Genomic DNA, 72,089 nt, shown 5'->3' with positions numbered 1-72,089 from the left:
CTTGGCCAGAGGGTTTCATATATAACCAACTAGGAAGTAGAAACATAAGAGAGCTATACAATATGAGACTAAATTTTATAAAAATACAATCTTTTTCTAGGCATCATGCAGAACCTCTAGAGAACTCGTTAACCGTTGGATCGTGCTGGTTCTTTTATGGTATCCTCACAATATACTGATATTCAATTTCAATGGTTGGATTGTTGAAATCCGGTTTTTAGTGAGAGATACTATCATAACAAAAACGTTATCTGGTATAAGACTCCTATTTTCCAGCTGCAATGCGAGGCCTCTAGATAATTCATTAACCGTTGGATCATGCTGAAAATTTTATGATATCTTCTTAATACATTAGCCTTAAACTTCAACGGTCGGATCGTCAAAATTAAGTTTCTAGAGAGAGATATTATTAGAACAAAATGTTGTCCTACGCAAAATTTTTTGGAAAGGGTAACGAGCCGTTACAGTGTCAGAATGGGTCGTTCCAACATTGGGAACGGCCTGTTCCAATTTGAGAACAACCGTTTCATGCCCTAGATCAGTTTTTTTGAGTTTTATGGGCCTTCCGGGGCTATCATGGCCCGTTTAAATGCTCCATTAGGCCCTTAGGAGTCGTATAGGCTACTCTTTCCAACTGCAGTACGAGGCTTCTAGAGAGTTCGTTAACTGTTGGATCATGTTGAAATTTTGATGATATCTTCTCAATACATTGATATTTAACTTCAATGGTTGGATCGTCAAAATTAAGTCTGTAATGAGAGATATTATAAAAAAATGTTTCCCAACACATTGGGACCTCAAGGGTCATTTGTTTCGCTTTAATAGACCTTTTCCTTGGTTTGGGCACCGCAGACGAAATTGGGTGTCTATAGCTACCCCTCTTTACTTTTCATTTGGATGGCTAGATGTTTCTTTTCCTAAGGCAAGTAAAGACGTAAATGTTTCGTTCGGGTCTTCGTTTTGCTTCTTCATGTCGATGTTTCCACATTGCTTCCTTCAGATAGATGGGTTTGCCCGTATCCTTGTTCTTTGGAGTAATTGAGTGTTGGGTTGCATACTCCATTTGGTAACAAGGATGACAAACTATACCACCTGATCTTCTATCTTCATGTAAATGCTCCATGTCATTTCTTCTAGTTTTTTCTTTATGGTAGTAAGGTGAAGATCTTGTTGTGCTCACTACAGAGTGAGTATTATCTGAGCTTAGCCTCTCTAGGATGAACTGATATTAAAGGCTTCAGCCAGCCTTTGGTGGATACTCGACGGTGAGCTTGGTTTTGACTTGAGCAACTCGGTGGTGTCCTCGATGTCTTCCACTGATTTGAGGAACTTGGCGATGTCTTCAAATCAAGATGAATAGATGTTAACTTCCTTTGCGAAGGTGGGCGTATGAACCTTGGGCAGATACTCGACGGTGATCCTAGTTTTGATTTAAGGAAGTTGGCGGTGTTCAAATTGAGATGAATATATGTTAACGCCCTTTACGAAGGTGGGTGTAGGAACGTTAGGTGAATACTCGGCGGTGATCCTAGTTTTGACTTGAGGAACTCGACGATGCCCTCAATGTCGTTCACTGATTTGACGAACTCAACAGTGTCTTCAAATCGAGATGAATAGATGTTGACACCCTTTGTGAAGGTGGATGTAAAAACCTTTGGTGGATACTTGGTAGTGATCCTAGTTTTGACTTGAGGAACTCGGCGGTGCCCTTGATGTCATTCACTAATTTGAGGAACTCGATGGTGTCTTCAAATTGAGATGAATAGATGTTGATTCCCTTTGTGAAGGTGAACGTAAGAACCTTTGGTGGATACTTGGCGGTGATCCTGGTTTTGACTTGAAGAGCTTAGCAACATCCTTAATGTCACTTTTTGATTTGAGGAATTCGGCGGTGTCTTTAAATCGAGATGAGGGGTGAGTGTTCCTTGATCTAGCTTCTCCAAGCTGGACTGGTATTAGGCTCTAGCTGACCTTTTAAGTATTTCTACATAGCCTCTCCAGGCCTACAAAGTTGAGTATTTCTACGCGACCTCTCTAGGCCTACAAAATTGAGTATTTTCTACACAGCCTCTCCAAGCCTACAAGGTTGACTATTTCTATGCAGACTCTCTAGACCTACAAAGTTTGAATGGGATGTGTGGCTGGGATTCTGGTGTTGTTCCTACCGTGTGAGTATTGTGATGCCTCTCCAGGCGACTTGCTTTGATGTTGAGTATTGTTGTGTCGACCACTCCAAGCCGCCTGCTTTGTGATGGTGAGTATTATTATGTTGACCTCTCTAGGTCGCCTGTTGTGATGATGAGTATTATTGTGTCAGCCTCTCCAAGTCGCCTGCTGTGATGATGAGTTTTATTGTGTTGGCTTCTCCAGGCTGCCTACTGTGATGATAAGTATTATTATGCCGACCTCTCTAGGTCGCCTGTTGTGATGGTGAGTATTATTGTGTCGATCTCTCTAGGCCGCCTACTATGATGATGAGTATTATTGTGTTGGCCTCTCCAGGCCGTCTGTTGTGATGGTGAATATTATTGTGTTGGCCTCTCCAGGCCACCTACTGTGATAATGAGTATTATTGTGTCAGCCTCTCCAGGTTGCCTGCTGTGATGATGTAGTTTAAGGAATCTGGTGATGCCCTCGTTTGTTTTCTTGACTTATAATGGAGACTATCCTTTGGATGACGGACATAAGGTGCTTGATGTGCCCCTATGCTAGTGGGTGAAAGATTGTCCTCTTCATGTGTGATTGTTGAGGTGAATCCTTGTGGATGTACTGTGGGAGTGTTGTTTGGGGTGGTGCTCGTTGAAGTGATGTCTTGACCACCAAGAGGTAGGTGTGGATGTCTTGATTTTCGTGTTGGAGTTGTCAGAGTGTTGAGGAGTGATTACTAAAAGACAAGTAAGCTCCTATGGTGATGTGGTATTTGCTGATGTGGCTTTAGGGTGCTATGGTTGACTTGCAAGCTTTTATCGATTTTGATTTTGTCGAGTTGGGACGTTTGATTGTGTTGATGGGATTGTTACTATGGGGAGACTCTACCCCTTGCTTCGTAGTTGAATCCTTGTGCTAAGGATTTTTCTAAGTCTTGATTTTATTATGATTTTAGCTTCAGCTTTTTCTTGTGCTGAAACTTTGCTTTTTTTGTATTGTCATTTCCTATCACTATTGGTGGAAATATCCCTTCTCCATGGTGATGGTGCTTGTTGGGTCTTTATTGATAAGTATTATTTTGAAAGTCATTCCTAGCTTTGGTGAGGAAGTCAATTATGGTCTTGGAATTCTCTTGAATCATCCTTGATTCAGTTGAAGAGTATAGCTCGGTCGAAGACAGAATAAAGCATGGTGGCTTCTTCATGCTTGTAGACTCGCTTATTCTTCCTTGGCCAATTCTACTCCATCTTGTTGTTAACGTGTCTTTCTTTGCTTGGTGGCTATATAGAACCACTTGTAGGGAGTGCCCTTATTGGGGCTAGGCTTCTAACATGATTTTGGCTCTTAAGGCCTTGTTTGGCTATTGAGCTTTTTACGAGTGCTTGAGCCTGATGATTCCCTCTGACTCGTAGTAGGCAGACACAAATAAAGAATGCAAGAATGCAAAAGAAAATGCAAAGCAAGAATGACTTGGCTTTTTTTTCAATTTTTTTATTATTATTTTTTTATTTTGTATTGAAAGTGAACTTATACCCTTTTATGCACACTTGTGCCATATGCATGCTATGCAATGATGCCTCTATGCTAATGCTTAAATGCATATTTATTTTACTTTCAAGAAATTAATCTATGGGCATTAATTATTGGCGTGGATTGTTAGCCTTTAGCCATGTCAAATTCATTCCAAGTGTTGCTCCTTGAACCTGAGGTTTATGTAGTTTGGGCCTCTTGCTTGTACTGGATATAATATATTAGCCCTTAGATCAGGTGTACCTAGACTCTATTCTAGGACACCTCCAACTTCTCCTTGTGAGTGTTTATTGCGCATACTCAGTGTATCTCTCAACATTACCTTAATGTCATATAAGTCAAGAGGAAAGAAAGGAAGGGGATATATATATATATATATATATATATATATATTTTTTTTTTTTTTTTTTTTTTTCAAAAGTTTCATTAGAAGGGATTTTTTCAAAAATGGTTTTTAGAATAATGGTTGACTGAGGTAGGCTAGTGTATAGGTTAATAAATAAGGCGTATCCATTGTAGGGAAGTTGTTGTTGTACTTAGCTTTTTCCTTTTTTAGAAATCGAGTGATGACTTGGGGTTGTGCTTTGATTGAATGATCCCCTCTAAGCCACCTTTTGGTTTTCAACTCAAGTTGCTGCTTTAACGTCCTAACTTTTGCCTAGGTCACTTAAGATTTTTTCCTTAGCGAACATTTTTCTTTTGATCCTTATTTTTGCCTAGGTTACCCTTTTTTCTTGTGGGTTCCTTAGCGGACTTTGCCCTAGTTTTTGGGCAGCCCCCTTTAGTGGGTTTCCTGTCAGGCTTATGTTTTTGCAGCGTTTGTTTGAGATATGGGATTCCTTCTTTGTTTTATTAACCCTAGTTATGTTTAAGTTATGCTTTCAAATTTTATTGTAAGGCTATCGACCGAATGATGTCCCTATTCTAGACATGCTTTGTTTATTGCGGGTTATTTAATGATGCTTAGAGTAAAGAGAAAGAAGAGAAATGAGATAGATAAAAAGTATGGTATTAAAATAATATTTTGATTTACACATTCCCTTTTAATGTAGCTCGAGGGCCCGGACATGTCCCGAATTCGTGATTCATACACAAAGAGGTAGAAAGAGGGTGCCCCTTAGGGAGGCCTAGGTGGTCTAACTACTAGAGCTAGTCCTCCACTTGCTTGGATGTTGGGCTTCAGAAGATCTCGTGTAGGGGGAGGTCCTTCGGCTTCGTCCCCCATAAAGGTGTTGTTGACTCGTATCTTGAGCCTTTCCTAGGAAGTAGCTATAGGTAGAAGCGATAATAAAGTTTGGAGTAGAACTTCCATGGAGTCTTGCTTCATAAGAGGAACATTTGGGCTGCCTTTCGATGTTCGGCTCGAACAATCATTGCTTTTTCTTTGGCCTTTTTTTTGTTTTTTTTGTTTTTTTGTTTTTTTTTTGCCTAAGACCCTTGTCTTGGCGAGCTTTTTTCCCCCTTAATTTTTTCCTAGAACGCCCTTTGCGAGTTATCGTTCTAGAGAGTTTTTAACAAGAAATGCTTTTAAGTATAATGCTTCCTCTCTCTATTGAAATTATCTTTGCAAGAAAGCTCTATTCACTTTGACTTACATGTTTGAGGGATTCCTCCTCCTCCTCAGGTTCTCTTTATTAGCTTGCAACTCGTTCAGAGTGTGGGTTTGTCCATTTCTAGTCATTCATCCTATCCTGCTTGGATTTCAAGGTCCCACGACACGACTTTATATTGTCGTTTGAGGAAAGAGTTGGTGTCTTGATAATTAACGATTGTGGCGTTCTTTCTCTTTACCCACTCGGATCGTGATTGGTTTAACCATTAAGTATGCCCCGCTCTAGAGTGTGGGTTCGATTACCAGTGGCTTACTTTCCATTACTTTTGACTAACGCACATATGTTAATTTTCCTTTTTATTCTTATTGATTCTTTTACAAGGAAGGATATGTTTTAAAAGAATGTAATGCAGAATGTAGAGAAAGTTGAGAATTAATAAATATCAGTCTCATTGATTTGTTTATCAGTGAATGCTTAAATAGATTTTGACAGTATCAAGCGAGAATCTAAAGAAATTTTTAAGTGGTTGATGTTTGTTTGAAACACGTCTTATTAATGCCTAAGTTTGCACTGTTTGTTTTTTTTTTTTTTGTTTTTGTATCAAAACTTTTGTCTTAGGAGACTCATAATTTGCTCCAAAAATTTTATTAATAAAATATTTTTGTCATAATGGGCTTTTTTTTCTTTTTTTCTTTTTTGCAAAAAGTGCATATTAGATTTTAAGAAGAATTACTTCAACAGATATATTAAAGAAAGGGCCCAACCATAGTATTTTCAAAATCGATTTAGGTCTTTCTTTAGAGCATAGATACTGTCGTATATTAGAGCTTTCACTTTTTTTAACTTTCTATACATGTTGCTACCTAATCCTTCCTTAACTAATAAAATAAAATGAATGGGAATTAATAAGCTAATCTAGAATGCATGTCATTTTTTTCCCTAAACTTTATCATGTTTTCATTATCTAAGAGGAGATGATGCATGGTAAAGATAGGGATTTCTTTTATTCATTTTCTTTTAAATAAGAAGCTACCTATATAGTGTTAATGGAATGATGACCTAAGAATATACAAAGAGGTATAATTTTTTTTATTTCTTTATTATTCGTTTGTTTGTTTTAAAATTTTAATCCACTCTTATTGAAACAAATAATATAAACAAACAAATGCACACACACATGCTCAATCAACGTACACCCACGAACGGTCACGTTCAAATCCATTTGTCAAAGAAAGTGCGTTGTATAGGAAGGTTCTAATAATCCTCACTAGTCTTTAAAGGCCCCCAATGTGCCCCCATTATAGGGACCCAGTACCTTTGTCACCATCACCTGGCAAACTCTAAGGTTTGACATAGTATTTTGGGCTAGAGTAATCGATTATACCTTGAGTGTGATTTCCGACAAAGCTTACAAGCTCTAAGGCTGTTCTTGGGTCGGTCGTACGTCAACCACTTCCTATGTTTACACACTCATGCCCCCGGGTGTCGAGGGAACTGTTGTGTGCAAGGGTTTGTGTACAGTTGTTATTTTAAATAGATGCGGAATTTAAACAGACAAACAGATATCAAATCCAAACAAGTAAAACAAACAAAGTAAAGAGGAAAAGATATTTGAACTATTATTCTTATTTTGCTAATTTCATCATTTATTTGGACCTGGCCCTCTTTAAGCTTCCCTAGTGGAGTCCCCATCTGTCAGAACCTGAAAAATTCTGATCTTGCCAATAGATGGTTTGGACTTCTGTTTTAAAAATCTCATTGGTTAGGGAATGTCTAGAGACCAGACTAATCCCTAACCAACATTTTTTTTAAAAAGTTCGAAGGAGTCACCACCGATATTTTACTCAAAATATCAAAAAAAGAAAATATTTTGAAATTATAATAAAGGTCGTCATAGGCAGAATTGGGTTCAAGAGTTAGTTACGTATAGGGAAGGTGTTAGGCATCCTACACTATCTTAAATCGATACCCTATGATGATGTTAGCATAATAATAAATAATATTTTAAATATCTTATCCCCATTTTATTATTTAATATTATTTACAAGACGAAAAAATATCTATTATCTACATGATTATTTATTGACAAATAAGAATTATAAGTAAAATAAAATAAATAAAATAAGACAATAAATAAGACAATAAATGAAATAATAAATAAAAATAATAAACAAAATAGTAAATAAAATAATAAATAATAAATAAAAGAGAAGAATTTAGAACCACTGAAGCAAGCCTTTTTATAAGGGAATCTTCTCAAATGCATGCGGGGCACGTTTTAGCAGCCCTTTGCTCTACAAAAAATTCACTATCACTTAGAGATTTATATAGAGAGGGGGAAGCTATGCATCTGTTTTTTGGTTCTTAATCCCTTGGCCAGATGATTTCTTATGTAGCCAACTAGGAGGCAAAAGCATAAGAGAGATATCCGATGTAGGACTAAATTTTATAAAAATACAATCTTTTTATAGGCACCATGCAGGAACTCTAAAGAACTTGTTAACTGTCGGATCATGCTAATATTTTTTATGGTATTCTCACAATATATTGATCTTCAATTTCAACGGTTGGATCGTTGAAATCAAGTCTGTAGTGAGAGATACTATCATAAGAAAAACGTTGTTTGGTATAAGACTCCTATTTTCTAGCTGCAATGCGAGGCCTCTAGAGAATTCATTAACCGTTGGCTCATACTGAAAATTGGATGATATCTTCTTAATACATTGATCTTAAACTTCAATGACCGGATCATCAAAATTAGGTCTTTAGCGAGAGATATTATCAGAATAAAAATGTTGTCTAACGCAAAATTTTTTGGAAAGAGGAACGGGTCGTTCTGGTTACGAAATGGGTCGTTCTAACATTGGGAACGACCCATTCCAATTTGGTAATGGTCGTTCCACGCCCCAGATCAATTTTTTTGAGTTTTATGGGCCTTTCGAAGTTATCACGTATGTGTTACTTTTTCCAACTATAGTGTTCGTGAAGTGTTGGATCATGCTGAAATTTTGATGATATCTTCCTTATACATTGATCTTTAACTTCAACGATTGGATCATCAAAATTAGGTTTGTAAGGAGAGATATTATTATAACAAAAATGTTGCTCAACACGTTGGAACCTCAAGGGTCGTTTGTCTTGCTCTAGTAGACCTTTGACCTTAGTTTGGGTACTATAGATGGAATTGGGTGCCTACTCTTGGTAGTATATCCTTCTAGTGGGAGTGCGTAGAGGGTGTGACCCAACATGTACTCTTAGTTCACTCTATGTGTGTTGCTAGCGACAATGCACCATGTGATGTTTTACTAGCGTCACCTGCATGATAATATGTAGTCCGTGTCCATTACATGTGCATTTTAATGTTATATGTTGATTGATTTTTATGTCATGGATGAGTGGAGTGTGACATTGTTGTTAATCTGTCTATGCGATGTAAATACGCATGTCTTGGTTGTATTTAGCTATCCGGTGTGCATTCCTACACCGTGAGCTAGAGTGAGATGTTTTCTCACTCCCTTTCTTTTTGTGTTGTGTTCCCTTGGTTATCATGCAGTTAATCATCAACATGAGGCTGAGGATATTGGTGATGAATCTTTGGCTTTGTTCTGATAGGACATGTGACATCGGGGCGTAGATAGGACTAGATTAGGATGTTGTTTCTATTAAATTATTTTGAAAATATTTGATTGGTGTCGTACCCGATCAAATAGAATATGAAATTTGTAGTACTAGAAAGTGACTCCTAGGTCGTCTCTCAAGGAGCAACAATGCCAATCCAAGGTTCGTGTAACAACCAAACACACACAAAATGAAGGGGGGTTCAAACTCAATCAATGAAACAATAAAGCAATGAAACAGTAAGTAATGAAATAGTGACTCTCTAACTCAGTTGTAGCATCATATCCTTGGTTCGAAATATTTTCTCACTTATCTAACCCCTTGTTCAAATTCGAGTAACCACTAAGCGTCATTACCATCACTGAATCCATACATACGAACGAAGCATTAGCATGCATCTCTACTCACAAGATTAAGCAAACCATGAGCAAAGCAAGGTGAACTAGTTAAATTGAAAACGAAACCATCAAGCATGGAAACAAGACCAACACAACAGATGCATAAGGATTAAAGCATAAGAACACCAGGAATGAATAAACCTCAATGAATGCATTTAACCGAGTTAGAGAGTATTACAATCTAGCCTTCCATGGAGGAAGACCAAGAAGAAGAAAAACGAAAAATAAGAAGAAGAAGAACTACAGAAAATAAGCTACAGCAAAAGCAAGCACCAATGCAATCCAAAAATGGTGTTTCTCTCTATCTCGTTTTTGAACCAAAAGGAGGTGACAGCTGTGTCCCTTGTCCCCTCAAAGTCTGACCTAATTTTGATGCCTAGTGTGCATCTTGTCCCCCTACGAGTTTGAGTGCCTAGGTTAAGAGAGTGGGTTGGCCCAGTTGGCCCATCCAGCAGCAGAAAATGAAATTACAATTGAAATTTAAAATGGTGCTGAAGTTGGTCCACGTGGCAGACCCATGTGGTAGTGCTCCCAGTCCAATAAGTGATTCCAAATCCGCTACAAAATAATTATGAAATTAATTAGGCTAATAAATCCATTAACTGAAATTCTGAATTAATAGCCCAATAAACCTCAAGACAGTAAAATATGGCAAGAGAGAACAATTAAGCACTGACAATACTTAATAGGGGGCTGCAAAGGTAAGAAAATGCACGAAAATTATGATTTATCAATCTTAGTTATATTTCTTTTGTAATTTTCAATGATTATGTTATTTTGTTTAAGTTTACGAATGTGGTGCTCTCTATCCGATTATGTTGGGTGTAATGTTATGAAATTCTTAATACAATATTATAAATTCTCTTATCATTATCTTATTCTTAAAATTATATTTTTAAAATTTTAATTACCAAATTTTAAAAAAAATAGATAAATACATATGTGTATTTTTGATATATTATAATTACTTTTATTTCCAGCAGATTAAAATGAAAATATTTAGTATTTAATTTTATAATAACTTTCTTTCTTTTAAAAATAATATTATGATATAAAATATATATATATATATATATATATATATATATTTAAAATTTCAAATGTTTAATATACGTAATCATATTAAATTTAAATATATATATATATAAACAAATATTATAAAAGGGTAAAAAATAATTTAAAAAAATAATTAAAAAAATTATTATCTTTTTAAAATAAAAATTAAAAAAAAAAAAAAACTGCAGCTGATAAGCTGCAGGTGTATAAAGAGATAAGGTATTATCTCTAACAAAAGGGGTAATAAATGCCTCTTGGTTAAATTAGTTACATTTTAACTAAATTATTAACTAGAAGAAAAAAAAATTATAAATAAAATAAAATTCTACCTGCATATAAAAGGCTTATGAGGGGGACCATGAGAAAACGGAGAATAGAGGAGAAAACATAGAGAGAGAAAGAGAAAAGTGAGAAGGAAGTGAGAGAAAAAAAAGAGAGAGAAAGGAGAGAAATAGTGAAAACGTAAAAGCAATCGTAGATATCTTTGAATAACTTTATTTCTCTTAAGGTAAGGGGGAGGAGACCTTTATCTTTTTAAAATTTTATATGCTATTATGTTTATTTAGTTATGTTATATTTTATGTGTATTTACTTAGTGAGGTGTCCCTAACCTCACTTACTTGCTTAATCTATGATATTTTTTTACTCTTAATAATTAATGAGGTGTTCATAGTTTATGTTGTTTAATTTTTTTATGATGTTTATCTCTGTCATTTACTTGATTAATTCTATTTACGTAAACTATATTTTATTAAATTTAACTAATGAAAAATACTCAAACTTATTTAGCTTAATTAATTTTATATTAATATTAACTATAATATAGTTTTGTTAAAGATATCTTAAACTCATCTTGTTATTATTTCTTCATGCATTTAGAAAAATAAATATTATTTTATGGCTATAAGGAATAAAGTTTGAATTAATTTGTAGTTGGAGGTTTACCTTGGGAATTTAAATGTAAAAAATTAAAGTGAAATAACCTTTAGTTATTTGTTATTATAATGTTCATTTATCCTGACTAGTTACTACAAGTATAATTAAAAAATTTGTATATAAAAAAAAATATTTATTTATTAGTATTAGTTAAAAATATTTCTATGCATATTATTTAATTATTGATATTTATTGGATAATTGTTCTCACTTCTTATGTTTCTTGTTTAAAATATTTAATTAATTATAATAGAAAAAAATAGATGGATATACCGTCAATTCCGAGCCCTTTCCCTTGTATCATATCATCGGTATTTTTCGGAACCACTTGGAGTGTGGATGTCGTCGCCAATTCGGTTACCTTCCAAGAAGTGGCACTGTCAACTTTCATATTTTCTTCGACTCAGGAAATCCCTACGGTTATTGATGGACAGATAGTCGTTACCTTTTTCCTACCTTTGGCTAGTCACGTTAATCTCATAGTAAACTTATATCAACCTAATATGTAAATATTGTAACAGATATATGAGAAATAAGTAGTTTTAATTATGCACGTTGTAAATATTTTCATAATAGTATGTAATGTAATTATAAGCTAACTATTTGTAAACAAGTTCACAAAATCTTCCTTTGTTTTTATGTACAATATTATTAAGGATATACTTGTGCTAACAATCTATATTAATATATATATATATATATAATATTATTTCTAGTATGATAAACTAATCTATAAAATTTCAGATGGCAGGAAAAAGAAATACAGAACTGATAGAGGTTGTGCAAGCTATTAACGACATGGTTGCAGCCTTGTTAAGAAATCAAAGACTGAAAGGAATGGGGGAGTCACAGGGATTGGTTGAGTTTAGGAGAAATAAGCCTTCCCATTTTGATGGAGGATATAATCCTGAAAAGGCTGAATTATGGATTAAGGAAATAGAAAAGATATTTTGAGCCATGAACTGTCCTGATAACCAAAAAGTAAACTATGCAATGTTTATGTTAGTAGGAGAAGCAAAATATTGGTGGGATAGTACTAGAAGGTTATTAGAATGAGGAAGAATAATTATTACATGAGAAGTGTTTAAAGCTAAATTTTTTGAAAAATATTTTCCTAATGATGTTAGGAGGGCTAAAGAAATAGAATTTATGCAATTAAAACAAGGGAACATGACAGTAGGAGAATATGCTTCTAAGTTTGAGGAATTGGGAAAATATTCTGCTTTATTTTATCATCCTGATGAGAGAATGAAGTGTATAAAATTTGAGGATGGACTTAGACCAGAATTAAGAAAGGCAGTAAGGATATTAGAAATTTGTGATTTTCCTACATTAATACACAAGTGTCATTTTCTGGAAGGTTTTGATCACAATAAGGATAATAGACCAAAATCTTTTGGTCCTCAGTTTAACAAGAAAAGAAATAATGAAGGAAAACCTTATGATCGACCTCAATGGAAACCCTAATCTTCTCAATTTGCAGGAAATTCCAGTAGACCTATGAATAATCAGGCTAAGTGTCTTAAGTGTGGATAGAGACATTATGCCAAGGACTGTCATCTCAAAGGACCTATTTGTTTCAAGCGTGGAAAGCCTGGTCATGTGTTTTTTGAGTATGCACAACCAAAGGCACACACAAATACTTCTGGACCCAGACCAAGACCTCCTACAACTGGGAGAGTTTATACCATGATAGGAATTGAAGCTGCTCAAAACAATGATCTAATACAACGTAAATGTTTCATTAAAGATAAAACTTCGAATGTATTGTATGATTTAGGCGCAATTCATTCTTTTATCTCCAATGATTGCATTCAAAACCTTCAGTTGTCAGTCACTTCTTTAGAGACTAATTTAATTGTTTTAACCACTACAAACAAATTTGTAATTGCCAATAAAGTTTGTATAAATTGTCCTCTTTTCATTGATGATAGAAAATTTCTTGTAAATTTGATCTGCCTATCTTTATCACAATTAGATGTGATTTTAGGTATGAACTGGTTATCTTCCAATCATGTCTTTCTCAACTGTGCAGAAAAGTCTGTAATGTTTTCTAATTCTAAGGACCTATCGATTTCATTATCCAAACCAATAAGCAAGTTTTCATGGAGTAAGGTTCAAGGATATTTAATATTATCTTCTATGGAAGCTAAAAAGGAAGTTGATTTGAAAACATAGTTGTTGTTCAAAATTTTCCTAAAGTTTTTCCTAATGATATTCCTGGTTTGCCACCTGACAAAGAGATTGAATTTTCAATTGATTTAATGCCTCGAACTAGACCAATTTCAATGGCACCTTATAGGATGTCACCTTCTGAATTAGCTGAGTTAAAGAAACAATTAGAAGAGTTGCTTGAAAAATAATTGATACGCCCTAGTGTATCACCTTGGGGGCTCATGTTTTGTTAGTAAAAAAGAAATATGGAAGTTTTAGGTTGTGTGTAGACTATCAACAATTAAATAAGTTTACCATAAAGAATAAATACCCTCTTCCTAGGATAGATGATTTGATGGATCAAATAAAAGGAGCCAATGTGTTTTCTAAGATAGATTTAAGATAAGGATACCATCAAATCAAAGTGAAAGCAGGAGATATACAGAAACTGCATTTAGAACAAGGTATGGTCATTATGAATATCAAGTCATGCCTTTTGGTGTGACCAATGCTCCTGCAATGTTCATGGCTTATATGGATTGGATTTTTCGTCCATTTCTAGAACATTTTGTGGTGGTCTTTATAGATGATATTCTAATATATTCTCAAACTCATGAGGAGCATGAAGAACACCTTCGAACTGTTCTTCAAATCTTGAAAGACAAACAACTATATGCCAAACTTTCTAAGTGTGAATTTTGGTTAGAGGAGGTTAAGTTTTTAGGACATGTGATTTCCAAAGATGGAGTATCTGTGGATGTGTCCAAAGTAGAAGCAGCTCTGCTATGGGAACCTCCAAAGACAGTGACAGAAATCCGTATTTTTTTAGGTTTCGCAAGATATTATAGAAGAATCATTGAAGGATTTTCTAAAATAGTCATGTCTTTAACTCAACTCACTAAGAAAGAACAACCCTTTGAGTGGACAAAAAAATGTGAGAATAATTCTCGAGAACTTAAGAAAAGATTAACCACTACACTAGTCTTAGCCTTATCCAATCCTAATGGACAAATTGTTATATTTTGTGACATCTCAAAAATGAGATTAGGGTGTGTTCTTATGCAAGATAGAAAGGTTGTAGCATATGCTTCTAGACAATTGAGAGAAAATGAAAAGAATTACTCAACCCATGACCTAGAACTAGCTGCCATTGTTTTTGCACTCAAGATATGGAGACATTATGTGTATGGTGGTAAGTTTGATGTTTTTAGTGATCATAAGAGTTTAAAATATTTGTTTGATCAAAGGGAACTGAATATGAGACAAAGAAGGTGGATGGAATGTTTGAAAGATTACAATTTTGAATTACATTATCATCCAGGAAAAGCCAATGTTGTGGCTAACGTATTGAGTAGAAAATCTTTACATATCTCTTCATTGATGATTCATGAGATGAATTTAATAGAAAAATTTGAGATATGAGTTTGTCAACTATGGTAAGTCAGGATAGAATACAATTGTATGCAGTTCAAATTACTAGTGACTTACATGGAAAAATCAGTGAGGCTCAGGTAGTTGATAAATTCATTTAGAAGAAAAATATATTGTTGGGAAAAAAGGGTGGTGAAAAGTTTAAGATAGATCAAAAGGGAGTTTTGAGATTTAATGATAGGATATGTGTACCTAATGATTGAGAAATTAAGAAAATAATTTTAAATGAGGCACATAAGAACAAGTTGAGAATACACCGTGGTGCAACAAAAATGTATCAGGATCTCAAGAAAATGTTTTGGTGGCTTAAAATGAAAAAGGAAGTAGCACAATATGTAGCTACATGTTTAATTTGTCAGAAGGCCAAGATAGAACACCAAAAGCCAACAAGAATGTTACAACCTTTAGATATACCTAAATGGAAATGAGATAGTATAACAATGGATTTTGTAGCTGGTTTACCACGAACAACACAAAGTTTGATTCCAATGGGTTATCGTGGATAGACTAACAAAATCTGCTCATTTCTTACCCATCAACATTAGGTATTCATTGGAAAAATTCACAAAATTATATATAAGGGAGATTGTATGATTGCATGGTGTACCATCTAGCGTAATATCTAATAGAGATCCTAGGTTTAATTCTAAATTTTGGGAAAGTTTACATCAAGCATTGGGAACTAAGCTCCGCCTTACCTCTGCATATCATCCTAAAACATATGGAAAATCAGAGAGGACCATACAATCCTTAGAAGACTTATTGAGAGCTTGTGTTCTAGAGGATTTTGGTAGTTGGGATCAATATTTGCCTCTAATTGAATTCACTTATAACAACAGTTTCCATTCTAGCATAGGTATGGCACCCTACGAAGCTCTATATGGAAGAAAGTGCAGAACTCATTTATGTTGGTTTGAAACTGGAGAAAATTTAATCTTGGGTCCTGAAATGGTGCAACAAACCACGGAGAAACTCAAAATGATTTAGGAAAAATTGAGAATGACTCAAAGCAAACAAAAAATTTATGTTGATAAGAGAATACAAGTATAATTCCAGCGTTGCTTCCCTTGGTGTTGGAAGATCCATCAACATGCAAGGTCCAACATTGTTCTCTACCTATAGTGTCAGGGTAAGTTCAGCTATGAAATCAGCCAAACATTGGGCTTTTAAGGGTCCTTATTTCTCATATCGGATCCCAAACTCAGATAGCTCTACAAACCATGTTATCATGCACTTCACCAGCTCTGGTTTTCTGAGTATTTGCTTGATTGGGTAATCCATTTTTACAATGACCTAATGGCTTTGAAAATATGGACGGAGGCGTCAGGCTAAGGTGACTAATGCAAAGGCCAACTTCTCGATGGTTTGGTATCTTTTTTCTATATCTTGTAATACTCGATTGATGAAGTACATAGGTTTCTACATCTTGTCATGCTCTTGTACTAATGTCACACTGATTGCATTTTCTGCCACTACCAAGTATATAAGAAGATCAAAATAATGGTCTAGTTTGCTTAGGATCGGTGAAACTAATAGAAAGTTCTTGAAGTTGGTGAGAGATTCCTTGCATTGGTCAGCCCATTGGAATTCTTTTGGTTTGTGCAACAGATCAAAGATGGGCCTTCCTTTCTCTACCAACTTGGGTATGAATCTCAAGATGGATGCTAAATGAGCTGCCAATCTCTGCACATCTTTAGCAAATCAGGGACTCTATATCTATATTAGGGCATTGCACTTATCGGGGTTTGCCTCAATCCCCTTGTTGGTGATCATGAACCCAAGTAATTTCCCACCTTGGACTCCGAAGGCGCACTTGTCGGGGTTTAGCCTCATGTTGTGCTTTCAAATTTTTCATAAAACCTCTACTAAGTTGTCCACGTGGGACTCAGGGTAGGTGGTCTTGACCACCATATTATTTATGTAGACCTCCATATTTCTCCCAATCTGATGATGGAAGACCTTATCCATCAGTCTTTGATAGGTAGCTCGCACATTTTTTAGGCTGAATGGCATAACTCGGTAGCAGAAGTTGGATTGGTCGGTGATGAATGTTATGTTTTCTTCATGTAGTGGGTACATCATGATTTGGTTGTAACCAAAGTAGGCATCGAGGAAGTTTATGATGGCATAGCTTGATGCTCCGTTGACCAATCTGTCAATACTTAGTCGCGGGGAGGCATCTTTAGGGTAGGCTTTGTTGAGGTCGGTGTAGTCGATACACATATGTCATTTGACAGAGTTTTTCTTGACCATTACCACGTTTTTCAACCATGTGGTGTATCTCACTTTTCGAATGAACCCTGTGTCTAGTAGCTTCCAAGTCTTGGTGGCCACAGTGTCTCGTCGTTCTTTGCTGATTTTTCTTCTTTTTTTGGGCAACAGGCTTAACCTCCTTGTGGATTGCCAACTTATGGCATACAAAGTTGGGGTCTATGCTGAGCATGTCAACGCTTGACCAAGCGAAAAGATCATCATTTTTATGATCTCGACCAGGATTTTTTTTTGTAATGTGGGGTCAAGGTGTCGGCTGATCTTTGTGCACTACTCTGGTAGTTGACCAATTTGGAATTCTGTGAGGTCATTGATGGGGTTTGGTCGATGATCATTGACGTCCAACCTTGGGTCAAGCTCAATGATTTGGGTGCTAGCGATATGGGCTATTGTGGAGGAAGGCTAATCTCTTGTGTCATCCTAGTGTGGAGTGTTGACCATGATTGGCGACATTTTCAGGGTCTCCACGTAGCATTGCTAGATTATTTTTTTGGTTTTCTTTGACGGAGATTATGCGTTTATCATTCCCAAGGAATCTCATTGTCAGGTGTGGGGTTGACACAATAACTCCGAGTTGGTTTAACGTTGGTCAACCAATAATAATATTGTAGGACGTGCTTGCCTCATAGATACTTGACCATTATTCTCCTCACGTTGGGGGCAATCTGAAGGTTATTAGTAACTCTATGTAGCCACATATGTAGACTCGTTCACTGGTGAAACCGACCAGGGGCTCCGTGTATGGTCTAATGAGAGTATGTGGGATGTCCAACTTTAGGAACGTTGGCCAATATAGCATGTTGGTCAAACTCCCTTTGTTAATCAGAGTTTTATGGACCTCCTTATTGTCTAACTCAATAAAAATGATCATAGGGTCATCTTAGTTCGGGCTGATGCTAATGTAGTCATCATCCATGAAGGTGATTGGTAGGGTGTGTTGGGGGAGACTTGTGGATTTGATGTGAACGTTATTGATATTCCGCAAGTGACTTTTGCAGGCCGAGTTGGTTTTGCCACCCCTTGCGAATCCTCCCACAACCATGTTGATTACTCCTCATAGGGGGACATGTTCTTCGTCCTGCTCTATTTCATGCAGCCCGATGTTTTGGGGTTTTGCCTAGAGCTCAAGGGTTGATTGATTCGTGGGTGAGAGCCTCAGTCACACCCACGGCCTCGCCCCTAGTCATGGTAGCCGCCTCGATGAGATTAGGATTGTTGGATGTACTGGTCGAGCTACCCTGCTTGGATGAGCTCCTCAATCCGATCTCTAAGTGTCCAACACTCCTCAATCGTATGGCCAAAGTTCCTGTGGTAGTGATAATGTTTAGACTTGTCGGCATTGTTGAGATTGTGCCTCGGTGGTGGTAGGGTTATCAAATCTGCGTTATTGGCTTCTTCCAAGATATGAACTCCAGGCACATTTAATGGAGTATAAGACTCATATTTGGAACCTCAACCTTGACGGGGTTTCTTGAATTGAGTCTTATTTGAGATCCTCAACTTATCCTTGTAGCCCTAGTCGTGTTTTCTTTGCGATCTCCCATGTACTTTTTCTTGGAACTCGGCGTGTTTGTCCATCTGGATGTACCCAGTAGCTTAGGCACGGAGATCGTCCATATCAACAGAAGGTCATTGACAGAGGCTACTGATGAATGGTCCTGGCTTGAGAGCCATGAGCATGGAATGTGGGGCAACCTCAGGGTTGAGGTTGTAGATCTTCATGGAGACGCTGGCAAAGCATTCCATGAATTTCCTCAGGGACTCATTTTCTCCCTGTCTCAGGTTGGCGAGGGCTGCCAAGGTGATGTGATAAGGTCGATTGTTAGTGTACTAGGTTATGAAGCATCGCACCAAGGTCTCGAAGTTGTCAATGGACCCTAGTGATAATTGGGTGTACCAGCTGAGCGTCGATCCTTTTAGCAAAGTGGGGAAGACTCGGCACATGATGGCATCGTCATTGGTGTATAGGTTCATTTGTGTGACATATGTGTTTATGTGTTCGTCTACGTTGGTGGCCCTATTGTAGCGATCGATGTTTAAGGGTTTTCACTCTACTAGAAGGGGTACTTCCATGATGCCATCGATGAAGGGGTGTCTCCAAACTTCGTTCCGATGTGGGTGAGACTGGGTAGGTGCTTGGGTAACTTTGTGGATTGAATGATGCATGGGCACAGTCAAGCAATGCATCAGTGGTGGTGAGGGGTATTAGTGCTCTTCCTCTAGGTGATTACTCGGTGGAGGAGGTTGTTGAGGAAGTTGGGCATGGATGCGCTCGTTCTTGATGCGTAATGCCTGGAGGTCGGCCTGGTGTTGGGCCTGCATGGCTTCTAGGGCCTCCGTATTTTGCTATCACATGAGCTTAATTTGCTCAAGTAACCGCCTAAGTGTTGCATCGCCGTCCATCCTCGGTGCATTTTGATTGTTGTCATCTATTGCTCTTCTGTTGTGGCTTTGGGTTGAAACCATTAGCTTGGTTGAAGGAAGTTTTACTTCAGCCCCATAGTGGGCGCCAAGATATTCTCACCTAGGATAGCCTTGATATTGACTTTCTTGGGGGAAATCCTTCACTATTCTCTGCTTAGTGATATGATTCTTCTGATAGGAGAAAGTACCTGCAAAAGAGACTCTGACACTTAGTTAGTATCTGATGATGGAGATGTCTTTTATTTATAATAGACGTACCTTTTTAGAGATAGGATTACCTTATTTGTGGGATTACGATCTTTATGGTACGGGCGTTGCAACCGTACCTTATATTCTTTGACTAGGTCTTTAGATGACATGGCCTTATTTGGCCGATGTGGTATATCGATGTTGCTACCATGTCATCCGACTCATGATGTCAATGTCTTCTATCCTTGGTCAAGCTCATTAGCTTGATCAGGTTGGTACAAAACTTAAGATGGACTTTGTTTAATCTCAAACGGACATGAGTCAATTAAAAATGCCTACTCAAGATAAGACAATGGTTGGACACCAGAAAATTCAATGCATGTGTTTTGCATTTGACACATCGCACAAAACTTCATGAGGCATTTCAAAAATGCAGAAAGGAAAAAACTAATTGTCAACATGGGTATGTATTTATTTTTGATGAGCAATTAAATATTTATTCGTATTTATTTTACTATATTTGAATGATATTTAATTGATGAATTATTTTTGTTAAAATTTCACAACTTATGGCATGACAGATCAATTATTACTATAATATATTGAGAAGCGAACCAAATAATGAATGTGTGATTGATTGGCTCAACATCATTCCTATAGACCAATGGACTCTTGCATGAGATGGTAGCCAACGATGGGAACACATGAAAACTAACTTGATAGAGGCAATAAACTCCATTTTTAGAAATTCTAGAAATTTGCCAATATGTGCAATTATCATGTCAACATACAAGAGATGTGATACATTATTCATCCAAAGAGGGAAGGAAGTAGACACTAAACTAAAAGCCACACAAGTATATAAGAAATAATAAATAAGGTCATGATAGATGCAAAATCAAAGGCAAACACTCATTATGTCCTTGAGTTCGATTGATCCAAAGGAAGGATGGTTGATTGGAACTTTCACGATTAAACTAGATGAAAAGTGGTGTGACTATGGAAAATTCTAAAAGTTACACATATCATGCTTGCATGTCGTTGTTGTGTGTAAGCATGTTAACCAAAGTTACACACCTTATATAGATCCAATATATACGTTGGAATATGTTTCCAATGTGTATAAGGAATTATTTGGAAAATTACCCAACGAATCTTATTGGCCAAATTATGGGGAACCACAAACATTACCCAATCCAAAACAAAAAATCAAAAACAAAAAGGGTCATCCAAAATCATCTCAAATACGCACTCAAATGGATATGACAGAACTTGGACAGCCAAAAAGATATTCTATGTGTAGGAATCTAGGTCATTTTAAGAAAAAATATTCTTACCGTCGAAGGAGTTCAAATCAACAACCATAAAGTCAATAACTCATACTTCCAATTGAGGGTATTAAGTTATATTTCAATGTGTTTCTTTTGTAGTGTTTTTTCCTTTAATATCATTTATTTATGATTGTTGCAATTTTTTGTTATTACAATTATTTTAGTGTGTTTTAATGCAATTATTCAGTTCTATTAATACAATTGTAAATTTAAATTGTGATTTTAAAAAAATATTTTATTAGTGACATCAAATATTTAAGTTAATTATGATTCTATATTATTAATTTAAAATTAACATTATTTTAAATTAATAATAATCCTTCTTATTAATATTTACAAAAAAAAATCATAAAAATTAAATAAATATATATTATTTACAAAAAATTTCTTATTGAAGAAAAATGAAATAACTAAAATAATTAAAAATATTAAAATATCTATATTTATTAAATAAAATTTAAATACATAAATTAATTTAAAATATTTATATTTAAAATTTTCAATTATAATTTAAATAATTTAAAAAAAATTAAACAAACTTTTTTTAACAAAATAAAATTTTAAAAAATATATATATGAACCCAATTGAGAAGATTTTGAATTTTTTTTAGTTGAGAAATCGGTTGATAGTAAATCAATTTCGCATTATGTAAAGTGAATTGGTATATATAGGTAAATAAAATGGGAGGTAGATTATTTAGATAAATAAAAATTAAAAAAAAAAAGTTATCATTTGCTAGTCATTGTGTTTTTTCTTTATATTTTATAAAAATCCATTGTATTTTTTATTTCCTCCAAGTAATGAAGCTTTTCTTATCAATGACATGATGAGTTTTTTTTCTGTCAAAAAGAAAATGTTACTTTAAAAATTTTAATATATAAAATAAGAATAACGTGTACAATGTAAAATACTAGTTAACGAGGGTAAAAATTATTTATTGAATTATATGAACCATTTCTTAAAAATCTCACTCAACATATTGACAAATTATATACTTATTTTTTCACTATTTCCTTTATATATTAAATTCTTCCATTTATCTTCCAGTCAACTTTTATAATCCAGAGGATAAACCCGTTGCATTCATCCCAATAAATCAATTTTATGAAGTACAAATTACACTTGTCATGAATAAAAATACTTTATTTATACATTATTAGTGGGGTTATTGCACGTAAGATTTTGTATTTTTATATTTTATTTAATAAAAATATTTTAAAAAAATAAATATTTATTACATTAATTAATATTATATTTGATTTTCAAGTTTAAAATTTATATTTACAGAATAATTATTTTTTAATATTATTTTTTATTCTTTAAAAATTTACAGATAAAATTGTTAAAAAAAAATATTTACATCATATTAAATTATCATCTTTATATATTTTGTAAATTATAGACATAACTACTAAAATTGTTTAATTATGATGACAAAATATTGAATATATTTCAATTTTCAAAATCCTGAATATAATTATTTTTTAAAAGACATTTAATAATGATTATTAACTATCTTTATAATTTTGAATAAAATATTTATAAACGAATAAGATTTTAAATATTCATTTATAATGTATAAATAATTAATACCATTTTAATTTTAATATTCGTTTATATAATTTTATATTATATTATAACGATATACTATAAAATATTTTGTTCATTTTCTTCCCCGAGTTATAACGTATATTTAATATTTTATTAAATTAATCAGTTAATATCCTAGTTATTTGTTTCAATAAAGATCATAATGATTATGATAAATTTTCTTTTATTAACATTAATTAATATCATAATTATTTTCGTTACCAATCATTAAATTAGATATATTTATTTTGATATATTTGTTTGTTTTTAATTATTTTCAGTAATAGTTTATTTTATAATAATATTTATATATAAAAAATATTTAGGCAGTGCTAACCAAAAATGACATTAATATAAGGGGAAAAATTTTGTATTATATTTTTTTTTCATGTATGATACGATATAATTTTTAATTTATGGAACAGTTTTTATACTGTATAACGATTGAATTTTACAAAATTCCAATAATGATTAATAATTATTAAAATATTTTTATCTAAATTGTCCAATTTATTTTAACATATTTATTTTGATATCATATATAAAGACTATATAATATCCATTTTTCTTTCACTTTGATATATTTATTTATTTTTAACCACTTACAGTTTATTTTATAATAATATTCAACAGTTTTTAATAAACAAATACTTGTTTCCATAATAGTATATAATTGTATTATATTTTTTCCATTTATAATGTGATATAATATTTAATGACGAAAACAATTTTATAATGTATAATGATTGAATTTAACATAAAAATATAATAATGATTAATAATTATTTAAATATTTCTATCCAAATTATTTTATTTTGTTATAATATACAAATACTATATACAATCTATTTTTACCTTTTATTTTGATATATTTATTTATTTATAATAATTTATATATAAAAACATTTACGAAGATGTTAACCAAAAATGACACTATTATAAGACAAGATTGTGTATTTTTTTTATTCATGTATTATTCGACATGATTTTTAATGGCTAAAAACTTATTTTAGTCCTTTATAATAATTATTTATTTTAATTTAGTCTCACTTTTAATTTTTGTCTCAATTTGGTTCCTAATAAATTAATTGGTTACAATGTCGGATTTCTGTCCAAATTATTTAAATAGAATTAATTGTTGGCCACGTGGATGCCACGTAGATACATAGGTGGATGCCAAATTTCATTAATGCATCTGGAACCAGAATGACTCGTTCTAAAACCAAAACAGTCCATTCTGGTTGCACATGTTGTGTTAATTTTAAATTTGGAACTGGCCGTTCCATATGCAAAATTAACACACTACGAGTGCAGCAGAACGAGCCGTTCTAATTTTAAAACGGGTCATTCTGAATTCAGAACGGACCGTTCCAAAATGCCAACCACATACGCACGTTCGACAAAATGTCACAATGTGATTCAAAAATTGAAAATAAAAATCCATAACATATCATAAACTCAAAGACAAAAATATGATTCAGAAACTGAAAACAAAAATTCATAACATAACATAACATATGCTAAAAAAGTTCAATGAAATTATTGAGAAGGAAAATCATCTGGATAACGCTGAAAGTGTCAATAATACATCTTATCCACCATATAACACTGAATGGCTGATAGGATATCAGCATTATCTACCTGTACATGTGGTTGTGTGGTGAAATGTTGGTCTCGTGTATCCTCTTCCTTTATTTCAGGTTGTACCTCCTCAAGAACAGGTTGTTGTTGTTAGGTACATCGATCAATGACTTCAAGGAGAAATACCATATCATTTCATCCTTGACTGTATAGTGTCAATTTGGTAGTAAGTAGTTCACTCCAATTTGACCAACAACAAAATAAAACTTGCTACCATTAGTGATACAGTGCATTGTCCTTAATAAGACACTATATAGCCCAAATGTTTAGCAATTGAAGTTATCAATCCCCATTGACAATATTACCAAATCAAGTGTTTAATATGCTTTGTACCTTGAGTCTTTAACTTTGCACAATTCACAACCGTAAACTATAATCATCGACAGGCATTCTGGAACCAGAACGGCCTGTCCTGGTTCCAGATACATTAATAAAATTTGACATCCACCTATGCATCTACGTGACATCCACGTGACCAACAGTTAACTCCGTTTAAATAATTTGGCCAAAAGTCCGACATTGCAACCAATTAATTTATTAGGAACTAAATTAAGACAAAAAATAAAAGTGAGACTAAATTGAAACAAACAATTATTACAAGGAACCAAAATAGGTTTTCAACCATTTTTAATTTACATAAACATTTTTTTATAATATGTAACAATTAAATTTTGTTAAAATCTAATAATAACAAATAATTATTAGAATATTTTATCCAAAGTATACATTTTTATTTTATTTTGATGTATTTCCTTTGATATATTTTTTATCTTTAATTATTTTCAATAGTAACTTATTTTATAATAAATAAATAAAACTTACACCTTAATTTATTCACGAATGAAAGACTTAAATGAATTACTTTTATTTCTATAATCATCACCAAATTTAAACTAAAAAAATTCCAAGATTTTCGTTGATATAAGCTTTTAAAGGCAACTGGCATCCACCAAAAAATTTCGCATGTATTTTATCTTTCGACCCAAAATTTTAATTTAAAACTTCAGAAGAAAGAAAATATAGCTTACGTTCTTTTCTAAAAGTGAAGATTTATTTTTATTTAATTAAAGAAAGCAATTCAATTTAAGCATCGATAATAAAAAATATATATTTTTTACTTTAAAGAACCTATTAGTTTTGTAAAGGATTACTCTTAGCAACTTGAAAATAAATTGGAAGAGCTAATAATTGTCTTGGTAACTAACAAAGGTACAACCGCTAGCGCTAGGCTAATGTCCAACATTTTAGTTTTAAAGAAACAAGCAGCAAATCAAGTATAGGCCCTACACAATCACCAAACTAGCAACAATTTACCAAGAAAACAGCCTAGCCTAGGTACATCAACAATTTTTGTTATAACAATTCAGTCCAACTCAAAATATAATTCCGAAACAGCTCAGAATGGGACAATAACTCTAGAGAACAAACGAGTATTTTTCAGAAGTTCAACCACTACCTGACAGAACCTGCAAAAAAATTCATGCTTCCAATGAAGATTACATATTTTTATAACAAATCATGTAAGCGTTTAAACCTTCGTTCTGGTAACAAAACACTGAATTATCAATTATCACCCCAGAAGATCCTTTCAACATTTAAACTTTAAAGTTAGAATTTTACTTAAAAATTAAAAAATTGCTTTTCATAACAATCTAAAGTTTAATTGTTCTAACATTATGTAATTTAGCTCTGAACAAAAGAAAAACAAGGTGTAGAAAATTGCGAATACATGTATTTTATAAAACATAAACCCCGAAAATACATGCTGATTTATTGGAAGAACTTTCAAAATCAAGTCACATTCCTACTTCACTACAAAAAATTATCATGATCCTGAATCATTTAATTTAAATACTTTAAATACCTGGCGAGGAGAACCAGATCGTGAACGTGACCTTGGCCTGCATAATTGAATGAATAATTCAGGTGCATATAGAAGGTATTACATCCCATTCATTCAAACATGGCATGTTTTGTATATACCTGGAAGATTTGATTGGTGATGCTGATCGTGATCTAGATCGTGACCTAGACACAGAACGATCCAAAGATCTACTGCAGAATGAAACAGTGGGATTTGCATAAGCAAAAATAATATCTAAAAGCTATATGAAAGATTGAAAAGGCACAATGAGAAAGTGCAGCACCTTCTAACCCTTTTTGGACTTCTGCTCCTGCTGGGGCTTCTGCTGCGGCTCCTAGAACGACTACTCTCATATTTCCTCACCTGCACAAGAACCAGTCAATTTTCGTCCACTACTTTTTTCGAGAGTAAATTCTTGCACAAAGTCACAAACTGTAGAATAATCCAACACCCTCGTGCTTAAAGTAATGGGTACAAGATTTTTATAGAGGGAAATAAGGCAAAAGAAACAAAGGTGCATGATTTATCAGCACATGAAAGTTGTTTGAAAGCTTGAAAAATATGCAGCAATAATCACATGTTGAGGGATAACTCTATAGCATATGACTATAGGGTGAGATATTTTTTGTAAATGTTGGCGAATAGGCAAGAAATTTAACAATCCTAAGATCAGAAATTACCCGAATATAAGCTCTCGCCCAAGGGTTTCTAAACTCAGTGTCATCCAATTTTCGAATCTGCAAAGGGTGTGTTAGAAAACAGATAGAAGAGAAGTCTAGCTGCAAGCTTGGCATCATTCAACAGAATGAAGAACTTACAGCATACTTCATGTCGTCATAATTAGTGTAATCAACAATGCCAAAAGTCCCTAAATAGAGAAAAGTAGCATGAGAAATATGCATCAAAACTATATCTTTGGTATGAAATATGTCAGAAAAGGAATACATTCTGTAAAATAAAAAGTTACAAGTAAACATCTGATATCACATAAGAATTATATCAGTTGAAGGCTTGAAGCACTGGCACATCACTATCTTCAGAATACTGTTACTCTTCCTTAATAACAGTTACTTATATATAATAATATAAATACACTCAATTTCATGGATTCTTATTCGCCTAAGTAGAGTTTGAAGACAAATTATCCACTAAGAAGGAATAGATGGCATTATGAATTAAACCTTAATAAACCGCATTACATATAGGATGCTTGATGCCCAATAAAATAACTGCACACTGATGCATGGATTAATACAAAAGTTCGTTACATGTGACTATTAGAAGTTTGGATTTCACTAATTAGTATGCTTCATTTCTTCAATTATATTTGTTCAAACATTAGAACCTACAATTCAATAATATACAAATTGTATTTGTATATTTCTAATTTAATGATGTTCATGCCCTGGGAAATTATAATAGTATTTTATTTTAATTTTCATATAGAAGAGTTGCAGGTTAATAATGGAACAGATATGTTATATTGTCCCCTTCCTCCTCTTGCTTCATATGAAGTACTATAAAAATAAAACTACTTCAAGGTGCCAAGCACCCCTTACAAGCCATGGAACAACAAATTTGGTACCTGACACCTGTGCCAATTAAAAGTTTGGATTCCTATAGTTAGTACACTTCATTTCTTCAATCATATTAGTTCAAATATTAGAACCTACAATGCATTAATGATCAGCTTGTATTTGTATATTTATAGATAGAGAATAGACAATAGATTATGATGTTCAAGCCCCTAGGATCTTATAATAGTATTTATTTTAATTTTCATATAAAAGAAGAGTGAGCCACAGCTGTTGTAAGCAAACAAATATCATTCAAGGTTGCAAGAGAATTGGGGCCCTTGGGCATTGGGAGGTACAAACCCTCAGTTCTGTGGGTTAAACAGTTTTATCTCTGTAATTTTGATCCAGTTTCCAACAGAATCATCATATCCATGTATCGATGTAAACATAGTAATATATGGTAAGCCAATAACAAAACAAAATGAAGGTGTACCTTCACTATCACGGGAAACCTCAGCAAAACAAACATCACCAGCTTTTCGCATATGATCCTGAAACCATTATTCATAACATAATTAGGTGGTAACAATTTGAGTAGTAAAGTTTACAAGTATGAACATTCTGATACCTTCAAATCTTGCCAGGATGCAGAAGAAGGGAGTCCACGAACAATAACTGTAAATCAAAAATAAAAACAGCTTTAGGGCATGCAAAAAATATGGAAATTTCAACTGTGGTTGATTTGTATAATCCACATAAAACAGCTATTATATATAAAATATGAATCACCATCGAGAAGACATGGAAAACAAGTTTATTCAAAATAGAATATCCATAAATATGCAAATGATAGTCATGGACCTTGGCTCTAAAGTTCTAGCAAAAAGACTGAAAAATCTTGGTATCACATGCATCTGAAAAAATTCAATTCTTTACTAAAAATAATATTCATATACAATTAATTAAAGCAGAGCTAAATGGATGAGCCGTCTAAAGGGAAAAATACAATGTTTGCACCCTATTCTTTTCTATATCACATAAAAAGAATCTCCTACTGGAGTAATGGACATACCTCGATACTCCGAATGGCGTGAGATGCCAAAACGGCCACCACCACCGCCGCCGCCACCACCACCACCACCTCCTCCTCCATATCCACGTCGATCACTTGATGATGGCCCTCTACCACCATGAGCAAGCTCCACCTAAAACAAGAATACATGAGACATACCACTGAAGATTATTTACCTTGCAAAAGTTGGAACAGCTCCATACCCTTAACCGACAACCATCAAAATTGTATCCATCTCGACCACGAATTGCATCTTCAGCATCTCGAGCATTATCAAACTAGCAACCCAACAAACAACAACAAATGATCAAATTGCAAAAGTAAAAGTAGAAACACAAACAGAATTGTCTACAATTAAGTTCAAAATACAGTAAGGATAAATACCTCAACAAAGCAATAACATGGAGGGCGGGGAGGAATCTTCAATTCAATATCCATTATACGGCCATACTGTTGTGGGAACATGATTGCAAAACAACCACATTAGTACATAACTACCAACTCCAGTCATCAGACCTTCAAAACTATAAATTATATTGGAAAGAAAGAAACATCGTGTGATTGATACAGAATGAAGGGTGAACTGTATTACCCAGGGTCCATAACAAGAAAATACACAAAAAAGCAAGTTGATGATTCTTTATCCTATAGCTCACAAATCATCAAAATCGTACAACATACTATTTGTATTTTCACATCAGTCAATATATTCTCTAAATTGATTTTCAATTTGAAAAGAAAAAAGCGAGCATAAGAAAATGATTCTAGAAAGGAAATTGGCATTGCATAATTTACAAAAGCAGAGAGGTAGATTTCAGATAATAGGTTATCAGTTAAATTAAATATAGAAACATTCAGGAGGCCAAACCAAATGAACAAGCAAAAGATATAACAAACTGGATACTCCAATATATATCAAACAAGAAAAGTACAAATCCAACCTTGTAGAATAGATCTTCAATTTCTGACTCTCTTATATCAGAGGGCAGGTTGCCGACATAAATTGTGCGAGAAAAGCGACCACTCATGTCTGATAAGAGTTATAGAGTATGTCTACAAACAACATTGGAAGCTCATCAGTAAGGAGGATTTTTCTCTCTTTTTGAAGCCACGCCTAAACCTAAAATGTCTAATTATCATCATCATTACTCTAAGGATTACACAAAATTAAATAAAACCAAAACTATGAAGCAAACCAAGAGAGCAATCCTTGAGGTGAGCCGTGCTCCACAAGCTCCATTGCTCATTTGCTCCAAGATGCTCCAAAGCAATAACAATATTGAAATTAAATTTGATCTCCCCATCCTTTCCAGAATATTAGCAGGCATACATCTTCTGAGAGTGAGCAACTCCAATAATTTTAAAAAAATAACCACAACTCCACCCCGATTCTCCCATTCCCTCTCTATATCCCTATGTTTGATTGCAAAGCTCAAATTTGTCCAAGCGCTTGTCATCTATCATAAAGAAAGCATTGATGTCATGAGATCAAATTAAGATCGACATATACTTAAGCATTTACCTTACTCAGCTCTCTTTTTAACAGCATTGAAAAATCATCCCCCGGCAAAAATTCGCAACACGACCTCTAACTGTATTGGTATACACTAGATAAAGCAACTAATTTGCCCTGGATATGTACGTTCCACTACCCTCACTATCTGAAACACGTGTATAAACACAAGACCATTTATAGGTACAAACTCTTTGTTTGAATTACTATTGCAACCCTATAATTCACAAGATACAACGGAATAGCCGGTACCCAGGTTCTTGAACCTCTTAACTAACCCCCAGTGAATTACAACCCTAACAATCAAATCAGTTAATTTGGAGTAAGCCTTCCGACAATAAATCAAAAGTTAGGAACATGAAGAAATTAAAATTCCCAACCTCACCGATGGAATTGTGGCCAAATTCCTCAAAACCCTAGTTATATAGGGTGCCACTCAAATCGAAAAGAGACATGCAACAAATGTAAATACAGCAATAACTCGATGAATGCCATACCAGAGACAGAGCAGGAATGGCTTGACGACCAAATCGATCCTTCTCGAAGCAGACGCAGAAGCTGAGAAACACGAACCTTCGGAAATCCAGAGAGCGAGGGCGTAAGCGGTGGTAAAGGTGTAGTAGGGTTGTGGAACGAATTTATGGACCCATAATGGGTTCGGGCCTCCACCACAGCGCTGGCCCATTTCTCCTGTTAATGAAATGTAACTGATATTTACAATTTTACTCTTGAATATAAAAAATAAATCATTACTCCTTATCGTATTCATCAAGTCAAAAAACATGAGAAAATAAAAATAAATCATTAATAATTTAAGAAAATGAAAATATCATTATCAATATATGATTAATATTTCATAAATTAGATTTTTTTTCTTACTAAATGTAAGTTCTTGACTAATAATATTTTAGGTTAAATATCTTTTAGTCTTTATATTTTATTTATTTTATATTTTTTTCCTATAATTTAAATAAACTAATATAGATCTTTTTAGTTTTTATACTTACAAAATTTTAATCCTTTTTTGTCTTTGTCACTAATTTTTTTTATGTTATCTTTTTTGTGTTAGACGTAATAGAAATATTAATTAAACATTATATGTTTAATGTAAAAAAAATTTGTTGAAATTATCCTAAATTAAGCTTCTTCAAACTTTTTTTATCTTTTATACTCTCACCTATAATCGACTATCGTTGAGACACTATTTTTTTTTACTCTCACAAAATTGGAGATCCTTACCACATCAACATAAAGCAAAACATTACAAAAAAAAAAAGAAAAAGATATGGACTAAATGATTACAAAATTGTAAGGATAGGAACTAAAAAATTTTATCTTAAACTATAGGAACTAAAGAGAATTGAAAAAGATAAGTATAGGGACTAAAAAATTATTTTAAATTGTAGGAACTAAAAGGTAAAATAAAAGAAACTATAGGAATTAAAATAATTTTTTAACCTAATAATATTTTTATTACTATTATCATTAATTAATTTTTATTATATACTTTACCATTTGGTGAACTTCATTAATGTTTTTATTAATTTATAACATAGCGAAACTAATTGATACACAAGATATTGGTTTAGATTAGGGATGTTCTTCATATCAGATCAATTTGCCGAATCCAACAATTCGAATTAAACCAATTTAAATGGTTTGAAAATTTTTTTTTAGATCCAACTCAAATCAAACCAACTAAACCCGATGTTGATTGGTTCAGGTATTAAATTTATTCATTAAAAATTCGAACCAACTCAAACTAAACCAATTAATTTATATATTATTATATTTTATTTGGCTAATAATTTATATATATATATATATATCATTGTGATTATTTTGAAGAAGATTTTGTGTTACAATATGTAAATTTTTTCATTCATTTTTTCAAACACTTAAAAAAATCAAGAAGAATTTTATTGCAATACATTGAGTATTATATTCATATGTTGTAGTACATTTAAAATCATTAAGTAAATTAAGAAAAGAAACCAAGAAAAACTATATTGCAAATCTATCAATTTAGTTAATTTTTGACAATATATCAATTTACTTAATATTAAAAAATTAATTTACTTTAAAAAAAAATTAATTTCTTTTAGAATTGTTTAGATATCCAATGAATCAAATCAAATCTAATCAGTTCGATTCAAATTTTAAAAAATTATAAAATTCAAACCAATTAAATATAATTAATTCAAATTGAATTTTAACTTAAACTTCAACCAACCCAACCCTTAAACATATTAATGCAGATAGATGAATAAGATTATAATAATAAATAACACATGAATATAAGGGGACAAGCATGTGTATTGTCCCTTTTCCTTATACTTTTCTTATATACATGTATCAGTATTTAAACGCATGCATACAGTAGATAAGATAAATATTCATTATCTTATAAAAATAAAAAATTATAATCAATAAACATTTTTAAATATTAAATAGATAAAATTATAATAAATAAATATTTTTAACATATAAATCACATTTTATATTTATTATTATGATATAAAAATATTTTAAAATAATAATAATTTTTAATAATATATTAAGAAGTTGAAAAAAAAATCCTAAAATACTATCGTTGAAAAAATATTACTAATCACTTTCATTAAAAACACTAATAATTTTTTTTTCAATATAGTTATTCTAATTTATATATAAAATGAACAATTTTAAGTTAGATATGTTTAAAGTTAAAAACATGCTAAAGGAATTGGGGGATGTAACCAATGGTGCTCTCTGCAGGGGTTGTGGGCATGGAATCCAAAGAACCACCAAATTTTCTCTTAAATATGGCCTTGAATTGAAGTCTAATTTTATTCTTCTGTAAAAAATTACTCGGATCAGTATATTGAGATTAAATACGACAATAAAGGAATTCATCAAATGTAGATTAACTGATATTCAAGCACAAAACTGTAGCTGTTATAGAAATAGAATTAAATGGATAACTTATCTATGTCTTATAAGCTCCCTTGGTTTTATTATTTAGATTTTCTTAGGATATTTCTTCTTTGTTTCCTTCTTAGCTTGTAGGAAGTAGTATCGAGTAATCACCACAAACCTTGTATCGATTGAACGTCGCTTTCTACTCATTACCTGCTTAGTGAATATCCAAACTATTACACCAAGAGTTTGTGGAAGAGCAGGAATATTCCAGGTAAGCTGACCGCTACAATTTATATCCACATAACTTAAAAAATGGAGATATGTAGTATTGTACAAAACAAACAATTGGCCTACATCCATATATACCGTGCATAAACTCTGGACACAAAATCTTCTTCTAAACTCCATCTGTTGTGCTCCAATTAAGCTGACGCTGATCTTTTTTTCTTTCTTTTTGTAATGTGTATGTTACAACAAAAATTTCGCTGGAAGTGGCAAGTATAAAATGAAAAAGAAAAAGAAAAAGGAAAATGTTCCCTTTGTCCTTGGAAAAATAACCCAAATTTAATGAAAGAATAGATTTGAATACCCATATACGCTCAGCAAAGATAGGATTCTGACACGTAGTTATAACCTATGCCTCTCACAAATTATGGAAAAATTGGATCATGTATAACTATAGACCATATATGCACATCCCCTTTTAGTCATTTGGATCCATTTCCTCATCTTGATCCCAGAGTGGAGACTGACTGGTTTTGCTACCGTTTTTCTCAGATTCATCAACAAAATCATTACTTTCATAGTCGGCCTGCCCTTCATCTTCGGATTTGACCCCTTCTTTGTCCGATGAATCTGCGTTGTTAGCATGTTGCATCCATTTGGGGCAAAGATCTTCGCCACCATATAGAACCCGGCCATCCTCACCTCTGACACGATTAGTAGCCTTGGCAGAAGCTATCCTACAGGAGCATTCTGGAAGTGGATGTGAAAGGAATGTTGCTGGTTTTGACAAAAGAGATTGCCTTATGAGGCCTTCTTCAGTCAAACTTTTGTTAAGATGTTGCTGAACTAAAATCGTCCAATTATGTTTAGGATGGTACAAATTTTCACGAGTTATGTTGAAAAGTTCCGCAACAAGTTTCCTGTGAAAGACCAGACACAGTAGTGTCATGATAAAATGTAAAATTTAGGAAAATATCATTATATAACTACAGAAGAGAAATTTCAACTACAAATTATAAATAAATAAAAAGCAAATAAATAAATATATAAAAAGAATTACACCCACGTGATTTTCAGACAAGTAGCATGCTGAGAAGTTTGAAGCACATAGCAATGGAAGGTCACATACTCATCATTTCAGATTCAAAGACTCGTACAATTCTCAAGGCATCAATCAACACAAAATCAAGGAAAAGAAAACATTACTACGTTCAAAATGCACATGTGAAAAGGAGGGCATCTCATGCAGACATTTGATTATTTGCTTCGATGCAAGGAACAAGGAATGGAAATCTACAAAAATTTAATACACAAAGTGCCAAAGACATTCCCTAGGCTTGTCTGTGGTCTGCTATAGAGAAATGCCTTCTCTAGTATAGGTTTTCAATTTTTCTAATCTGAAATGTATGGAAGTCTGAGACTGAAACAGGACATGTGAAAGTTGTATTAGTTTATTAGATAAATGCTCAACAGAGTGCAACTTCTCTAGAAACTAGAAACCTTTTGTGGTCATTGAAATGGAGCAAAAGTTATAAACTTGACCAGTCTTCCCTATTATGCCATCTTTTACAGCTTATTCCACTAGATAACCAGGCAAATTTTGATTACCTAATAAAGTGAGGATGAAACTATTTTATCAATAAAGTAATTTCAACTCCCAAGTGATTTTTACCTGTCTGGCCGATATGTTCTATAAGAAGCTGTCTCATACAGTCGATGCCCCATGACAAGGCTTGAAAAATCTGGCCATCCACTACCATCATTGTTAAATCCAGGAAAAAAGGCATCTGCTTCCAAAGAAACAATGTAATCAAGCGCATCCCAAAGTAACCTGTGTGCTTTCATCCTTAGATCCATAGGGGAAGGATCAGGTTCTGTAGGGGTCTCAGTGATCCAAGCGTACCAACCTTCTTTCTCATGCTGGTAAATCGGTCTATCTGGAGGTGGGGGAAGAGGCCGAGGCCGAGGACCAGCCTTCTTCCATTCTTCTTTAAGTTCTTTCTCACTTTTCACAGGAGGTGGTTGAAACCTATTTAGAGGAAGAGGTGTTTCAGGTCCAACCAAGTCAGACAACTCTTTCTCACTGCATAAGGAAGTGCGATCCAGAGTATTGATAAACATAGACCGTAGAGGAATTAAAACACGTTGACCTCCAAATGTTTCAGAGCCAGCCAGGTAAACGATTGTTTTGGCAGGATAACCCATTACTCGAAGAAGAATGCCAACCTGCAAAAGTTAAAACAACAAAAACATCTAACCTCTGCATAGTAGCATTTTGAAATTCCAAATCAATATATATCCACAAAACTAGAAACAATGTTCCCAAAAGGGCCACAATACTTGTGCTGCATAGCAATTGTAAAATTGGTAGCCCTCAGCAGAGGCTGAGATCCCACATAAACACCTGGGAGCCATTGACATCTTGGAAAAGTTGCTCTACAGCTAAATTGGACTCAATCATATATTATAACTATATTTTGTACCTGCGTGTAAAATATAATGGTCTATTCTTAAAGTATTCATTTTTAAGTTCACAAATAATAAGTTTAAACAGGCATCTGTTACTTAAATTAGGGAAAAGAACAAACATTTTCCCTTTGATTAGGATGAAATGAAAGTTGTCTATTTGCAAAAGGCAGAGAGTTTAAGGTGGTAGTATACTTTTTACCCTTTAATTTATTATACACTTAAACAAATGGAGTTCTATAATTTACAACAGCAAAAAGGATTGAACTATCAACATTGTACTCCAAAAATTAAAAGTGACATCAAATTGCCTTTCTACCATGTTACGTGAAAATATATACTATTTTTGTGTCATCTAATATTTGGAGGACTTATCACAAATCTTTGGAGGATGTCAAGTAAATCTTTGAAAGACTATATAAATAGTTTAGTCAAGAGATGAAGTTAAATATTGAGCTTGAATTTATAAAATAAAATGTATATTATATTTTTAGTACATTGTGGCTATCACTTATCACATTAATTTTTGTTGAAAGAATAAAAATTGTCAAATATGTAAAAATAACATTAAATTGCATTTACTACCAACACAAAAGGGATGAATCATAATATGAACTCCTGGTTCAAACTAATGTTCAATCCAAAAAGCAACAAAATTTGTTATAATTTTAACTCCATGTAAAGAAAACCAGAAGTACAAGTTCAAAGGCAAATGCCTCCCATCACATTCCCATCCAATTCTTAAACCTTAAATTTTGTTGTTTTAACAATTTTTCAAACTCCTAAATAATGAGAATCTTCAATTTCTTAAAAAAATTCATTGCACTCCCACAACACTATTATCAAAATAGACATTGTGGTTGGGCAATTAAAGAGCCTATCAGCCTAATAGTAACACCAATTTTTTATTCATAACCTAGTCTTCATATGAATCTTTGATTCTTAGAAAGATGTCATTGAAGGGGTGAGTTATAAAATTATTTTTCTTTTTTATCCATGTGGCTGACCTCACCTATCAGGACAACTGGATAAGGCTTTTGTTGTTTGTTTTGTAATCATATAATATAAACCTATTGCTTGAAAGTAATCTTTTAATGAATTAACAAAATCCTATTTATTGTAAATTTGTCATTACATCATGGTTGCTTAGCACAACTAATCCACCCAAACCAAAACACCCCCAGCCACCTCTCCTTCCTTTCTCTCTCCACAAAACTAATTCTACTCCATCATTATCATTCATAAATTTGTTACTTAAATCTTTTAGTTTAATCATATTATTGTGGCCCTACCGCAAAGAAAAGAATTGATAAGGATAATTCATCTTTGTCACATAATTTTGTGCATAAAGCATAAACTTGAAAACCAGCAAAGCAAATGCTATCACATGATTTTAACAGCTCTTCAAATGGCTCCAAAATAAATTCATGTACTTTTATAGAATCATCCACAGCTTTTCTTAAAAGTATATGATTACAGTAATGATAGGGAGTCCATTCAGTACTATATACAGATTGAACATCCTGTTTTTTTTGGAAATGTCCAAATGGTGGCCATCTTTTACAATTGAATACAAATATTGTATTAAGAAATTAGTCCCAACCCAACTGTTTCAGAAGAAAAAAATATATTTTGATCATGTATAAGTAGAATCACTCTATGCATATACTAACACATGACATCCTTTCAGGATCAGTGTAAAATGTAATCAATCTAGATTACATCATTCATTTTCCCCAAATGCAAAAAGGCCATTTATAATAAAACTCTTAGAAGTAACAGCAATTATAATTGAATATAGCATCACAACCACGAAACCCTATAGTAAAATTTAGCATACCTCTTCAGGCGTGATCGGGCATAGACCTTCATCTCTTCGCAAGCGGGAATCTACATTCAATTCATCCTTAAGAATTCCTTCCTTTATCATTTTAGACCTTTGATGTTGAATGAGTTCAGTGTGCACATCCTAACAAAAAAAAAAACTTAATAAAATAACCAAAGAAAGAAAAAAAAAATAGGGGGAGAAAAAAGCTGAACATTGAATGACCTAACTCATTAAATACCAATTTCTGATTTACCAAACTACTTAAAAAGAGTCTCACGTTTTATTTAATTAACCTCTCTTCTGATTGATTTATAGATTTTAATAAATTTTAACCAATAAGAGAGAGTATATTAGAAAATCTGTTCCTATCACTCCTCAAGTTATATACATTGCAGAAGTAGAATGATAGCTCCAATAACTCTAAGCAATCATACACGAGAGAAATACAGAGCAAACCTGAAAAAGTTCTGCACAACCATTGTATGCCAAGGTTTCTCTCAATAAGCCAGGATGGAATGCCAAGAATGGTTGCCCCAATGTTCTTAACCTTAAAAAAAGAAAGCAGAAATCTCTTACCCATTAACTCCAGGAAACATTAGTGACCAGTGACTTGTCACTTATGGCCAGAGAATGACCACCATAGACAAAATCCATGTAAAACTCCACTGGCAAGCTAAACCTTGTAATTTCTTGGAAACCACATTCTTGTCTACTTATTTTAGAAAATTGAAACATGCAGAATCACACATTTTAAAGACCCACCAAAAAATTGCAGAGCCAAAAACAAAAGAGGGGGGGTGTTATCTATGAGGTAACAGCAAATGTGATCAATTTGTTTAACTGAAAGGTATACATACTTGTGAACCATCCGACGACCAAGCGTTTGAATTTCTGGACGAAATTGCAGGGCATGAAAAGCAACCCTGCATCTTAGCCTCTGAATCTCAGCCATGCTAGATGGGAGTATTGACTGCAAAAATGTATATAATTCTCAAGTTTAACTCTAACAACTTAATCAAAAACACACATGCGAAGTCCAAAATATATGATGAACTACCAGTAATCTAAATATTAAGCAAGAAGAATTTGATAAAAAGTTAAGTCCTTCACTTCTGATGTGCATTTATTAACTTGTACAGACTCTCCTAGTTTGTTTAGAAATAAGCCAAGTTGATAAAGTATATGCATGGAAGTCCAAAGTCCATGACAGCTAAAGAAGTCAGTAATGAGCACACACACAAAAAGGAAAAGGAAAAAGAAAAAGAAAAGACAGGCCATGATAAGATCTCAATGTAACCACAAAGCTTTGAACTTCTAAGACAGTATTTTTTGACATTCAAAGATGACATAATTCACTTTCTTCTATATAGACTATTGACAATTCCGCAAATAACTGATGACAAAAGTTTCCTGAAGTTGACCATTGCATCTACAAAGTTGCAACAATGACAAAAAACAATTGACAATTTCAGAATACTGAAATACCTGCAGAGCTCCACCATTGGCAATAATTAATCCAATAACCTTTGATTTCTTTAGCTTTGGTAAAATTTCTTTGATGTAAAAGTTTTGAGAAGCTGAACTTGTGGGCTTAAATGTAGGAATTTCATTTCTTCTTCTCCTTTCCATCAAACTTTCTGGCAGGGTCTTTGCAATGATTACGTCATTTTTAAGATATGCTATGAACTGCTCCTCATTATAAAGATAGGAAAAACTCTTGAACTTTGAGCTGAATAAAATTTCAAAAACAAATAAAATTGCATGTATGCATAAGAGCAAGAAAATATTTAGTGTAATGCACAAAGCACAATGGCAGCAGAAACCTTGCAGGACATACCTAATTCCTTTTGAGCGAGTACTTTCTTGAATTTCAGGGATGACAAGAGTAGCATTTAAAAGTCTAGATATAGCAACCAAATCGGATATCTATAAAAACAAGAATACTGCTATTAAATTACAAACAGTGACAGAAAATTATTTTTCAACCCTTCACCCCAATTCCAAATTAAAAAACAAAAAGAAATGGTTCTACACGTCTGGTGGATCATACCGATGATCTTATCTTAGCAAACCCACCAAAAACTTTTGCATATATGAAACCATTGCTCTGCTCCTTTGGAACTGCAAAGAAAAGAAACACAAACTTGATGTAGAAGATGTACAGGGTGAAAAAACAACAGATGTATGAAAAATGAAGAAATATATAATCTTCATTTCTGTTAAAAATTGTAAAAGATCAAAATCACCAAATAGATTTAGGCTTTTAGCTCATGTGCAGCTCAATTATGTATATTCTGAGACAACCTAGAGAAAATTTAACAGTCATGGTCAACTCAAGGTTATGTCACAAGTCACAACTCTTTATTTCTCTACTCGTTGGCTGTGAAATTTGTCAAAGAGAAATCATTCATTGTCACCACTGGAGAATTGCCAATTTGCTTATGGTGAAATTTTGTCAAAGGGATGGAGATTCTCACACTGACGAGATCTGGGCTGTGGCATTGTGACATATTAAGTTCTATGAAGCCTTTGACATTGAAAAGCCACAATTTTGACAACGTGAAGAAAATGTTTGACATGAAATAGTGAAGAGATGGGTTAACAGAGAAAATGAGTTGGCAAAGAAAAATAAACCTTTTGACAAAAAAGTAGATAAATAAAAGTAAAAAACTAAAATACAAGATAGGGAAATGAAACCAACAAGAAATTACAGAGCATAAAAAAAAGTAAAGTGAAGGAAGTAAACAGACTTGAAAACAGAGAGAAGGGTGAAATTGAAAAATAAATGGTAAGAAATAGTAAGTGCGCAGAAGGGTGAAGTGTTAAAAAAAAATGGAATGAGAAATTAAAGTGATGGAAAGATAAAGATGCAGAAAATGTAAAGTAATTTAATTTCCATTGATGAAAATGTAAAAATTAAAGGAAATGTAAAATACAAGAGAAGCTCGATCAACTCCTTGGAAACCTATGAATCACGATTGTCAAAATGAGGAAGTGTTTCACGAAATGCAAGCCCCAAGTTCATCATCCTAAGTGCCATTTATAGACCTAATAAATAACTACTTCGAGTCTTAACAATTATTTATAAATTTGAATTCAAAATATAAATTTTTAAATAACTTGATTTAAGAAGGTATTAAATGAAGGACTGTGATCTGCTGAAACCTTCTCTAATTTGAATTCTTCAGTAAATGTCACACTACTTGTAATGCGAGCTTTGATCTGGTAATAATCACCCACTTCTTGCAACACCCTTGACACTTTTCATAGTGTTTGTGTTGGCATTACTCAATCAAAATTGGCATTCTAATTTCTTATCAATGGAAATGTCAAACATCAATAGAACCAACATTGTTTGATTCTATTGGCTAGATCAACTTGCTCACATATTGGCTACAATAACTAACTCACAAATACCCTTTCACAGACATTTTTCTCTATGATTGTCAGTTTATTCAATCATTGTATTAACATTATCCTTTACTGTCAGCATCAAATCTCCAATTGATGGATTTAGTTTGCAACATCATCAATGTATTTTCTCTTGTCAGCAAAATTGACAAGCATTGACAAAACAAAATCACCAAATATTGGTTCCATCAACTAGAAAAACACCAAAATATGACTGCTAATTATCCAATCAATCTCAAGGACTCAATTAATCATTTACAGTTACCAAAAAACCTTCAATCAACAAATTTGTATCACATTGTCAATGACAAATCTTCAACCAAAAAATTTGACCAACATCATTGGTGATCAAATTTTAGTTGGCCTACTTTCACTTGTCAACCATGTTGGCTCATTCTAACAGAGCATCTGATTGCATGTGACATTATGTCCAAAGGCTATCTCTTCAACTTCAAGCATTCCTAAAATAAGTCTTTGTTGGAATTTAATTTTACTCCCAACACCACTTCAATAAAAGTCATAAATGAAAAATGCTTCAAACTAGATTATAATGAAAGTAATATTAAAAAAATAAAATAAAATCAGCCGTCTCCAATATCACATGGAACAGAGATTCCCATAATCTACAACATGCTTACTAGATAATACCTTTGCAATGGAAAACAAATACATGATTTTCTTTAATAAGTAACTGATATATGCAAGTTAAAACAAAAAACAAGTCATAATGATGTATAATATTTACACTTCAACAAAGTGTAAGTGGTACCCCCTTATGACTTAACTACAAATCTAAATTGCATATCTCCATTCCTCCCATGTCTCCCACATAATAAGTTAAGAAATTTGAGCAAAATTATTACCAGAATAATTGCTTCTAGCATCAGCATTAGGCTGTAATGCTTCCAAAGACTCGATGGAACCCCATAGCTTCTTATTTTTTATACCCTGTAGTATTTCGAGCAAATAAAATCAAAATAACATACATGAAATACAAAACACATGGCCACACAAGAACATCAATTACATAAATATTAAAAACTAACCTGTCTACCCAACGCAAACCCAAAATCTTCAGGAAGAGTAGGCAGTGCTGTATACTGCACTATGTTAACAGTCCACAACTTTGCCAAAGATAAATGAATGATGATAGATGCCACAGACAAAGTGACTACAGAAAGAACAACCCATTTTATTTTAGTTAAGAATGGCATCTTGGCTCAGTGAGTCTACATCACCAATCCTGCACCAGGCGATTCGAACTAAATAGCTGCCACATCAATCTACAAGAAAATGTACAAACAAATTGGTCCATCAAAGAAGTATGTAGCACATGCTCATAGAGTCACAGTTGACAAGCACAACAACCGATTAGAATCTTTTACATCCGCGTACCACTGTGCCTCAGCTCAATTACCAATCTCCTTACAAACCTCATTTAGTATAATTGCATCCTTGTATAACAACTTATTCATTGTAATCCGAACCCTACCGCCATTAGGATTAAGTGTATGCAGCAAATAACAGCAAAAAGGTAACTGTTAACAATTTTATTTTAAAACAAGCAGCTATGAGTATTGGTGGTGGTGTTGTTCTTCGATCAGAATTGGAATTTTATCTCTAATATGCATTTATATTTAAGCCGCATTTACACATTGGAAAACAGTACCTACGGTACTTTACCTAAGTTTTGTCCATTTAAATTATGATGTTACTGAAAAGACAGATAGTTTATCCAGTGAGATCATAAGAAATGCACAACATCCACGGCGAACGGAGATGGATTTCTTCTATGCAATCAACGAGGACGCAAAATGAGAAGCGAAGCAACATATCGGAGGGTAAAGCGAAGCATGCAAACACAGCAAATGCAGGCGCATAAAAGAATTGATGCGGAATTCAAGGATTGATGAGAAAGCAGGCGCATGCAATTGGCATCGAGAAATAGGAAAATTAAATTGAGATTGGGTCTTACAGCAGCGAAAGAGAGCGAAGGAATCAGTGTCGGTGGAGAAGAGAGTTGAGCGGAGGCGAGTAGCGAGTAGCGTGAAGCGTTGGGCGTTTAGGGTATGGAAAGGGTGGTTTGGAGTTTGGATGCGGAATGTGGATTTTGTTTTGGGTGGTGGCTGCTGCTGGTGGATCCAAAATCACGCCCCTTTGCACCTCACTAATCACACTATCACATGGATCTTTATTCACCCATACTCTTCCCTCATCTTAAGTGCTAAGTTCCACACTAATGTAAAATTTCCATCTATCAATGAAAGCGCGTCAAAGGGCAAATAATAATAAAACATAAATCACACACATCCACCCTTTCTAAACTCTACATGTTTGGAAATACTACAAGATCGTTAAAATAAATAAATAAAATAAACAGTTTGGTTTGCACTGAAAATGTACTATTTATTGATAAGAAATTATTTTTTTGTATAATTCTAAATATTTATTATATATAACAATTATAGATTAGATGATAATATTTTTTATTAATGGAAAAGAAAATGAAGCGCTTCCGATGATGTAATTAAACATACACTTAACAAAAAGTGATTTTTCTTCTGAAAATTTCTTCCACGAGTTATTTTAGTTATAAATTATTTTAGATGCAATATTAATTAATGTAAAATGCCAACAAAATGTGATATTGTTTTAATATTATTAGTCCAAATATGTTAATTTCATGAATGAATTTCATTACTTAAGGAGATTAGTCATTCACTTTTGATTAGGAAAAATATTAAATTATATATATATATATATAAAAAAATGACAATTTTTTAATACGAACTTTTTAAGCTTTAATTGAAATAAATTGATTCCGAGAAGTGAGTAGTGGACTTTTTTACTATTCAAATTTCAATGAAATTAACTTCTTAGTAGGGATTTGAAGAATGGATATAATTGGTCTAAGTTATTTTTAAGTGATCAAAATAAAATCCTTGTAGAGTTAGGTCCGCTTGCTTAGTTGGTGATTGTAATTTTCGATTAAATTTTATGTTGGTTGGTTATCAACATCAATCCTAGTCAACTTTGTTAAACAATGATAAAATGATGAGTTTGATGAATAATTCAAAAATAAGGTAATCAATTTGGGGGCATTATATCATAATAAACAATCTGAGAAACTTAATAAATTCGACGATTAGATAAATTCAATAACACAATGCTCAAGTCCAGGAATCAAGATTCATATATACAGGCAACAAAATACCAAAAAGAAAAAGTAGCTGAGCTGGCTTCCTTTTGCAATGAAAACACAAATAATTAAACTAAATTAGACAAAAGGTCAAGTTTGGCTTGTAAAGCAATAGATGGCATTCGGTCTTTTAAGATTAAAGGTAGTGTATCTCTAATTGTGAATTTATGTACTCTATTTTGTACCTAGTCATGTAGGTATTTTGATCATCATTTCCCATGGTTATTTCACGGGCTTCAACATTTCAATGTGTTTTAAAATTGGATTCATGATGAATTGCATGAGAAATTAACTCAAAGTTTAATGATTCAACGTAATTATTATTATTATTATTATATGTATAAAATTTAATATAATTAAAATGAATTTTTATTATGATAAATTTGTTGAAAAATAGTTTTTAGATAATTAATTTCATTTAGATATAATAAAAAATTAGCTTTTACATAATAAATTATGAAAAAAAGGGTATTTGTTAGAAATTTGGGAATGAATTGATAATAATATTTTTAAGGAAAAAAATTGTTAATAATGATCACAAGCTTCACATTTTTAAAAGTATGAAAATAATATATTTTAGAAAACCTTTATAAAATTTTAGGGTGTGTTTATGTTTTAGAAAATATTTTTTATTTTCATTTTCTATTTTTGGAAAATAATTTTCATTTTTTTAATTTTAAAATTTAGAAAACATGTTTAGTTTGACTATTTTCAATAAAAGTTCACAGAATTTTTAATAAATTTCATTTTTATTTTGTAAATATTTCACTCTTTTTACTCTATCTTATAATTATTTTTATTTAAATACTTTCATCTCATAATAGGTGAATTTTACTCTAAAAACATGTAAATATCCTTTATATTTTTTGTATCAAATGGATAAATTATTATCTAACAAACAGTAATTGTATTTCAAAATGGAATATATTTTTATCTTTTATAAGTAATATATAATTAATTAATTGATTGATACTACTTATCTTAAAACATAGTAACCAAAACTTAATCACAATAAATATTAATTATATGTATTAAATAATATTTAATTAAAATAATTAAATAATATAAATAACATGTAATTAAAATTATATAATACAATTATACCAAATAAATCTTATAATATTAATAATAATATTAATATATAATGCATATATAATCATCAAACAAGACTTTTCTGCACACAAAAGAAAATATATGACAAATCGATTGAATTACATATATAAAAAACATCAAGTCTATTGAGTTATGTATGCAAGGCTACAAGCTTAGAAACAAGTTTGTAAAAAAAAATGTAATAATTACATGTTATTATGTTTTCAAAAGTGCAGAAAATATTGAAAATGACAATATTTTATTTTCAATTTGGACTTTTTTTGAAAACATTTTCAAACTAAAATTAAAAGTAAACAAACTTTTATGCTTATTTTCATTTTTTTTGAAAATGAAAATAGTGAACTTTGTGTTCCACTTATTTAGATGTATGCTTGGTTAAATTTATTTTTAAAATAATCACTTTAGAGAAGTTTATAAACTAAGTGATTTCAATTTATTGCTCATTTTTTTAAATGTATGTTTTAAGAGTTTGGAACCACCAAAATTATTAAATATTATCTATTTTTAAGAAAATAATTATTTGAAATGTAATTAGTGTACAGGGGCATTAACTATTTCCATTTTATAAAGTGGACTAACTTCAATAAAGGCCTTGATAAGCAACCCTTCCCCAATTATATTGAGCAATTTCTCCTTCTACTCCTCCATATTGGTCAATATTTTCTCCTAAATCCATGACAGAGCAAAACAATTAGATCTTCTCTATTCTGCTGCAGGGCCTAAGATCTCCCTAGACTGTTCCAAACGTGCATTTTAAAAATATTGACCAATTGAATCATCCAAAAAGCTGAAACTAATAAGTCCAGAGGCTTAAAGAGTAAGTTCAAAATTGGCATGAGTTGACAGAAGTTTCTTCCTCTTTGAACTACCTAACAGAAGAGTGTCGTCAGCAAAAATTAAATGAGACACAAAATTTTTTTCTGAAATATTATTTTTTTTAAAAAAAATTATCAAAAAAATATTTATTACACATTATTTACCCAAATAGACTCATTTACTGTTCACATTCAGAATTTAGTTCTCGGAGAACCGAATTCTGAGCAGGGTTATATATATATATTATTTATTTATTTATTTATTTTTGCATTTTCGTTTCTGAGGAAGAAAAAAACTGGATTCAGAACGGACCGTTCTACAATCAAAATAGCCCGTTCCAGATGAACAAATATACACATGACGAATGGATCAGAACGGACTGTTCTGATTGCAGAACGGCCAGTTCCAGATTCAAAATTAACACAAGCTGAATGGAATCAGAACTGGCCGTTCTAAATCCGGAATTGCCCGTTCTGGAGACTTCTGATGTCTATAAATACCAGACTCACATTGTTTTTTGATTCAATTTTCACTTATCAAATATCAAAACTCAGACATTATTTTTTTGTTCGATTTTCACTTATCAAATACAAAAAATGTTGTTGTAGAAGCAAAGTGAACACAGGTCTGCATTCATTGGTACAACAGTATGTTGAACTCATCGTTATTTATTTTAAATTTCAATGAAATTGTAACAAATTAATACTAATTTTGTTAATCATTACAGGAAACTGATAATATTATTTACTCTTATTGTCATTAAATGCCAGAACCCCACCCTCTAATTGTTCCTATATTAGAGGAAGTTGATTTTTCTGGGGTTGCAAACCTTAGACATCTGAAGGTGGATCACGCATTAGTCACAACTTTGGTTGAAAGATAGAGACCTGAGACTCACACCTTCCATTTTCTAACAGCGGAGTGCACGATAACATTGGAGGATGTTGTACTTCAACTTGGCCTAAGAGTTGATGGTTTACCAGTCATTGGCTCAACATTATATGACTGGGAGTGATGGAGGTGAGTAGTAGGAGTGAAGCTCAAACTCTTCCTAAACTCCTCCTAGGCTCGGATCTTCTTCAATGGAGATAGTAACACACTTGAAGAACTCGTGGAGATGAAGAACAATCTGCGGAAATGGAAGAAGGAAGCATCCAAGCTCATGAACTCAAAGGATTGCACACTTCAAAGGGAAGGAAAACTAGGTTTTCCTAAGGTTTTTGAAGGCATTCTCTTAGGTTTTCTCTCTTGGAATTTTCGGTGACTCTTGAGGGAATTAGCTGAAGTAATTGTTCAGAAATTCTCATATATTCAAAAGTGTTTTTACAAGGAAAGAGATACAATTATAGGAGGAAAATTAGGTCAAGCTTGGCGGCAACCAAGTAGGAATAGTTGGCGGCAACCAAGTAGGCATAGTTGGCGCCAAGTTTGAATTTCAAATTTTGAATTTGAAATTCAAACTTTGGCCACTCACATGCTTAAACCGGATTGCTACCTTCATTTAGGTATCATTTAGGAGTGATTTGAAGTGGATTTGAGCTCACATGGCCGGAACTACTACATGCCATCCATGTGACTCAAATTCATCTCAAATTACCTCTAAATGATGCATAAATGAAACCTAATTCTCCTATTAATGTATTCTTCATATAATCCTAATCTAATGACCGAAATACATTGGTCTAATGAATACAATGAATAGGAAAAAATATAAGAAGAAGAATGAGCCCAATATTGGGTATCAAAAGCCCAAAGCTCAAGAAGCCCAAAATTAAGCCCAAGACACCTAAACCCTAATCTATGGTCAAAATACAAGACCAACATCAAAGTAAATTCCTATACTAAGAAAATACAATTAGACATGGTGTTCAATCAATTAAAGCCCAAGTGAGAAGCACCCTAGGCCCACCAAGCCCATTGGGCCCACTAAGCTCTGAAGCAGTCAAATCTTCAAGTAACCTCCTGGCCATTGCTCTAGTGGTTGGGCCTTTAGCCCATGCTCTTCCATCAGGGAGGATATGTGTTCCACGTATCTCAGAATCGTGCCAGTTAAAGGTGAGACACTAATTGGCTCTATAATTAAGTTAAAGTGGTTGAGAGAAAATATATTAGAATTACCAGAGGAACCATCTCAAGAACAACTTCATGCACATTGTAGGGCATATATATTAGGTTTAATAGGAGGTGTTTTGATGTCCGACAAAACAGGCAATAAGGTACATCTTATGTATTTATCTTTATTAATAAATCTTAGAAGAACAAAGCGATATAGTTGGGGATCTGCTTGTTTGGCTATGTTATATAAAGAAATGTGTAGAGCCACAGATGTTACCAGCAAAACAATGGGTGGTTGTGCATCTTTGTTACAATCTTGGGCATGGCATCGCATGCCATATATTGCGCCTATTTCCAGGGTACCACCAACATTCCCTTCAGTCTGTAAATGGAGTGAAGGTAGAGTATTAAACTTTCAAAATGTACCTCATAATGATGTTATCGGATACAGATCAAGGTTTGATCACATTCAAGCTGATTAGGCAACTCTTCAAAATCAAAGTTTTATTTGTTTCGTATTTTCTTTTGTTTAGCATATTATCTTAACTAAAAAAGTTTATATTTTTTTTTAGTTTTTATGGGCTCCATATCAAGCTTTGGAAACAACAATACCATGCAAGCATATACAGATGCTCAACTATGGACATCATGTACCTCCATCATTTGTTTTGCAATTGTTGAATGACATCAATCCAATAGAGTGAAATTGCAATTTCGTCTTTTCCAGGATGTCCCTTCTCCACTCAAAAATTTGGATCACCTGCACAAAATTGACATGAGGGGAAGACAAGATGAAAATTGGGTTACAAGACATGCTCAATAGATTGACATATGAAATAATAGACGTGAGCATACATTGATGGGTCATCCAATGCAAGGGCCATTGTTTCACGCACGAGAATACATGGAATGGTACATGGCCAATTTCATCTACTTTCTATCTGTGCCACAACTACTACAAGATCCAATGACCCATCAACAACAAAGGACTCCCACAACATTTGAAACTGGTGCAACTTCCATGCGATCATATGGAGAGACTTATCAGCATGTATCAAATCCTGCACACATCACCCCACAAGAAAACATAATTGACAGAAGACATTTATTTGTAACAACTTCAGAAATTTTTTTTACAAATTTATTTGAAGTAGATTTGAGAACTCCATCTTCAGCACAATCATACATGCAATCTCTTTACCAAATTCTGAACATGAACAGTAAACAAGTCTACTTGGGTAAATAAATTGGTACAGGTGTTATCTGGATTTTTTTTTTAATATAATTTTAGTCAAAAATTCTGAGACGCACTGTCTCAACGAGCAAGCTCCCCCAACAGGCCCCCACAGAATCATTTGTCGGTGGGCAACGTTTCTGTCACTGAGCGAGAATTGTTCATCATCTATGCATCCACATCGAAAGCAATAATTGGGGCTTCCGTCGCTGGACCGGGCATACACAACGTGTCATTGAAAACAGCTGAAGTAAGCAGGTAACATAAAGGAAAACGTTAACTACGACAAGAAAACAGATAAAGCGTTTCCCAATATGAGAACCCTTTGAGGAAGAGTCTCCTTCCATTATTACCACGTTTATCTTTAACCGAGTAAGATACTCATGATATGACGAATTAATAGAAACCTTACTCTTACTCGTATCAGCCGATAGTAGATAGTTATATCTCTTTTCATTCTCGGCATGAAAGGCTTCTTGAGGGTTAATAATGTGACATCCTGAATTACTATGCCACCCACAAAGGCAGCTCGATTAAAGTTAAGTGACTCGTTTAACATTCTTTTTCAGTCTCGATACCAATGACTCTCCAGTCCCAAAACACGCCAAAACAAACGTAGTTCATTTTTCAATAATTTAAGTTTGTACTTGGTTCAGAAAGATTAAAATGGACGAAAATAGCACTTTCTCACTTAAGAAAAATATGGCTAGCAGTAAATACTAAATAAACATTTTATGGTAGTCACTTTCATAGTAAATCGCCCTAAAATTACCCCACAAAAACTAACGAACTGGTGTATCGTTGAATATGTCATTTGGATAGCATTTTAAACTTGAGACATACCATATTTTCTATGACAATGATGATAGGAAAATAAACAAGTCATTTGGAAATTGAGTTGCCACAAATATATTAAGGAAACACCAAAACTCAACAATTATGATAGATAATTGACTAATAATCTCTTCAATAATAAAAATTTTATAGAACAAAACAAGTTTCAATTTAAAGACTCAAAATCTGGCTAGAACAAACTATAAAAAAAAAACTAATCAAACAAGCCAAATCCCATGTCATCATCACTTTCTTCCTTCACCTCTTCCTGCAAACACAAATTCGAAGTTCAAAAAATAATAAGTAGAAGTTGACAAGACAAGATAAATAGAGGAAACACATCACTAAGAAAAACAGAGGTATCAATCTTTTATGCAGCAGATGCTGCCACCGTAAGACATTAAATCCTAGCCATTCGAACTAGAGTTAGAAAAACAGTAAATTCAACCCTGCCCATTCTTTAGAGCACTGATTGCAAGGTTATAATCCTTTTTATTAAGTGCAGATGTTCATAGTTTCATACAATACATACAGTTACTTAAAAGGTGATTTACTGGTTTTGACATTCATCATTCAGAAGTCTCAAGTATAAATTAAAAAAAAAAAAGCAAAAATGAAATTAACTCTTGTTTTATATTAATGGTTGGTTTTGCTCAAGTAAACAGTTATGGGAAAAACCAAGGACAAAAAGCAACAAGCCACATTCAAGAAAAATAGAGAAAACAAAATACAAAAAATCTAATTGTGTCCAACAATTGACGATTTCTTACCATGATAAAGCCATTTTACAAATTATAAAATGATAGAGATGTTTACGCAGCAAACAATTATCCTAACCTAACTGCATCCATATAGCTTATTTTCATGTTTGAAAACATAATTTTCTAAATATGGAATCATTATTATTATTATTATTATTCTCCTAAACAATGAAGAAGATCGAGGCCTTCACCACTTAAACACCTAACTAAGCATGAGCGCGTCACTTCTTAAGATCATATTCGTACATTTTCCATAATATCCGCAAATCACTAGAATCCTAAAAAAGCTCAACATTAATTGGTTCACAGAAAAAAGTCCAATAAATTTAAACATTCGTGGACACCAAACCAGACGCAGAATATTAATAATAAAATCAGTACCTTCTTTTCCTCAACGGCGGGGGCCTCAGCAGCGGCACCACCACCGGCAGCGGCGACGGGAGCGGCAACGGCGGCGGCACCGGCACCACCGGCGTTCAAAACGAGGTCTTCAATGTTCTTACTTTGGGCAAGCTTGGCAAAGAGACTGGGCCAGTAAGACTCGACGGAGACATTAGCGGCCTTCAACAAAGCGTTGATCTTCTCGGCCTGAAAAACCAAAAATAAACGCAGAAATTTTGAGATCTGCAATAAAATGAGTAGTAACGAAGGGGTTAGAAGGAGAGAGTAGACGAACAGTGATGGGGATTTCGTCATCATGGAGAATTAACACGGCTAAGCTGCAACTCTGCACGCCAGAATCCATTGCAGCGCAGTGATTTCTCGATTAGAAGCTGCGTGTGTGAAAGAAGATATACGAAACTAGGGTTTTGGAAAGAAGGGGATGAAATATATAGTGTTGGTAGAGACTAGGGTTTCCTTCGATTTGGATCTCTGTTACATTACATGGGCCTTTAAAGTTTAAGGTGATTTGGGCTGGGTGCTTTTTTATTTTTATTTTTATATATATATACTCAACTTTATAATCTCGCCTTTCAATTTTTTGAAATGGAAATTTACTTTATATATTACTTCAGGAAATGCCAAACAATTTTTTTCAAGGTGCAGTAAAACATGTAATTAGCTGTTGTTTATAATATAAATAAAAATATAATTATGGTGACATTAAACAAACAAAATAAGTTTTATAATAAGCATCTTTTATAATATATAAGTAAATATTATGTTTGAATATATAAATTATATTAAAATTTATATAAATAAGTATTTTTAACATATAAATTATATAAATAATTTATATTGTAATACAATTTTTTAATTTATTTATAAATATATTTTAAAATAATAATATTTAATTCATAAATAGTTATGATAAATAAAAATTTAATTAAATAAAAAGTTAAAAAAAGAATATATATATATATATATATATATATATATATATATAAATTTTTCACGTTGTAAAACATTTCTTAAAATGTGCTCACACAAAATAGTAATTTGTGTTTAATATATAAAAATTGAAGGCTTAAGATGCGATGTATGTTTATTCAAGTTAAAATAAATAATTTATTTTGTTAAAAGATGACAAAACATAATATTTTATACAAAAGTGATCAAAATAATCGGTTATATAAAATTAAAAGCTTAAATATGTTTGAAATCTCTATAATATATTCATTTTGAACTTTTGGTTCCTATAATTTTTTTTCTTTTTTAATACCTATAAAATTTATTATATTTTGTATTCTTTATAGTTAAATTGTCTCTATTAACTATTGAATTAGCTAACGAAAAGTCACGTCAACTCCACTAGTAAACTCCATGCAATTACAACATTTTTTTTCAAAATAAAAAACTCATGTGACAATGTCTTATTAAAATTAGAACTCCATCCTCTTCCTTCTTTTTTAGAAACCTAACTGGTGAAAAATGATGACAACATTGAGGGGAAAAATCAAAATGTTATTCTTTCTCCTTAATCTAGTCCATGAATCGTCGTGTTTAGATGTCAATATTTTGTTGCGAAAATGAGGAAAATCTTATTACCAAGTGCAAAAAGAATGCTGGAAAAAAAATTAGGGTTTCCCACATCAGAGATTAAGTCGCGTTAAAATAAATATTTATGTTGTCATTATAAAACGATATTATTTTGGTTCGGTGACAAAAATAGCAAAATTGCAATTATTTTCGATAGGTTTTTACATTGATGTTGAATAGGTATGTTGACGAAGAAGAAGATTATAGCATTGAAGAACAATCACAGGAAGTGAAACTGAAATGTGATGAATGTGAAAAATAAAATTGTTGAGATGTGAATAAAATAAAAGATCAAAGATGATTTGTATGAAAGAGTAATGAGGAGTTGAAGAAGATATTACAAAAGTCTAAACTAGAAAAATTTTGAAAAAATGATTAAAAAGAAAAATAAACAAGTTGTTTGATAAAAGAAATAGGAGCATGGTTAATTTGTATTGTAATTTTGTTGGGTTATGATTTTGGTTTTATGTGTATTTTGTTCGCGTGAAACAATGATGTAAAACTTTGTTTAAGGGATTAATGTATTTCTAGCTTTATTTTTCTATTTGGACGAAGATAAACTTACAAAGAAAAATATTGAAGTTAAAACTTCTTTCTGGTATTTTTTTTTGTGTGTGTGTGGGAATTCTAGTTTCAAAATGTGTAATGTATTTATTAATATGTAATTATCTAGATCAATTGTTGTAATTACTATAATGCAAACTATTTGAATTAATATGTGATTTAATTTGATCTCAAAATAGGTTAATTAGTAATTATGATTTTTTAACCTATATTTTATCATTTTGGTCTCCTAAAGATGCTTAACTATTTATTTTAGTTATTTTTAATATTCATTTTATGTCATTTGTCCTTGTTTATATTTCATGTAAAAGAATGTGAACAATATAAAATATATTTACTTGTTGAATATATTCAACCATTTATCAAATTATAATTATTCAAAAATAAATAACCAGGTCAATAATTACTTGAGCATGCATTGAATCTAATAGTTATAAGACATAGGTCAAAGTAAAAGTTTGAAACAACAGACCAAATTCATGTGTCACTCATATGGTATACAAGTTAAAGAATACTTATTAATTTGGTGCGATATTGCTTGTATTGTTCAAATCGTTTTTTTTTACTTTCACCCATATTTGGCATCACATCCATAGTCTTCATGTGGTCAGCAACCAAGTCATAAATTCTTGGCATGAAATTAATTTTTTGTTAAGCAAATACAACAAATGGAGGAATTGTAGTAGGTTCATATTTTGTAATCTTTTTAAGCTTCCTCAGTTTTGGTCTTGGGTGTGTTAATGCATATCTAGTCTCCCTACACATTTTTCAAACAAAAAGCATGTAAATTATCATATTTTAATATCACTGAATCACAAAGGTCATACTAATCTTATTTGTGCAATTTTGATAACAGTACTAGTTCTAAATTTGTTGAGTAAGTTGTGCTTTTGTAGTACCTTCAGTAGTAAGTGGTGACAATGTGCATTTCCTACTATTATGATCATTTTTCCCGCATCTTCTTTAGTTGTAAGGATTGATAACCTTCTATAGCTTTGAGGGATTAGCAATCTCATTAGGCTCCATTTTCCTTAGTTTTTTAGGCCTCCTAATACCCCTATTTTATTTAGGAGGCAGGATTTCCACACCATGAGTTTTGGGCCACATAATTTGGTCATTTATTAGGAATATTTTTTTTTTGTAAATAACATAATTCATATGATTCCCTATTGTAATATCTATGCACATATTTTTCTGGTGCATCTTTTGTATAACTTATTATAGCCATAACAAGTCTACACGATATGCCAACAAATCTCCAAAAGTTGCATGAACAATAATGCATGTCCACATCTATGATGAATTTTTCATTCCAAAGAATATGGTTAACCTCAAATGTCATATCTCTTGCCCGAGTTGGAATCCAATTACCTGCCACCTTAATCTCTCTATCAAGTATTTTCCTTGGTTTAGGCATTATGTCACCCTTGAATTTGTCCAACTTTTCCTTTAAAGTGGCAAATCAATGTGTTAGTTAACATCTAATCCACTCACATTATTATGGGATTATCTCTTATTGCCAATGATGTATCATTGAAGGCCTTACTCAAATTATTCATTAAGATGTCACACCTAGGGTAGTGAGAGAAGGCATGCTTACACCAAGATACTTTAGGAATATTGTTAAGTCAATCATAAGCTTGTTCATTCATCTCTTTTATTTGAAACATTTCTCCTCCCTCTTCTCAAAATAAGTTCTTAGTTGCTCCAATTGTGACACCCTCTACCCAACATAAATAGATAATAAATATATCATATAAATCCTAGATCAATAAAATTTTCTTAATTAAAACAATGTTTCATATAACATAAAAGTAAAGGATTCACATTCGTAACATAGTCATGATTCATTTGCGGAAATTACAAAGGAAATGAAACTAAAGTGTTCCAAAAATAATTAAAAGACAATAAAATTCCTAAACTAGTCATATCTATGCCCCGATATCACATGTCCTATCAGAGTATGCCCAATTTACAAGCCTAAGCTTCATCACCAACATCCTCATGTTGATGATCACGTACAACACAATTTGAAACATACATAAATAAACAAGGGAGTGAGAAACATCTCACTCATGTTCAAGTGTAGAAATAAATGTTAGACAATACACACAATAATCATAACACAAGGTACAAATACAATCCATGCATAGCTAATATCACACACACAATCATTCATTATGCAATGATGTCATGGACTCGACCTTTAATGCATGCATGTGGCACCAGTCACGTTCTCATAATCACATATCACGTGGTATGTTGTCGAAGCAACAAACCTGGAGTAGTCTAGGAGTACATATCGGCTCAACTGTGCATTCTCAACTAGAAGGATGTACTGCTAGGGTCTCGTCGAGACAGTGAAGCCATGCAAGATACGTCTCATGCACACAAACGGGCAGAACTAGGCCTTCCAAACTACGTTATCCCCTAGGACTCCTTTGAGATGTTTCACCCGAAGGCCCTTCCCTGACAGTGTACTCCATATCGTACCTCGTAACATAGATGCATATGATGCATGTCACACATTCACATGTTCATGGACTCAACATTTCACTTGTCGTATCTCATCATGTCACTTGTTCTCATATCACATTATCATACTCATAGTCACAAGGTCACATATAAGAGATTTTCATCCTCATCATGCTTATAGAAACACATCACTTGCATTAACACAATAATAAGGTAGTTCTTACACTATTAGCATTTTCAAACATAGCTTAAAATATGCAAAACATCATGGGGATCATGCCCAACATGCCCCAACTCACGCCCAACATACTAAACGTTGCACCAAAAGCGGAGCAACATGCCCAATGTGCCCTGAGTGTGTCCACCAAATTAAACATCGCGCCTAAAGCAGAGAAGCCTGCTTGGCGCAACTCTCCACGCGCCCAACGTAGGTCGTCCAAGGGACCCACGCCTGGCGGGACTCAACACGTGCCCGACGCGAGAGTCTTGGGGAACTTTGTCCCTATACTCATGAATTCGCGCCTGACGCCCCAACGAACCTACATTTCTAACCTCGCATAAAATCTTACGTCTTTCACGTCAAGCATGTTTTCAAACAAGTCAATCGGTACAATCCAAATAACAACCAAAACATGAATTCGTACTCAATTTTGCATAATTTACCTTAATTCTTATCAAGAGATCATATTCCTAATTGTTTCATATAGGTTTTCCCACAGGAACCCATAGAGTACTCTAATTCATATCAAAACTTATTTATTCTCGAAAATGAATGCACATTCACACTTAGCAAACATCAAGGAACACAACAGAAAACTCAAACATGAAAATAGAAAATAGAAAATATTTAAAAAGTGTTTGTTCCTAAGAGCATGCATCAGGCAAGAGATTGGGGACCAATCTGACTACCCAACAAATATTCTCACACCTCCAAGTGAGGTTTCTCACTCCCCCTTACTTGGATGAGCAGAAGATGAAGCACATACAGTTCCCTGGTGATCTCCTCCTATTGGTTCTCTTAAGTTTTTAGAGCGCGTAGCAGAGAAATAAGTAGAAAATGAGAATGTGAAATGTAACTCCTGACAACTCCCTCTTAAAATAATAATAATAATAAATAAATAAAAATTACTATTACATCCTCTCTTCTCCTTTTTATAAAATAATTAAAATAATCAAATACACTTCCTCTTTTTTAATTAAAATAACATATAATTAACTTTAATAAAATACATTTCATAAAAACCTGTTTCATATCAAATATTAATTAAAAATCATACTTTATATTAAAGTAGAACTCAAATAAAATAGATAAATAATATAAAACATACTTATCCTTTTTTAGTAAAAATAACACGTTTTATATATAATAAAAAAAAAGCTCATGTCAAATAACTAAATAATATTAAAAATCTTTCTAATAAACACATTAAAACATTAAAATATACTACATATTATTAATATAATTTTATAAAATTTGGGGTGTTATACCCATCATTTTAAGTAGTGTTCCTCCACCAAATTTCTTTTTGAAATTATTGCAAAGATGCCAAAGACAAAACCTATGTTCTATATGCACTATAAAAAATTAATTAATTAGTAGCAGTTTTTTTTCTAGCGATTTCAATAAACTGCCAAAACATGTTGTATTTCTAGAGGTTATTATAACTTCCACAAAAAAAGTGAAATTTTTTGCAGTTTAAAACTGCCAAAATGTTTCAAATACCTATTTATGTCATTGCCAGCTCTTTATGCAACCACGTGACCAATTCAATTAAAATATTTTTATTATTGTTAAAAGAATAAAAATAAAAATGTTAAGTTAAATTCAAAATAAAAAAGGACACGTTTGAACTTATTCTTCGTTAAAGCATTTTCTTTGCTCAAAATTCTCCACGCTACTACCATGAGCATGAGCATTCAATTCACATAGACGTTACATAGATTCATTGACGGAGAGAGGCAGACTCAACGGTTTTGGTTCGAAAAAGTTATGCATTCGAGCTTAGGTATATTCGGAGGCAACACTGTGATTATTACATCAATTCGCTCGTCGATTGCGATAATATCTGACATTCAAATGATGAATCTACATGTATTTTGTGTTGAAGGGCTATTTATGATTTTATTGGAATTTGGGATCCTAATTAGGTGTTTTGTGTTCATTTGTATCTACATGTTGTGATTGGATATATAAGGATTTGCTAATTGTGACACCATCTACCCCAACATACATATATAATAATTATAAAAACATCTTATTGGGTTAAAAATCTTTAGAATTAAAATAGTAGTTCCATTAACATAAGAGTAGAGAATTCACATTCATCAACTTAAAACATGGTCAAATGCGAGAAAAAAATGAAACATGAGTTTTTCCAAAACAAATACAATAATGAAATCCTAACTACGCCTAGTTATGCCCCGATGTCACATATCCTATCAGAGCATGTCCAACTGAAGCCTAAGACTCATCACCAACATCCTCATGCTGATGATCACCTGCAACACAATTTAAACACATACAAAGAACAACAAGGGAGTGAGAAACATCTCACTCGGTTCCAAATGTAGAAATAACAGTTAGGCAACACACGCACAAATCATACAAGCATAGTCATAGCTACACATTAATCAAGTGCAAATTCAAATTTCACATACAATAGTAACACATACACAGTCATTCATCATGTAATGATGTCATGGACTCGACTCATAGATGCATGCATGTGGCGCCAGTCACGTGTCTCATAATCACATATTGTTGGTGTGCTGCCTAAACAACACACCTAGGATAGTCTAGGAGTACATGTAGGGATCTACCCATACGCTCTCAACTAGAAAGATGTACTGCTAGGGTCTGGTCAGGATAGCGAAGCTGCGCAAGTTATGTCTCGTGCTCACAAACGGGTGGAATCGAGACATTCAAACCGCATTATCCCTTAGGACTCCCTCAAGCTGTTACATAAGGAGGGCCTTCCCTAACGGTGTACTCCACATCTACCCTTCACATAGATGCATATAATGCATGTCACACATTCACAAACTCATGGACTCATCACTTTACTTGTCATGGCATTTCATGTCTTATCTCATTTCATCACGTTTCACATTTTCATAGTCATAGTGCTCACAATAGCACGTCATTCACATCATATCTCATGTCATTTGTTCATATTTCACATAGTCATACTCATAAGATTATCATTTGGAGATTCTTATCATCATCATGTCATATTCACTTTTCACATTGCCTCATAATCATACTCATAATTGTTCCTCATAGGGTTTCGCACAAGAACCCATAGAACACTCTAATTCATATCAAGACATGTTCAAATTAAAAATTAAATATACATTCATGCTCAACATTTAGCAAGGAACACAATAGAATACTCAAAAGTCAAAACAGAAAACATCTAAAATTTTCTTGTTTCTCATAGGGTTTCCCGTAGGAACCCATGGAGCACTCTAATTCATATTAAAACATATTTATTCTCAAAATTAATCACATATTCACACATCACATCCAACAAGGAACACAATAGATCAATCAGAAAGCAAAATAGAAAACATTAATATTTTTCCTATTCTTAGAAGCATGCATCAGGCAAGGGATTGGGGCCAATCCTACTACCAACAATTATTCCCACACCCCCGAGCGAGGTTTCTCACTCCTCCTTTACCCGGATAAGCAAAAGACAAAGCTAGAGCAAAATTTGGTTGATCTCCTTCTCTTGGTTCTCCTTGGTTTTTCGAGAGTGTGTCTAGAAGCAATGCTAGAGTCTACTATTTATAGATGTCAGAAGCGGCCAAAATGGCCCGTTTCAGATCCAAAACGACCCGTTTTGGATCATTTCATCATGTGTTAAATTCGCATCTAGAATGACTCGTTCTTAAACCCGAACGGCCCGTTCTAGAGTTGAGTTTAACTTATAACGGTCATGTTTGGAATGCCCGTTCTCAACTAGGGTTTTAGGACATTTTGGTGGTTTGGAATGCCCTGTTCCAGTTTGGGAACGGCCCATTCCAATCTAGGGTTTATAGGCCTTTTTAATAGTTTGGAACGGCCCGTTCCAGTTTGGGAACGACCCGTTCTGGGCAACTAAATCACCCCTAATAAAAGTATGAAAATTGGGGTGTTACATTAATTACAAGGACAAATGGTTTGGGGCTTAGGGTTTGGAACCATATTTTGATGAGTATTTGGTTTGAAGCATGCAAATACTTCTAGGGACTTTGTATTAGATCTCTTTGTCCAACTTCTTTAGAGATAACTAGCCAACCAAAAATAAAATGTCAGAACAATATGTTTTCTAATCTCTTTTATAACTTGTCATTATGGAGTACCAAGAAATTAAACTATTGTTTCTTCTTGGAAAATAAACGAAAAAAATAATGTTATTGACATGGTAGATAACTTTAAAGTAATTATGTTTATAGATACAAGTCACTCAAAATAGGACAAACATATCTGAATTATATTTATAGATAACAAATTTATTTCATTGATGGATGGTTACCTGGGTTTATAATTAGTCTCATGAAAAAAAATATTACGTCAATATTTTTAATAAGATAGCAATGTTTACGTAAAATGTAACTATAGCTGAGAATGAAAAAGCAGGGGATTACAATAGTATTCCACCATAATAAATGTAGAAAGCAAAAATTAAATTTATTTATAAATAGAGACAAGTAGTGCAAGTAGGAATGATTAAAAGATGCTAAATTAAAGCATTATTATTACTAATTTGAAAATCAAGTATGATTACACTACCGCAGTAGTGAAAAAAGCTATATTCTATTTATCTTCTGCGAACTTATCTTAAAACACAAATTTGGAAGTTGCTCCAAAAACTAGTAGTTGATCACTTGATCAATATATTGAAATTTTTACCCTCATTCCCATATTATAATTAATATTGTTGAAGAATACTCCATGGAACACAATGGAATGATTATGTGGGGATTGAGACTTTTAATTTGGTCTTAACATTTATGTGTTGGGGTTAAATTGTGCCAACAACCATGGTAATGTGGTAGGTTTGCTGATTTTAGGAAAATTATTCAGGTATCATTCTTCAAACTTCATTGATATAATTAGAGTAAGAATAAGGAATTCTTATTAGTTTAGAAAATTAAACATTTTTGTGAAATTAATTCATCTACATTGAATCTGTCATGAGATCCAAAAGTAGTGCCTAATTTTCGAGGTAAGAGCCATGCCCCCAATTACAGTAGTAACAAACCTTCATCAAAGTATTCAAGTTAGCTTTTGGGATCCTCCTATTCTTTTTCATTGATTTCTATCATTTTGTTGAAATTGTAGGATTTATTCTAAAACTATACTTCTAATTCTAATAACATAAAGAAACAAATGAAATTCAAAGTCACTCCTAAGAGGTCATCCAAGATACTTTAAAATATCCTTAAGATCTAACAATTGTTAATATGAGATATTTGAATGCATTTCATCTTTTATTTTACTCGTGAATTTAAGGTAATTTTGTCACTCCACATTGTAATCCTTGTCCCCAAATGCGAACTTGATCAATTGGGAGTTAGCATTAAACGAGATTTACAATCTAATGACTCAAGCTCTGCGAAAAATTGATTATTCATTATCTTACTCTCAAACTCTCATTGTTTTCATTAATCAGGTTGTTGCCTTATTACTTGAACATTTGTACACCTAGTTGTTTGAATGTCAATTACTAAGATATACCAACGAACAATTACATTTATCATTCAATATTGTATTTCATGTACAAATTAGATTGAGTCCAAAATCAGTTAAGGAATATAGATCTATTGAAGAAGTCACTTGTGGTGGAAATTCCTTGAGATTCTATGCAGTTGTTCGATTAAGACTTTCAAGAATGGGATTGATCAAAACTGAGGATAAGGTTAGTTCTTAAGTATTGCTGAGACTATGACCAATTGAGTAGACTAAATTACTCCATTGAGGAAGAATCCTAATTCTCGGTCCTACCATATTTAATATGTTATTTTTGTATGTTATTGTTGTTTAGTAACATATGAAAAGTTACCCAATTTCTCACTTTCTTTTCCAAACACCTCTCTTGTTTTCATTCTCTGTTCTATTTTGATGTATGGTGTAACGTAGTTAGTAGACTGGAACGGGGCATTCTAAATTGGAACAGGTCATTTCAAACTACTAAATAGGCCTACAAACCCTAGTTGGGAACGGGTCGTTCTGATTTGAGAATGGGTCGTTCCAAACATGGCCATTATGGGTTAAAATACAACACTAGAACGGGCCGATCTGGTTTTGAGAACGGGCCGTTCTGGATGTGAATTTTACACATAACGTTTGAGTCTAGAACGGGCTATTCCATATTTGAAATGGGTCATTCTGGCCACTCCATACTTCTATAAATGGGCCACATGCATGCAGTTGAGGAGAAGAAAAAAAGGGAACTTAGAGAGAGGCTTTAGAGAGAAGGGCTTTGGGTTTGTCAGCTCCTTACTCTCCCGAATTTCTCTGTATGATTCTTCTTCTCCTCTAGATCACTAATCTCTTCTGTCTTCTCTTGGAATTCAGGCTAGAAAGCTTGCTTTTGGAGGATTGAAGTTTTGGGTTGAGCTTCGGAAGTAAATTCTACTTCTTCTCCGTTCTTGGCTATTTTGAGCCAATTTTCAGGTGAGGGAAGCTAGAATGTTTGTTGTTTAGGTTGCATGTGAGTTTAGAAACTCAATCGATGCATGAATGTTAAGAATCCATGGCTGGATTGGAGAAATTGTTCATTTTTTGATTTTTGGGAAAATTAGAGTTTTGATGATTTTGATGCACCAGATGAGTGCATGTTGATTTTGAACTTGTTTTTGAGTTGTATATAGATTGTGCATTGTGTTTTTGTGTTTGCATGTGGTTGGATTTGCTAGTTTGGATGAGTTTTTGAACTCTGTGACTGGGATTAGGCCGGACGCAAGTTGAGCGCGTCGGGTTGGATGTTAGGTCGGGTATGATTTGGTTGGGCTGGGCATGAGTGAGTTTGATGTTTTTGGATTAAAATTGATGCTCATGCATGTTTAAAGTTGAAGTTTTAGATCATGTATGTATGATATATGATGAATAGTGAGGTTTGATTCATATGTATGCTTGGTAATGATATATATATATATATATATATATATATATATATATATATGAATGTTTAAATATGATATGACATGTGTATATGTTCATATGAAAATGATATTGATCATGATGGTGGGTAAACCATGTATGATGTGTGATGCATTATTGCATGTGATGCCTTATGGCATGAGTATGATTACTGATCATGATGGTGAGTAGATCATGTATGATGTGTGATGCATTATTTCATGTGATGCATTATTTCATGTGATGCCTTATGGAATGAGTCTAGCCTAGGACTTGAGGAGAGGGAAAATGTTTTTGAACTGGAAGAGCTCACATAGAGTCTCTTGAGAGTGGTGCTTGAATAGGCTACTGATATATGAGAGTGGTGCTCAGGTAGGCCACTGGATTTGGGTGAGAGTGGTGCTTGGGTAGGCCACTGGGTTGGGTGAGTCTCCTCTAAGTCCTTAGCTAGTGTTGGAGCGGAGTATGAGGTCGAGGGTTATTCCCTTAACCAAGTACTGGGGAAGGTGCGTGGATCCTTGCGGATAGTCGGTGGGCGAACTCCACAAGTGATTTAGTAATGCATGTCAAGGTCGTTGTAAGCTTGTACCCAGCTGTGCTATACCTAACGGTGGATCCAGACTTCAAATTGTGTAAGTGACATCATCTGAGTAAACCTGAGTGAGGATTTTTATCCTGTTTAGCTGTGACCGAGCGGGCGCATTAGGCGTGAAAACGATTGGGTGGTTTCAGTAGGATTAGGATGTCACTTACACTGCTCTACTGTTAAGGAGATCTCCTAGGTGTATGCGTGACGACGCATTAGATGATAGATATGCATTTGATATCAATGTTGTTGTGATGAAGTGTATGATGTTTGACTTCATGATTGGTGTGTTGCATTTTATGCATGAGTAGATTTGGATAGAGTGTATGGTGTGGCTCTATGAACATGATTGGATAAATGTGTAGTATAGATTATTGTTCTATACTTGTATGGTTGTTTATTGAACTCTAGCTTACCCTTCTGTTTCCATGTGGATGGACTATGATGATCATACTTTGTATAGGAGCAGACCAGGGCTAGCTTGGAGTTGAGGTCCGCTTCCAGACGAGGTTTGCCCTAGTGTTAGAGTTACCTGCAGGGGTAACTGTTGTTGTGCTTGACCGGCACTAGGGAATATTATTTTGGATGACTACACATATATATAATGTTATAATTCGTATTTAGAAAACTTAGTTATTATTATATTTTATATACCATGTATGTATGAGTTGTCACATTTAATATTCCTTTTAGTCTACTTGTAGTAGTGCGATTCCACTAAGTGTAGGGACCATGGCAGGTCGTTACATATGGTGCTTTAGGTAGAGGGTGTTCACATCTTACGCAAGTGGTAAAGAACAAATTAGCACCAACAGCACTGAAAAGGGTTAGACTGGGTATCAAGTTTGGAAGAGGCTTTTCTCATGAGTCGGAGGTTTTAGATTTGGCTTGTGAACATGGAGTCATTACGAAAGATGAGGGAAACTACTTCATTGAAGGGAGTGTTTTTTATAGTAGGGAAGCAACTGAACTCGAAAAAATGATGCCAGTGACAAGTTGGGTAGGGATATGACAAGACTTTATTTTTAAAATCTAAGGGATTTACTAGGCCAAATCTCTTTCAATGGTATGCTTGGCAAACTTTATGCAATTAAACATTGGCAACATATATTATCAAAAGCATTGATATTGCCTTTGGTGGGTATTAACCATTCTTTAGATGAGCGTAAGGCTTTTTAAGTTACAGGAATATTCATCGGCTTGGATCTAGGCATGGAATGTTGCAAAATCACACAACCAAATGAGAGAAATTTGATTGCTCTTGTGAACCATTTGACACACCTTCCCATGTATTGCTTAGGAATTGTGGTTATATTCATTTGTCAAAGAAATGTGCTAATTATGGAACTGTAATGTAAATGATGAACTAATTTTATTTCTTCTCTTTAAGAATTAGATTTTGGTAGACATATGGCTAGATGTTGTCTTGATTTTTTTTATAATGTTGAAAGTTGTTCATTCATTGTATCTTTAAGTAATTATATTTGAACAATAAACCTAGAAAACACATAAATATTATCAAAACTTTAGATTGAATTTATTAAAATAAGGAATTATGTAAGTAAAATTGTTACTCAAGAGTTACCTAGATTAAATAATAATATAATATAGTCATTATTAATTTTAAATGATTAATATAATTAGTGGCAATAATAATTTGATAAATATAATTTAATAAAAAAATGCATTTTTTGACAATTTAAAATTATAAAAAATGTGAAGTAAGTCAAATAGAAATACATTTGTTGACAGTTTAGAACCGCAAAGATATGAAGCAAGTCCAACGAAGATTCATTTTGTAGCGGTTTAAAATCGCTAGAAATGTTGAATCAAATAAAATTAAATATATTTTGTGAGGGTTTAAAACCGCCACAAAGTGACTTAATTTTATGACGTCCAACACTAGCATTTATAAAATATCCGCTACAAATCATTTTTGGCGATTGTGAATTTGATGGTTATTAATGACGCTAGAAATACAATTTGTGGCGGTTTTTATCCCCCAAAAACTACAAAAATAACCGCCACAAATCACACATTTCTTTGTAGTGATGTAACACTATAGTTTTAATGTATGGATGTTATGATGTTTATAATCATATTACTATGTATGTGGTTTTACATGCATGTTGTAGATTATTTAGTTGTGAACAAGAGTCTAGTGAGGTTGTAGTTTTGATTATTTGTTGTGTAATGATGTTTATTGTTGGTGGTGATAGAAAGTGCATTGACAGTATTTTTGTATTTTTGTTGTTTTAGAGTTATTTTAGAGCTCCAGAGGTTAGAATATCCTTGAGATTTAGGTTATTTGGAATTATAGGAGTTAAGGTTCAATTTGGTCAAAAATAGGAAAAGACAATATAAGGAAGTTCAAAGTAGATAAATTTCATAAGTTAAAAATCTCAATTTTTAGAGAAAGAGAAAGAGTATAGATTGTTGGTGGTTGATTGTTGATTTAAGTTCACAAATAGATTCATCTTGTTTTCCTAAGGAATAGTTGTGAAGGAAGTTTGTCAAATTCAAACTTCAAGAGCTCTTAAATCTAGGGAGAAGATTACCTTGAAGTTTTGTGATTTTGCTTTGTTTCAAAGAAAATTTCATTTTTTCAGATGTTTGAAGTAAGGGAAGTTCTTGTAATTAGATTATCTTATGTTGTTGTCTTGCCCATTGGTGGCAAATTATGTTGAAATTATGAGTTTATTGGAGTTTTTGAGGTATTTGGGATTTTAGGGGAAAAATCTTGATTTTTTACCTGAATTCTTGTTATGAATTGTTTTTGTCGTTGGAATTGATATATTCATGTTGTTTAAATAAGTTTTGATGGTTTGGATTTGAGAATTGGAGTTTGTAGGTGAGTTGGAATGAATTAGAAAGGATTAGAAACCCTAAAATCGCAAAAAAAAAAATAGATATGGTCTCTATCATGAAACGGTTGAGGGTTTAAAAACTGGTTGAGCAGATTCAGGGACTCAAATTAAGGGTGTTTCTAGAGGCAAGGGGCTGAGCAGATTTGAAAGAGCTAAGTCAATTTGAGGTAGAAGCTACTTGATTTAAAATTTGTTGAGCGGATTAGAATGCATTGAGCGGATTAGTTTCCTTCCAAATTAGGCTTTGTGATCTTCACAATAGTTGTATCTTTAGATGTTAGCTTTCCAATGGTACTAGAATCACCTAAAAAGGAGGTTTATAACTCAAGTTATGACCTTTTTAGCGAGTAAAGATCAAGTTATCAGCATAAGGCTAAAATGTGGCAATTTTTATAATTTTAAGTACAGAAGATGTTGGATTTAGAACTTTAAGTTTTCATAGGAGTTGTAGATAATCTTCTTATCTTTCATATGAGATCAATTTTATCTCGATAGGATTAGTACAACTCCTTATATGTTAATTTTTGTGGATGTTGCCCGTTGTAAAATAGTTGAATTTTTTGTGTTGAGTTTCTCTTGATGAGACCCTTGTTTCAAAAGTTGATTGTGTTGTTTATATTGAGATATTGTAATACATTTGAGATATGTGTGATTTATATTATATTGGTGTCTATTATGATGAATGGATATGCTATGTCATATGGTGAACATGTATTACTTGGTGAAGTATGTTGATTATGGTGGGTTATTATCATAAATTGAGAGGTTATGATGTGAATGTATGAGGTATGATTTTTGTGATATGTGATAAACTTAGAACTTGATGAGAATGTTTTAATTTGATAGATCTCATTGTGAGGATCTAGGATATGGTGCTTTGAGAGACCATGGATGAAAAAACCCTTTAAGTAGACAGGTAGTCCCTAAAGTGAAAAATTTTGTAAGATGACTCCTCTAGATTCTTAGTTTAGTTTATACAATATGAGGGTCAGGTCAAGTCATACTGTTGTTTGAAGTGACCAAATATAATATATATTTTAAATATTTATTTATACAAATTTTAAATATAAATTATTTATTTAAATATAATATTTATTTGTATATAATTTATTATAAATTTTGTTCATATATAACATGTTCATTGTACAAGTCAAAACACTAATTTATTATAAATTTTAGTTATATATAATAAATATCTTGTCTGCATATTGCACATTTTAAAATATTAGTAAATATCATATTTTTATCATAATTATTTATGAATCAAATTTTAATATTTTTAAAATAAATTATCAATAAATAAAAATAATTTATACTATAATATAAAATATTTATCATAAATCTAAAATATAATTTATGTATTTAAAATATTTATTTATATAAAATTTAAATATAATTTACATATTTAAATATAATATTTATTTATATATATAATTTATTATAAATTTTAATCATATAATAAAAGTTTAATCTATACATTATACATGCTAAAATATTAAATAAACAAAATAAGCTTCATAATAAGTATTTTTTAATGATCTTAACAAATATTTAGATGCCATAAGTGTTTACTCTAACTCAAATGAAACAAATCATCTTATTAAAAGATGACAAAAGGTGATAAAAATAATTGGTTCTATAAAATTAAAAATAATTAATTTTATAATAATTGATTATTTAAAAATATTACACAAATTAACTATATATAATAAGTGGTTTAATCATAACTAATTTTCAATGAATGATTTTAATTTTGAAAATTTGGTTATATAACCGTTAATATATCCAAAACTGGATATTTATCATGTTGTAACCAAAATTACCTTTAATACAATAGCTTTAACATTTAAAATTAACGTACAAAATAAATTTTTATTTTGTGTAATTAAAATATATATAATAAATAGATATCTTTAATGTATAAAATAATATCATATTAAAAAAATAAATAATTTTATATTCTAATGGAAGATTTTTTTAATTATTGGTAATTTATTTAAAATAAATAAATTTTAATTTAGAAATATAAATAAAATGATAGATTAAAAAATATATTTTAAGGGAAAAAAATCTCTAAAATCATCATTTTTAAATAAAAATAGTCAAAAATATTCTTATCGAATAATAGTTTCCATTAATACTTTCATTCAAAATAATTAGTTTAAGAAAGTTTCAGACTAAAGTTGTTGCAACTCAAACATTTTGACTTGAAATTGTAAAGTTAACATAGTGTCACACAAAATTGTCGCAACTCAAACATTTTTACTTAAAATTGTAAGGTTAACAAAGTGTCGCGCTCAAATTATCACAACTTTGACATTCTTACCTAAAATCATGATGTTAACAAAGTTTGATAAGGGCAATGTGTTTAAGGACATATTTGGACACATATCTATGATTCACATCCAAGCAAAAATCACATCATTGATAAAGAAGTTATTCTTTGAATAAGTTTGATTGGAATTTTGTGACTTGATTCTCCATGTCAAGAAGAAGGAGCTTCTTGTAGTTTTTATATAAATTTAAGATTTGCATGTGAAATTTGTTGCAATGTGCATACAAAATGTTGAACCAAATAACAATTTATTGCTTCTGTTATATGTGAAAAAATGGTTCTGATTCAAGTTATGAATTTGGTTTGAGATACACACTAAAGCCTTAGAAAAATCAAAAAATCACCCTTTGCCCGTACTAGTATAGGTTGCAACTTCTACATTCTACGCTATTGACATTTATATTCGTTGATAATATATAATGATCCTCAATGAATTTGACTCAATCTAAAATTTAATTTATTGGCAGGAATCTAATTCTAATGAGGAATGGTGATTCCTACAAAAATCAAACTAAGAGGACAAAATATTAGGGGTGGCAAAATGGGTCGTGGTTCTCGGGCCAACCGTTGACCCGTTAAAATTTGGCGAGTTGGACTTTAAGGATGACAAATATACACGTATCCAAGGGTAATACCCGAACCCGTCCTGACTTTGACGAGAAATACCCAGTTTGATCAGGTACGGGTACGGGTACGGGTAAAACCCGATACTTTAAATCGGGTACGGGTACGAGTACGAGTATGTACTTACCCATCTCGTACGTGTACTCGTACCCGTCCCCGTTCCCATTTTTAATTTAATACCCACTTTCAATTTAATTATATTAAAGAATTTTAATATTTTTTATGTGTGATTATTTATTATAATATGAGATAGAGAAATAACTTAATTATAATTAAAATATAATAAAAAAATAATTTAAAAATATCATATTTTTTTATAAAAAATAAAAAATAAAAAAATTGACGGGTACGGGTATACCCGATACCTGACGGGGACGGGGATGAGGATGAAAATCACATACCCGATGGGTACGGGTACGAGTACGGGGACGAGGATGAGTTTGACTCGCGGGGACGGGGACGGGTATCATGAAACCCGTACCCGACCCGCCCCGTTGCCATCCCTATCAGGCTCATCATTCCAACTTGCCAAGCCTGCTCGCCAAGCCCGCCAACCTGTTGGTATTTTTTTTTATAATGTAATACGGGTTGGCCTGTTGGCCCGCCAACCCGCTAGCCTGCATTTAAGCGAGGCAGGACAACATTTCTAATCTGCTTTTCAATGGCGGGCCAAGCCAAAACGGGTCGGACTTACCCGCTTTACCATCCCTACAAAATATTGACAAACTTAGAATAAAGAATAGAGGTGTACATTAAACATAATTATGCATTATGCATTAAAGATTCTCTGCAAACTCCTATAAAAACCAAAAGAAGATAACAAAATATTGACAAACTTAGAATAAATAATAGAAGTATACATTGAACATAATTATACATTGTGCATAAGAGGTTCTCTACAAACTCCAAAGTAAAAGAATAACACCTTGATCCATAATTTTCAAATGATTGTGTTGGCATTTAAGTGCTTGTTTCCTTGCTTATCAAGCTAACAAAACGTTAATAATATAAATATTTATTACTAGGAGTACCTCACTAAAGATTATGCCTCATGACCCATACACAAAAATGTTAAAGCTCATTAGATTTTTACCCATTAATCTAATTCATTAAATTACATGTAGATGGTGAGATGAGATTTTGTATGAGAAGTAAAACAATCGTTGTGTTTAGAAGTAAAACATTATTTTTCTTTTTCATGTTTTATAATTTCAGTTATTAATAAAAGTACGGAGTTACTTAAATGACAAAAGAATTTATCAATCTAATTGATATAAAAGATACAATATTCATATTTAACCAATAATTTTTACGGAAGGGTGTTTCATATATCAACATTTTTTTAGGGACAAAATCTAAACTATAACCTAATGGGAAAATTACATCAATATTATTTGTTAGATATATTTGGTAAGAAAGAAATAAATAAGTGAGAAATAAAATAGAGATAAATCAAATAAAAATAAGAATATTTAGTTTAAGAGAAAATAAAATAAAAAAGTAAAAAAATAAAAGAAATAAGAAAGAGAGAAGTGAAAAAAACAAAATTATCTTTTGATTAAAAAATTTATTAAAGTTTTATTTTAATAAATTAAATCAAAATTCTAATCCAATAAACTAACAAATCATACATTTCTTGGAAAAGAAAAAATAAAACTTAAATACAATAAATGACACATTTATTTTAATCTATTAGTTTTTTTTTAACTCGTCACAGTGGATTTTCTTTATTATTTTACGACCTACATCTTTTATTTCTTTGCACTTTATTTTGAATAAAAAATTTACATTTTTTTATTTCCTTCCTTGAAAAAAACCAGAGACATTTTGGTTTTTTCTATTAGTTTTTTAAACTCTCCCACCTCTTTTTTCTTATTTTCGTCGATACGAAAAATAGTCCGTTAATAAAGAAAAATAAATTGCATCTAGAACATTAAAAGAAAAATCTAAATTGCCTTTATAAAAAGACTCAATTTTCCAAAGCATCAAGAATTTGACTTCTTTGAGATTATGAGTAAAAATAATTAGGTGATTATTTCAATGGATGAATTAACGAAATGGTTCGTGTGAAGAAGTAAGGATACTGAAATTTTTCGATAATATTTATTTTTTACCAATTAAATTGTTAATTATTTACATTTGTAAAATCACAATAAGACCCTTCTACCACATTCTCCAATGCTCATTAGAACACGAAGAGGCATGACGCAAACAAGGTAAAAGCCCGTTCATCTCATGTCCCAACTCAACTCACCACCTAGTCATCTACATCATCTCATGTGTGTCAATTACAATTTTTACTACTATTTCTTGTGAAAAAGTTAGAATTTTGAAAAGTTTAATGCTATTTTGCAATCAGAGATGGTTCCATTTATATGTATTTTCTCAACATAATATGCATCTAATACTTTTTGAGGGTTAGCCCTCTCACCATATCCACCAATCATTCT

At 32.6% G+C, this 72,089-nt stretch overlaps 3 protein-coding genes across 6 annotated transcripts; all 3 read right to left on the bottom strand.

The window, feature by feature from the left end:
- Window positions 1–25,431: 25,431 nt before the first annotated feature.
- SR34A (SER/ARG-rich protein 34A) lies at window positions 25,432–30,893 on the bottom strand. Of its 3 annotated transcripts, XM_020356735.3 has the most exons (14): window positions 30,734–30,891; window positions 29,920–30,180; window positions 29,665–29,776; window positions 29,108–29,173; window positions 28,927–29,001; window positions 28,724–28,856; window positions 28,280–28,326; window positions 28,145–28,202; window positions 26,953–27,002; window positions 26,815–26,871; window positions 26,418–26,497; window positions 26,254–26,325; window positions 26,135–26,171; window positions 25,432–25,736 (listed from the first exon to the last, which is right to left on the bottom strand). In XM_020356735.3, exons 3-14 carry the CDS (start codon window positions 29,749–29,751, stop codon window positions 25,716–25,718), a joined length of 783 nt encoding a protein of 260 aa, XP_020212324.1. In that variant the 5' UTR covers window positions 29,752–29,776; window positions 29,920–30,180; window positions 30,734–30,891; the 3' UTR covers window positions 25,432–25,715. The 3 variants fall into 3 exon arrangements, with proteins under 3 accessions (XP_020212324.1, XP_020212323.1, XP_020212325.1); XM_020356734.3 differs by lacking the exon at window positions 29,920–30,180 and having other exon boundaries at window positions 30,734–30,893; XM_020356736.3 differs by lacking the exon at window positions 29,920–30,180 and having other exon boundaries at window positions 26,254–26,322; window positions 30,734–30,893.
- A 2,509-nt stretch (window positions 30,894–33,402) lies between these two features.
- Window positions 33,403–43,341, bottom strand: EDA30 (O-fucosyltransferase family protein). 2 transcript variants are annotated; one of them, XM_083076940.1, is made up of 11 exons: window positions 43,043–43,341; window positions 42,114–42,310; window positions 41,931–42,015; window positions 39,707–39,777; window positions 39,494–39,582; window positions 39,142–39,385; window positions 38,514–38,626; window positions 38,113–38,203; window positions 37,669–37,797; window positions 35,035–35,588; window positions 33,403–34,282 (listed from the first exon to the last, which is right to left on the bottom strand). In XM_083076940.1, the coding sequence occupies exons 2-11, from the start codon at window positions 42,279–42,281 to the stop codon at window positions 33,841–33,843; spliced, it is 1,986 nt and encodes a 661-aa protein (XP_082933066.1). In that variant the 5' UTR covers window positions 42,282–42,310; window positions 43,043–43,341; the 3' UTR covers window positions 33,403–33,840. The 2 variants fall into 2 exon arrangements, with proteins under 2 accessions (XP_082933066.1, XP_020211387.2); XM_020355798.3 differs by having other exon boundaries at window positions 42,114–42,350; window positions 43,043–43,340.
- A 7,055-nt stretch (window positions 43,342–50,396) lies between these two features.
- Window positions 50,397–51,915, bottom strand: LOC109797369 (large ribosomal subunit protein P1). The gene is made up of 3 exons (XM_083076939.1): window positions 51,756–51,915; window positions 51,461–51,667; window positions 50,397–50,586 (listed from the first exon to the last, which is right to left on the bottom strand). The coding sequence occupies exons 1-3, from the start codon at window positions 51,822–51,824 to the stop codon at window positions 50,533–50,535; spliced, it is 330 nt and encodes a 109-aa protein (XP_082933065.1). The 5' UTR covers window positions 51,825–51,915; the 3' UTR covers window positions 50,397–50,532.
- Window positions 51,916–72,089: the final 20,174 nt, after the last annotated feature.

This window comes from Cajanus cajan, chromosome 6 (genome assembly GCF_000230855.2).
Source record: "Cajanus cajan strain Asha chromosome 6, NIPB_CcT2T_4, whole genome shotgun sequence".
Taxonomy (NCBI): domain Eukaryota; kingdom Viridiplantae; phylum Streptophyta; class Magnoliopsida; order Fabales; family Fabaceae; genus Cajanus; species Cajanus cajan.
Note: the sequence above shows the minus strand (reverse complement) of the source record. Positions and strands in the feature narration are given on the sequence as shown.

Bases quoted from the DNA above. Each gene is read 5' to 3' on its own strand.
- SR34A (XM_020356734.3), bottom strand. From the start codon at position 29,751: ATGAGTGGTCGCTTTTCTCGCACAATTTATGTCGGCAACCTGCCCTCT. The intron at 28,857-28,926 runs GTATGGAGCTGT...TTCTTGTTTTAG, and splicing joins TTGATGGTTGTCGGTTAAGG to GTGGAGCTTGCTCATGGTGG. The intron at 26,872-26,952 runs GTAAGTTCTTCA...CACCCTTTGCAG, and splicing joins ATGACGACATGAAGTATGCT to ATTCGAAAATTGGATGACAC.
- LOC109797369 (XM_083076939.1), bottom strand. From the start codon at position 51,824: ATGGATTCTGGCGTGCAGAGTTGCAGCTTAGCCGTGTTAATTCTCCAT. The intron at 51,668-51,755 runs GTTCGTCTACTC...TTGGTTTTTCAG, and splicing joins ATGACGAAATCCCCATCACT to GCCGAGAAGATCAACGCTTT. The intron at 50,587-51,460 runs GTACTGATTTTA...TTGTGTTTGCAG, and splicing joins CCGCCGTTGAGGAAAAGAAG to GAAGAGGTGAAGGAAGAAAG.
- EDA30 (XM_083076940.1), bottom strand. From the start codon at position 42,281: ATGCCATTCTTAACTAAAATAAAATGGGTTGTTCTTTCTGTAGTCACT. The intron at 39,778-41,930 runs GTAATAATTTTG...TTTTCTTTGCAG, and splicing joins TGCTAGAAGCAATTATTCTG to TTCCAAAGGAGCAGAGCAAT. The intron at 37,798-38,112 runs GTTTGCTCTGTA...TTTTTTTGTTAG, and splicing joins GTTGTGCAGAACTTTTTCAG to GATGTGCACACTGAACTCAT.